The 68,091-nt window shown below is 41.7% G+C and overlaps 2 pseudogenes; both read left to right on the top strand.

The window, feature by feature from the left end:
• The first annotated feature begins 28,691 nt into the window (after nt 1-28,691).
• LOC112833956 (DNA primase large subunit pseudogene) lies at nt 28,692-30,370 on the top strand (annotated as a pseudogene).
• Nucleotides 29,294-30,292, top strand: LOC141374235 (DNA primase large subunit pseudogene; annotated as a pseudogene).
• Nucleotides 30,371-68,091: the final 37,721 nt, after the last annotated feature.

The following is a 68,091-nucleotide window of genomic DNA, read 5'->3' as shown; positions in this document are numbered from 1 at the left end:
AAGTCGGAGGGGGAGACGAATCATTAGAGACGATGGACTCTGAAAAAGAACCTGAGGGTTCTAGAGGGGAGGGGGTGGGGGGATGAGTTAGCCTGGTGATGGCTATTAAAGAGGGCACATTCTGCGTGGAGCACTGGGTGTTATGCACAAACAATGAATCATGGAACACTACATCAAAAACTAATGATGTAATGTATGGTGATTAACATAACAATAAAAAATATTTAAAAAAATGAATAAAATAAAAGGAAGGCAGAGGGAGGCCTCATTGAGGAGGTGAAGGAAGTGAGAGGTAAAGCTAAGTTTACCTGGTAAAAGAACTTGCCAGCTAGGGGGCACTAGGCTCAAAAATCCTGGGTTGGGAGGGTTTCTGGCAGGTTTGAGGAACAGCAGTTGGGTGAGTATCTATTCCAAGAGATGGAAACAAATCATGATGACTTTCATGAGGGTAGAAGCCTTGAAGGAGGATGTATGCTGCTAGTAGGGCCATTAGCATTTGCTGACAATTTGGATGTTACCTGGGAGAGCAAAAGAGAAGTCTAGGATGCTTCCAAGGGTTGGGCCCAAGCAAGTGAAATGATGGAGTTATTGTTTACTGAGATGGTGGGTCATATTTACTATGTAATTTTGACTTACAAGAAGAGGTTGAATCAGACATGGTCAGCCTCCATTTCTTCAGGCTGGGTCTATGGAAGACATTAAGCATGGGCTTGAATGTGGCCTCAGAATCATTCCTAGCATAGTTCTCCTGGTAGCCAATATGTGTGCACTTGGAAATCAAGATGAAACCATCACTGAATTCAGTCACTCATGTGATTCAGTTAGGAAGGTAGGGAAATGTATGACCCATCTCTTGAAGACCTCTAACCAAGAAATGACTTAACTTTTATAAAATATAGTCAACTCTTAATATGCTTTACTTCTCTGCAATTCCTTCCTCTGGGAACTCAGGCAAGGAAAAGATTGGCAGAACTATGCAGAATTATCCTTGGAACCCTTTGCTTCTGACTGTAGAATTTTTCATTATACAGTGGAATCTTGTATAATATGGGGCCACTGTAACATGATTCACTGAAGGGCAGGACCCATGTTCCATGTCATGTCCAGTGCTTGGCTCATTGTAAGTGATCAATAAAGTTGGTTAACTTGAATATTTTTGAATTAACAAAGGACCTAATTTTAAAGTGAACTCACCATATTAACACCATTAAGCGTTTATTAAGTACCTACTGTGTGCTGAATATGAGAGGTCTAGTAGTGTCAAATATGAGAAGAACAATATGGGTAATGTGTAATCATCATTAAGCCAATATTTCTTTTTATTTATTTACTTAAAAACAATTTTTTTATTACCATATAATGTATTATTTGTTTCAGGGTACAGGTCTGTGATTCATCAGTCTTACACAATTCACAGGGCTCACCATAGCACATACCCTCCCCAATGTCCATCACCCAGCCACCCCATCCCTCCCACCCCCCACCACTCCAGCAACCCTCAGTGTGTTTCCTGAGATGAAGAGTCTCTTATGGTTTGTCTCCCTCTCTGGTTTAGTCTTGTTTCATTTTTCCCTCCCTTCCACTATGATCCTCTGCCTTTTTTCTCAAATTCCTTATATCAGTGAGATCATATGATACTTGTCTTTCTCTGATTGACTTATCTCGCTCAGCATAATACCCTCTAGTTCCATCCACGTTGTTGCAAATGGCAAGATTCATTTTTTTGGATGGCTGCATAATATTCCATTGTATATATATATACCACATCTTCTTTATCCATTCATCTGTTGATGGACATCTAGGCTCTTTCCATAGTTTGGCTATTGTGGACATTGCTGCTATAAACATCGGGGTCCGTGTGCCCCTTCGGATCACTACATTTTTATCTTTGGGGTAAATACCCAGTAATGCAATTGCTGGGTCATAGGGTAGCTCTATTTTCAACTTTTTGAGGAACCTCTATACTGTTTTCCAGAGTGTAAGCCAATATTTCTTGAGAACCTACTCCATGTCACACGCTAGGCTAGACTGGGTACAAAGAGTTGTGTAAGATTCCATTCTGGTCCTCAGGTAGCTCAGAGTTTCATAGAGATGCTCTCAATCTAACCTAATGGCTTCATTAAGCATCACAGATTCACAGAAGCATGAATCTTGGACAGAGATCTCAGAGAATCATATTATCTGACTTCCACTCCTAAGGCATGCAGGATAACATCCCCACTGTCCAGGTAAACAACTGAGGGCCAAAGAGTATTAGTAGCTTCCCCCCAGGGCATATACCTGAGCCTTGGTAGAAGGTGTTCTCAGCTGGGGGCCATTTTGCCCATCAAAGGACATTTGGCAATGTCTGGAGACACTTTTGGCTGTTACACTGGGGAGATGCTACTGGCAGCTAGTGAGTAGAGGTCAGGGATGCTATTAAACATCCAGTCACAGGTGAGCCCCCACAGCAAAGACTTGTCTAGGCCAAAATGTTGACAGTGCCACAGCTGAGAAATGCAGCTTTATAGTTACACTGAAGAGCAACAGAGCTGTGGTACAACTTACTCAAATCTGAAGGAAAGGATGAAGCAAGAAACATAGCTTTAGAAAGACATATACGACACAAAGCCTCCTGAAACCATAAGGCCTCCATGTGTGTGAACTGGAGGGCGGGGGGGCGGGGGGTGTTTGCTTACACAGGTGCTCCATTGCCTCAGCTTTGTTTTCATCTGACTGGGCTTTGGACTTCATTTTGGCTAGCGTTTGTGTGTTCTCAGTTAAACGGGATGGTGTTTATTCACAGAAAAATCAGGACGTTTGCTTAAAAAAGAATGGGGGAAAAATATCCCTTTTCTGTTTTGTTGGCAATTTCTGCTGACCTCCCAAATGAAGCCAAGAAGAGAAAATGGGCAGAGGCTTCGATGCAAGGAGACTAGGTTCACAGTGGTGAACCCTGGCGTGGGACTGGGTCATGTGCTGACGACTTATAAATTCTCCTTCCTTTGAAATAGATGAAAAAAATCTGTCAAAGTCAGGACAATGGTGAGGGTCAGAAAGAGGCTCAAAAGTACTTTGGTCTCTTACTATATGACTGGGTCTTACAAAGAGATCTTTTAACCCTCCCGTGGCTTCCTGACACACCAAAGTTCTTACCGCAGTCTGCAAGGCCTTCTCAGCCTCTCTGAACTTCTGATCCTTTTGTTCATTTCCCTCACACCAACCTGGCTTCCTTTCTGTTCCTCGAGCACACCAGGCTCAGGCCCTCCCCAGGGCCTTTGCACAGCTGTCCCCTCTGCTTGGAACTCTCTTCCCCTCTAACCCCACATGGATTACTTCCTCACTTCCTCATGTCTGTACTCAGGGAGGTCTTCTTCGACCATTCCCTCTCTCACCATCTCTCTTTGTTCTCTTACCTTGTCATCGGATATAATTTCCTCAGCACCCAGGACAGTGTCTGGCCCATCAGAGGATTCCAATACATATTTATTACAAGGATGTATATGGCAAGACAGAGAACACCAGCCATGTACACAGGTGGATAGCATGTGCTGTGTATCAGTGTAGGAATACCGGAACTGTTATGCATGTCTGTGTTCTGTTCCTTCACACCTTTGTATTCAGGCAGCTTCTAAATGGCTCCTCATGATCCCTGCCTCCTGGTTTTAATGCCCTTATGCAACTCTCTCCCTTGAGCGGGTTGGGCCGAGTGACTCACTTTAATGAATAAAATGTGGCAAAAGTGATGGCATTGTGCTTCCAACATTATATATATATTTTTAAGATTTTATTTATTTATTTAACAGAGAGAGAGAGACAGAACACAAGTAGGCAGAGTGGCAAGCAGAGGGAGAGGGAGAAGCAGGCTCTCAGCTGAACAGGGAGCCTAATGTGGGGCTCGATCCCAGGACCCTGGGATCATGACCTGAGCCGAAGGCAGCTGCTCAACCGATTGAGCCACCCAGGCGCCCCTCCAACATTAGATTTTGAAAGGTGGGCTTCTTTTCTTGCTGGCACTTTCTCTCCTTGACATCTCCCACTCGCCCCCTCTGAGGCAGCAAGCTGCCATGTTGTGAACTGCCCAATAGGGTGGCCTGTGTGGCAAGGAGCAGATGAAACAGTCATCAAAGAAAGGATGAACCTCAGTCCCACAGCCTGTAGGAACGTCACTCTGCCAACAACATGAGTGAGCTTGGAAGTGGCCCCTTCTCCAGTGCAGCTTCCTGATGAGACTGAAGCCCTGGTGGCCCTTTATTATAGCCTGGAAAGAAGTCAGCCACAGATCCAGTGGTACTCAGCTTTCTGACCCATGGAAACCGGGAACAGTAAGTATTGTTTTTTTTTCATTTTATTTTATTATTTTTAATTAAAAATTTTTTCTTTTTAAATTACCATATAATGTATTATTTGTTTCAGGGTACAGGTCTGTGATTCATCAGTCTTACACAGTTCATAGCACTCACCATAGTACATACCCTCTCCCATGTCCATCACCCAGCCACCCCATCCCTCCCACCCCCCTCCACTCCAGCAACCCTCAGTGTGTTTCCTGAGATGAAGAGTCTCTTATGATTTGTCTCCCTCTCTGGTTTAGTCTTGTTTCATTTTTCCCTCCCTTCCCCTATGATCCTCTGCCTTGTTTCTCAAATTCTTATATCAGTGAGATCATATGATACTTGTCTTTCTCTGATTGACTTATTTCACTTAGCAGAATACCCTCTAGTTCCATCCACGTCGTTGCAAATGGCAAGATTTCATTCCTTTTGATGGCTCCATAATATTCCTTTGTATATATATACCACATCTTCTTTATCCATTCATCTGTTGATGGATATCTAGGCTCTTTCCATAGTTTGGCTATTGTGGATATCGCTGCTATAAACATTGGGATGCATGTGCCCCTTCGGATCATTACAATTGTATCTTTGGGGTAAATACCCAGTAGTGCAATTGCTGGGTTGTATGGTAGCTCTATTTTCAACTGTTTGAGGAACCTCCATACTGTTTTCCAGAGTGGCTGCACCAGCTTGCATTCCTACCAACAGTGTAGGAGGGTTCCCCTTTATCTGCATCCTCACCAACATCTGTCATTTCCTGACTTGTTAATTTTAGCCATTCTGACGGGTGTGAGGTGGTATCACATTGAGGTTTTGATTTGGATTTCCCTGATGCCGAGTGGTGTTGAACATTTTTTCATGTGTCTGTTGGCCATTTGGATGTCTTCTTTGGAAAAATGTCAGCTCACGTCTTCTGCCCATTTCTTGATTGAATTATTTGTTCTTTGGGTGTTGAGTTTGATAAGTTTTTTATTGATTTTTGGATACTAGCCCTTTATCTGATATGTCATTTGCAAATATTTTCTCCCATTCTGTTGGTTGTCTTTTGGTTTTATTGACTATTTCCTTTGCTATGCAAAAGCTTTTTATCTTGATGAAGTCCCAATAGTTCATTTTTGCCCTTCCTTCCCTTGCCTTTGGCAATGTTTCTAGGAAGAAGTTGCTGTGGCTGAGGTGGAAGAGGTTGCTGCCTGTGTTCTCCTTTAGGATTTTGATGGACTCCTGTCTCACATTTAGGTCTTTCATCCATTTTGAGTCTATTTTTGTGTGTGGTCTAAGGAAGTGGCCCAGTTTCATTCTTCTGCATGTGGCTGTCCAATTTTCCCAACACCATTTGTTGAAGAGACTGTCTTTTTTCCATTGGACATTCTTTCCTGCTTTGTCAAAGATGAGTTGACCATAGAGTTGAGGGTCCATTTCTGGGCTCTCCATTCTGTTCCATTGATCTATATGTCTGTTTTTGTGCCACTACCATGCTATCTTGATGATGACAGCTTTGTAGTAGAGCTCGAAGTCTGGAATTGTGATGCCACCAGCTTTGCTTTTCTTTTTCAACATTCTTCTGGCTATTCAGGGTCTTTTCTGGTTCCATACAAATTTCAGGATTATTTGTTCTATTTTTTTGCAAAGTGGATGGATTTTGATAGGAATTGCATTAAATGTGTAGATTGCTCTAGGTAGCATAGACATTTTCACAATATTTGTTCTTCCAGTCCAAGAGCATGGAATGTTTTTCCATTTCTTTGTGTCTTGTTCAATTTCTTTCATGAGTATTTTATAGTTTTCTGAGTACAGATTCTTTGCCTCTTTGGTTAGATTTATTCCTAGGTATCTTATGGTTTTGGGTGCAATTGTAAATGGGATCGACTCCTTAATTTCTCTTTCTTCTGTCTTGTTGTTGGTGTATAGGAATGCCACTGATTTCTGTGCATTGATTTTATATCCTGCCACTTTACTGAATTCCTGTATGAGTTTTAGCAGTTTTGGGGCGGAGTCTTTTGGGTTTTCCACATACAGTATCATATCATCTGCAAAGAGTGAGAGTTTGACTTCTTTGCCGATTTGGATGCCTTTTGTTTCTTTTTGTTGTCTGATTGCTGTGGCTAGGACTTCTAGTACTATGTTGAATAGTAGTGGTGAGAGTGGACATCCCTGCCGCGTTCCTGACCTTAGGGGAAAAGCTCTCAGTTTTTCCCCATTGAGAATGATATTCGCTGTAGGTTTTTCATATATGGCTTTTATGATATTGAGGTACATACCGTCTATCCCTACACTCTGAAGAGTTTTAATCAAGAAAGGATGCTGTACTCTGTCAAATGCTTTTTCTGTATCTATTGAGAGATCAGATGATTCTTGTTCTTTCTTTTATTAATGTATTGTATCACATTGATTGATTTGTGGATGTTGAACCAATCTTGCAGCCCAGGAATAAATCTCACTTGGTCATGGTGAATAATCCTTTTAATATACTGTTGGATCCTATTGGCTAGTATTTTGGTGAGAATTTTTGCTTTCATGTTCATCAGGGATATTGGTCTGTAATTCTCCTTTTTGATGGGGTCTTTGTCTGGTTTTGGGATCAAGGTGATGCTGGCCCCATGAAACGAGTTTGGAAGTTTTCCTCCCATTTCTATTTTTTGGAACAGTTTCAGAAGAATAGGTATTAATTCTTCTTTAAATGTTTGGTAGAATTCCCCTGGGAAACCATCCGGTCCTGGGCTCTTCCTTTGTTGGGAGATTTTTGATGACTGCTTCAATTTCCTTAGTGGTTATAGATCTGTTCAGGTTTTCTATTTCTTGTTTTGGTAGTTGATACATCTCTAGGAATGCATCCACTTCTTCCTGATTATCTAATTTGCTGGCATAGAGTTGCTCATAATATGTTCTTATAATTGTTTGTATTTCTTTGGTGTTGGTTGTGATTGCTCCTCTTTTATTCATGATTTTATTTATTTGGGTCCTTTCTCTTCTTTTTGATAAGTCTGGCCAGGGGTTTATCAATTCTTTCAAAGAACCAGCTCCTAGTTTCGTTGATCTGTTCTACTGTTCTTTTGGTTCTATTTCATTGATTTCTGCTCTGATCTTTATTATTTCTCTTCTCCTGCTGGGTTTAGGCTTTATTTGCTCTTCTTCAACTCCATTAGGTGTAGGGTTAGGTTGTGTATTTGAGACCTTTCTTGTTTCTTGAGAAAGGCTTATATTGCTATATACTTTCCTCTTAGGTCTGCCTTTGCTGCGTCCCAAAGATTTTGAAGAGTTGTATTTTCATTTTCATTTGTTTCCATGTATTTTTTTAATTCTTTAATTTCCTGGTTGACCCATTCATTCTTTAGGAGGATGCTCTTTAGCCTCCATGTATTTGAGTTCTTTTCAACTTTCCTTTTGTGATTGAGCTCTAGTTTCAAAGCATTGTGGTCTGGAAATATGCAGGGAATGATCCCAATCTTTTGGTACCAGTTGAGACCCTATTTGTCACGCAGGTTGTGATATATCCTGGAGAATGTTCCATGTGCATTAGAGAAGAATGTGTATTCTGTTGCTTTGGGATGGAATGGAATGTTCTGAATATATATGTGAAGTCCATCTGGTCCAGTGTGTCATTTAAAGCCTTTATTTCCTTGTTTATCTTTTGCTTAGATGGTCTGTCCTTTTCAGTGAGGGGAGTGTTAAAGTCCCCTACTATTACTATATTATTGTCGATATGTTTCTTTGATTTTGTTATTAAATGGCTTATATAATTGGCTTCTCCAATGTTAGGGGCATAGACATTTAAAATTGTTAGATCTTCTTGTTGGATAGACCCTTTAAGTATGTCGTAGCATCCTTCCTCATCTCTTATTATAGTCTTTGGTTTAAAATCTAATTTGTCGGATATAAGGATTGCCACCCCAGCTTTCTTTTGGTGTCCATTAGCATGGTAAATGGTTTTCCCCCCCTCACTTTAAATCTGGAGGTGTCTTTGGGTCTAAAATGAGTCTCTTGCAGACAGCATATTGATGGGCCTTGTTTTTTTTATCCAATCTGATACCCTGTGTCTTTTGAATGGGGCATTTAGCCTATTTACATTCAGGGTAACTATTGAAAGATATGAATCTCGTGGCATTGTGTTGCCTGTAATGTGACTGTTACCACATATTGTGTCTGTTCCTTTCTTGTTTATGTTACTTGTAGGCTGTTTCTTTGCTTAGATGACCCCTTTCAATATTTCTTGTAGGGCTGGTTTGGTGTTCACAAATTCTTTTAGTTTTGGTTGTCCTGGAAGCTTTTTATCTCTGCTTCTATTTTCTTTTCTTTCTTTATTATTTATTTATTTATTTATTTATTTATTTATAAAAGATTTTATTTCTTAGAGAGAGAGAGAGAGAGTGAAAGAAGGAACACAAGCAGGGGGAGAGGGAGAGGGAGAAGCAGGCTTCCCACTGAGCTGGGAGCTAAATGTGGGGCTCAATACCAGGACCCTGGGACCATGACCAGGGCCGAAGGCAGACGGTTAACGACTGAGCCACCCTGGCGCCTCTCTCCTTCTATTTTCTGTGACAGCCTAGCTGGATATAGTATTCTTGGCTCCATAGTTTTCTCATTTAGTGCTATGAATATATCATGCCAGTCCTTTCTGGCCTGCCGGGTCTTTGTGCATAGGTCTGCTGCCAACCTAATGTTTCTACCATTTTAGGTTACAGACCTTTTTTTCCAAGCTGCTTTCAGGATTTTCTCTTTTTCTCTGAGACTCGTAAGTTTTACTATTAGATGCCAGGGTGTTGACCTATTTTTATTGATTTTGAGGGGGGTTCTCTGTGCCTCCTGGATTTTGATGCCTGTTTCCTTCCCCAAATTAGGGCCGTTCTCTGGTATAATTTGCTCCAATATACCTTCTGCCCCTTTCTGTCTTCCTTCTTCTTCTGGAATCCCAATTATTCTAATGTTGTTTTGCTTTATGGTATCACTTATCTCTTGAATTCTGCCCTTGTGATCCAGTAGTTGTTTTTCTCTTTTGCTCAGCTTCCTTATTCTCCATCATTTGGTCTTTTATATCACTAATTCTCTCTTCTGCCTCATTTATCCTAACAGTTAGAGCCTCCATTTTTTATTGCACCTCATTTAACCTTTTTGATTTCAACTTGGTTAGATTTTAGTTCTTTTATTTCTCCAGAAAGGGATTCTCTAGTATCTTCTATACTTTTTTCAAGCCCAGCTAGTATCTTTATAATCATAATTCTGAACTCTAGTTCCGACCTCTTAGTAATGTCTGAATTGATTAGGTACCTGGCAGTTGGTACTGGCTCTTGTTCTTTTTCTTTTTCTTTTTTTTTAATGTTTATTTATTTATTCATGAGAGTCAGAGAGAGAGAGAGAGAGAGAGAGGCAGAGGGAGAAGCAGGCTTCCCGCGGTGCAGGGAGCTTGATGTGGGACTTGATCCCAGGACCCTGGGATCATGACGTGAGCTGAAGGCAGATGCCTAACCATCTGAACCACCCAGGTGCCCCTTGTTCTTTTTCTTCAGGTGAGTTTTTCCATCTTGTCATTTTGTCCAGAAGAGAACAGATGAATGAGAGAACAAAATGCTAAAAAAACGCTAAAAGTGTAACAATGACCCCAGAAAAATATATACTAAAGAAATCAGAAGAGACCTGAAACCAGGGGGAAAAGAAAGGGAAAAAAAATAAAAAATTAGAAAGAATATGATCAGGCTGGTGAATAGAACAGAGCCACACACTAGATTTTGGGTGTATTTTTGTTTGTTAGAAGAAATTGTCTCCCAAAATTTTAAAGAAAGAAAAACTTACATATATACAAAAATAAGGCTAAATATGATGAAGGGATGGAATATGATTGTAAAGATGAAAATTAAAAAAAATTTTATAAAAAAGATTTTAAAAAAGGAATTGATAAGAAGTTCATTGAAAAAGAATGAAAAAATTTAAAAAAAGAAAGAGAATGTGATCAGGCAGCAGACTAGGACAACATCATACACTAGATTTAGTGTACATTTTGGTCTATTAGAAGAAACTGTATCCCAAAATTTTAAAGAAAGAAAAACATATATATACATAAAATAATGTTAAATACAATGAAGAGATAGAATATGACTGTAAAAATGAAAAATTAATAAAGATTTTAAAAAAAGGAATTGATAAGATGTTGGTTGAAAAGGAGAAAAAGAAAAACTAAAAAAAAAGAAAACGAAAGTTAAAAAAATTAACTTTGAAAGACTAAGGAATCATGGGAAAAAAGCCATGAATTCTATGTGCAGTATTCCCCTAGCGCTGGAGTTCTCCCGTTCTCCTTGATGGGTAAACTTGGTCTTGGCTGGCTGTTTTTGCTGATCTTCTGGGGGAGGGGCCTGTTGCCATGCTTCTCAAATGACTTTGCCAGAGGCAGAATTGCCCCGCCCTTGTGAGTCCGGGCTAAGCAATCTGCTTGGGTTTGCTCTCGGGAGCTTTTGTTCCCTGCAAGCTCTCCGTACAGCTTTGGAGGACAGGAGTGAAAATGATGGCCTCCCAATCTCTGCCCGGAGGAGCCGAACACGCGGGGCTCCACTCCTCAGTGCGCCCCCAGAGAAAAGCAGTCACTCCCATCTTCCCGGTCTCCAGCCGCACTCCGTGCTCACCCGACCTGTGACTGAGCATTTCTAACTCTGGCACCCGACTCCATGTGGAGTCTCCAAACCCAGCAGATCCCTGCAGGGCGCTCCCGGGCACCACTCCTCCCAGGGGAGGAAGGGGAGTCTCCCCGGCTCTGCCGCTTGTTGGGTCCCTGCTGGAGGAGCAGTGGCCCGACTGTTCCACGGATCACGGTTTATGGCAACCCTGAGCTGAGAGCCTGCTCCTCGGCTCTGTCTCTGCAGCCGGTTTTCCCGCTCCGATACTTGGGAGCTCTGCCGCACTCAGGCACCCCTGGTTTTTCTGTGACCCCGAGGGTCCTGAGACCACACTGTCCCACGAGGGTTCCACCCCCCGCTTAGCCACTGGAGCGACGTCCCTCAGCGGAGCCGACTTCTAAAAGGTCCGATTTTGTGCTCCGCAGCTCTATCACTTGCCAGAAGCGGCCGACGGAGGCCCCCTCCCCCGCTGTCTGTCCTCCCGAATATCACCTCGGATTCACTTCTCCGCACGTCCTACCTTCCAGTAAGTGGTCGCTTTTCTGTTCAGAGAGTTGTTGCTATTCTTTTCTTCGATCTCCTGTTGAGTCGTAGGTGTTCAGAATGGTTTGATCCCTCTTCAGCGGAATTCCTGGGACCAGATGAAATCTAGTTTTCCTACTCCTCTGCCATCTTGCTCCTCCACCAGTAAGTATTATTGTTTTAAGCTACTAGTTTTTATGTAGCAATAGAGAACTAATATATCTCAAATGAGTTTTTTTTTTTTAATTTAAATTTTATTGGTTAACATATGTGCAATATGGGTTTCTGGAGTAGAATTCAGTGATTCATCACTTACATACAACACCCAGTGCTCCTCACAACAAATGTTTAGTACCCATCACCTATCTTGCCCATCCCCCACCCCCCTCTCTCCATCACCCCTCAGTTTGTTCTCTGTCATTAAGAGACACGTATGGCTTGTTTCCCTCTTTCCTTTTTTTTTCCCCCTTCCCATATGTTCATCTGTGTTCTTTCTTAAATTCCACATATGAGTGAGATCATATGGTATTTGTCTTTCTCTGACTTATTTTACTTAGCATAATACTCTCTAGCTCCAACCACGTCATTGCAAATGGCAAGATTTCATTCTTTTTAATGGCGGAGTAATATTCCTGTGTGTGTGTGTGTGAGTGTGTGTGTGTGTGTGTGATGTTTAAACATATATAGCATATATATACACACTATGTATATATACTATATTTTTATACATATATAAAATGTATGTATAAAAATATATATAAAGATATATATATATCCATTCATCAAGGGTGGACATTTGGGCTCTCTCCATAGTTTGGCTGTTGTTGATAATGCTGCTGTAAACATTGGGCTGCATTCATCCCTTCGAATCTGTATTTTTGTAACCTTTGGGTAAATACCTAGTAGTGTAATGGCTGAATCGTAGGGTAGTTCTGTTTTTAATTTGTTGAGGAACCTCCAAACTGTTCTCCAGAGTGGCTGCACCAGTTTGCATTCCCACCAACAGTGTGAGAGGGTTCCCCTTTCTCCACATCCTCGCCAACACCTGTTGTTCCTTGTGTTGTTAATTTTAGCCATCAAGTGAGTTCTTAATCAGAGTTTCCTTACCTGTTAAATGTAGATGATAAATGATCCTCTCATGTGGTGTTGCTCTGAGAAGTAAATGAGAAAAAGATGGGTAAGAAACAACCTTTCCCATCATGGAGAATACAGACTAGTGGGAGTTTTCATGTCCACTGTGGTGCATCAGTGACATGCAAAAGGCATCCCCAGGATAGGAAACAGCATGAACAAAGGTCGAGTGATGTGACCATGCACAGCAAACAGTCTGAGGCAGAAGCGTTTGTGGGACGAGAGACTGATGTTGCAGCTGGGACCAGACCAAGGCCAAACCCCTGAGAGGACTTTATGTCCTGAGAAGGGCACTTGGAGAGTTTCCTGGGGATAAAGGGGCCCTGATGTACTCTGAGCTTTGGAATATGTAGGAAGAGGCTTTGTCCATAAAGGATTTTAAGTTTTAAAACAACAGGATACACCCTTAAATTGTTTTTATTTTGTATTTTTAAAATGCATGAGCAGTGTATATATTCTCATTGTAAACAATTAATACAAAGTAAAAATCACTATTTTTATTTTGTTAACCCTCATTTCCCTTCTCCTCAGGGCATCATAATTTTGATTTGCTGTATCACACACAGGGACACAACAGTGATGTGCTCAAGCTGGCTCCTAGAAAACCTTGTCTTCAGAGACATCACATTAGTAGCTTTAAATGGGGCATATTTGTGCCATGGAATTTGGTAAAGGCTACAAATCAGAATCAGCAACCCCCTCCCCCCAGCCCTGCCCCATAAAATCTTGCTTACAAGGACACCACAGGTGTGGTGTATCTATTAAGGCCCTTTTCTATTTATTTACATGTAGAAATCCATTTCGGGCTGATAGCTAGCAGCATGCAGTAAGTGGTATAGAACATGAACCCTGAAGTCAGGTGGCTTGAGTTCCAGTTTTGACTTTATCCTATGTTAAATGACCTTGGGTGGACTATCTAATTTCTCCAAGGCTCAGCTTCCTTCTCTGTAGAGTGTATATGATAGCAGTGCCTACTTCATAAACTTATAGTGAGGTGTGAGTGAGTAAATGTTGGTGAAGGGCTTGGAAGAGTGCCTGTCACCCGGTCCATCTCTATAAAGGTTAGTTAATATTGTTTGTGTAAATGGGGTCATAATGGGGTGCCTGGGTGGCTCAGTCATTGGGTGTCTGCCTTCCGGTCAGGTCATGATCCCAGGGTTCTGAGATCGAGCCCCGCATCGGGCTCCCTGCTCAGCGGGAAGCCTGCTTCTCCCTCTCCACTCCCCCTGCTTGTGTTCCCTCTCTTGCTGTGTCTCTCTCTGTCAAATAAATAAATACAATCTTTAATAAAAAAAAATGGGGTCATATTGCAGGTAATGTTCTATAACTTATACTTTTGAACAGTACATGTTGGAGAGCTTAGTGACACTGTTTCCTTTTTTGAAAATGAAACTTTTAATTTTAAGATATTGTAGATTCACCTGCAGGAAAATTCACATGCAGAGATCTTGTGTACCCTTCCTCGGTGTCATCCAATGGTAACATCTTGTAACATTGAAGTGTAATAAAAACTGAAATGTCCTGGATGCCGTCAAGGTACAGGCATTTCCATTCCTGCAAGGATCCCTCATATTATCCTTTTATAGCCATACCTACTTCCTTCCTGCCCCCTGCCTCCTCCTTAAACCCTGCAACTACTTATCTGCTATTTCTGTAATTTTATGACTTCAAAAATATAAATGGGATATTACAGTACGTAAGCTTTCTGGATTGACTTATTTCCCTCAGTGGAAGTCTCTGGATGTTCATTCAGTTGTGTGTATGGATAGCTCCTTTTCATTGCTGAGTAATGTTCCACAGTATGGATGTACCATAGTTTAACTTTTTCACCCATCTAAGGGCATCTTGGTTATTCCCAGTTTTTGGCCATTAGGAATGTTATAAACATTCATGTGCAAGTTGGGTGTTGACTTCTTCAGCTCCGATTTGGGGATATATAAGATAAAAGGCAAACCCAGGGCAAGACCACCATGTCATTCCTTTGATTGTAAATTTCTAGCTGGTCTGCCCTCTTCATTCCTTTGAGCGTTTTCTTATGTTTGTTTTATATCTAATGTCCAGGATTCTTGGTTATACTTAACAGGATGGGTAGGGAAGTCTCAGGACTCCTTTTAACCCCATGGAAAAATCATGCTGTATTTCATCCATCTTTGACATTTTTCCAAATTTTTACTCTAAATGCCATGCTCCATTGAATGGCTATATATATATATATATATTTGCACCTGTGAGGGTATTTTTCTATGGCATTAATTAGAGTGGAATTGCTTGGTCAAAGTATATAAACTCTTACATTTTGATAGATACTCAAAAGTGCCCTGAAAAAAGGCTGTCCCAGTTTATAGTCCCATCCATCTTAATATGCACTGGATAATATCTTGTGGCCATTGGAGGCCAACTGTACACTCACCTGATGTTTAGTGGGTGCAGGTGGAGTAAAGTGAGGTAGATCTATTGTGACCTAGATGTGGACTCAAACATGGTTCATCTTTTCCTGCATTTGAGTACTGAGTGTTTGAAAAGGTGGCCAGGTGCCGGATGAGAGGCGGGTCTGAGTGCTGTTTGCTCCATTGTACCAGTGGTGAGGGCCTTGTTGAGTTGATTACAGAGCTGTACCCGCTGATGGGAAGAGCCATACTCAAGCCTGCACTACTTCCTCCTGAGCTTATGAGAGAGTGTTTGGTTAGCTGGGGAAATCAACTTGGGTTCAGAGCTGAGAAGAAACCAAGCCACAAGTCTAAAGCTGGGGTCTCCTTAAAGTTCAGAGAGATGCTAGAAATTGCCTTTCTTGTGGAGAGAGGAAGGGAGTTGAGTGGTAGGAGGAGTAATGGGCCCAGGGAAGTGGGACCACAAAAGCCATAAAGACCTTATCAGGCAGAGGGAGTGGGTTATATAGATGCTCATGTGAAGTCATGGAGATCTACGTGGAAACATACAGAGAAGTCCCTTCAAGACAGTGAGGCCAGAGTCATCCATGTGGGAAAGGGGTATTAGGAAGAGGCTAAAAATCAACCTTAACAGGATGGATAGGGAAGTCTCAGGACTTCCTGGGATAAACCATCAGCTTTTAGGTAGGGAATGAAGAAGGATACATTTTAGATCTGATTCTTGACAAAGGGACAGGATTCAAAGAAGGAGGGAGAACATTCCAGAAAGAGAGTACAGTACTACCTGCACTAGTTTTCTCTGTTGTGTAAAACACTCAGCGGCTTAAAACAACACACATTTACTATCTCACAGTTTCTGTGGGTCAGGAATTTGAGCATAGCTTGGCTGGTTCTCTGCTCAGGAACTCTTGTAAGGCTGCAGTCAGGGTTTGACCAGAGCAGGGTTCTCATCAGAGGATCAACTGGGAAACAATCCACTTCCAGGTTTTATTAAGAGGTTGGCAGAATTCACTTCCTTGGGTCTGTAGGATTCATGGCAGCTTGCTTCTTTTAAGTCAATAGTGGACACACACAGAGAAAGAAAGAGAGAGAGAGAGAGACAGAGAAAGAAGTATTCCAGAATGAATCTGCTAGCAATATGGAGTCTTACATAACAAATCACGAGAGTAACATCTCATCCCTTTGTCATTTTCTATTGGTTGGAAGCACACACTCAAAGGGATAGAATGATACAAAGATGTGAAAACTAAGCATATCGGGATCATGAGGACCACCTTGTAGTCTATTTGTCACAGTAGCGCAGACATGGAGAGTTATTAAAACTCTCATGGGTTTAAGAGAGACAAAGAGATTAAACTGGCTGTTGAAGAATATTGGAGATAAGGATGGATCTGAAGTTTAGTGCTATATTCTAGGAAGCCTTGAAGGCCAGTGTGAGAGATTTGCCCTTTTGGCATTGCAAAACTTACTAAAGCATTTTTCCTTCCGTGGTCTCCTATTGCTTTCTGAAGCCAGCATCCTTGCTAAGCATCCCATTTTTTGTTTCAATTCTCTGCTCAGATACTCTTTTCCCAAGTAAGCCTTTCTTTTTAGAAGTGTTTTAGAAATGAAATGACAATTGCATGTAAAGTGAAGTATCTACATTGAATTAACCTTGACCATTTTCTATAGTTTCATTATTTTGGGAGTTGAAACCAAACACACAAACTGATCCTGCATTGAGAAGCAAAACAGTAGATTACCTTTTCAACCTTTTCTCTAATACAACTCCTCTGTCCTCTGTGGGACTAATTGTAAAGAACAGAATGTACTACTTAATAAATGCATCATGTCTTTAACCGCTCCTGTGAGTGTCTGTTTAAGGAGCTATGTTAGAAAAGAAAAGAGTCTTGTGGAAATATTCAGGAAGGTAAAAATTTATGGAGATGGAGCTCATTTGGACTATGTCATAAATAGTTCTTCATTATTATAGAAAAGATTGAAAAATCACAGCAGTACCAAGTGAAAAAGTTCCCTGTAGGCGGAATTTATGAGCCTTTAAAAACAGTTATTTGCAGGGTTTTAATTGCCAAAATGTTTTGTGAACTTCCCTAAGGTGGTGGGTGTGTGTCTATTAGCATCTCTTGGTTAATAAGGTATATATTGACCAAAGTAAAATCTTTACTAAATATCTGTAATTTTTTGAAAATGACAAACAACCACATTGGTGATTAAATTTTTTCTTCTTTTGTGATGCGGACTCTTTTGGGAATCTTGTTGAAAGCAATGGACTTTTCTCCTGAAAAATGCTTATAGGTAGAAAATTACCTACAGTTTCAGGGGTTCATGACATATATTTGAGTATTACATATATTTGAAAAAACATAGTAAATTCAATCATAAATTACATAACTTATTTAATCTACACCCAGTGATAGATGTTCTATGGATTTGAGGGTCTCTCTAGGGATATTTTGGATTATTAAATGACAAGAAGGAGGCTTCATTACATCTTTGGGTCCTCATGTCAAACCCAGGATGCAAAGGATAACAAAGTACTGCCCTTTGGCTTATATTAGAAGTTTGTTTTTTAATGTACGACATTTCTCTGCATAGAAACTTGTTTTTCATTGTAATAGTCTGGGAGACATGTAACACTCTATTGGGGTTAATAATAAGGGTAGGACGATAATGCCATTGGCTGTTGATGTATGCATGCACACGGATGAGAGAGAACAAGACAGATGGAGAAAGACAGAGGGACAGAGAAAGATAGAGAGACAGAAAGATATATATAGAGAGGAACATCAAGAGAGTGAGAGATGTGCAAACAGGAAGCGGTAGAGACAGAGACACATAGTGATAAGGGGATTAAACTGGAGGAAGGAAGAATGAGAGACAGACAGATTGTTGCAGAGATGGAGAGACGAGCATGAGACAGGTAGAGTGAGAGGCAGAGAATCTCCAAGCCTACAGGCATTGGGGTGGGGGGCACCCCTACCTGCTGACCAGCACTGGGGCACCAGTAATGTGCTTTATCATCATGCCTGGGCTGTGAAGGGGCTGGTGGATGATGAAACAAAGAGGCAAGTCCCCGCTGGGTGAGTTACTTCTTGGGGATAAATTAGACGATCCAGAAAGGATATCAGTATAGACTTTGTGCCACTATTTGTTAAACAGTTGTCTGGGATGCTGCTCTCGGCCCGGGAGAAATCAATTTTCAGCTTTCCGAGAGTTTTGTGAACTTCTGAGCAAGTTTTGCTGAGGTTTTGGAAATGTATTTATCTCCTCTCTCTCTGAACGAGAGGATGAATGTCTAAAACAAAACATGCTTTCAACTCTTCTCAGAAATTTGCTGAGGTTTTTCTGAATACCTGGTCTATGGGTGTTACAAAAGGTCATTTAAAAAGACATTATACTAGTCTTTCATGGGGGATCAGCCAAGGCTGGCATTAACGTCCAGAAAGAGATGGAAAACTTGGTGGCAACATCTTTGATGTACAGAGAATTACCCACCGGTTCCCCATGCAGCAGACAGCTGTAATTCATGCAGTGAATGCTTGGAGCCTTTAATGTCTTGTAACATGAAAGTACTTGGAGTTTAAAATCTTGCTTGGAAAAATGATAGCTCACATCTTAGCGCATATGTCCCTGATAAACATATGCTTTGAGCAGATATTCAAGCTCTCCTACCTGCTGAGTTGATGAAAATTCTAAAGAATTTCCCGGGAAGCCTCCTTTTCATGTGTCATCAGTACACTGCTTTAGGACCTCATTTGTATCAGAGGAATGACTTATTGTTCAATCACACTTTAACATGAACAGCTTTCCCGCCACCAAAATTAAGCATCACTACTTCTATCTGTCCTGGGACCCACTAACTCGAGAGACTATGGATTAAAGAATGGAAGCGGAAATCAGAAAATCTTGATAAATTGTAATCTACAAATAAAGTTTGGAGTTTAGTGGATACTCACCTTATCGGCCATCTTTAAGGGATGAAACTTGAGCATTGGCTAGGAAAGTGCATGACATGAGAGGGAATGGAAGACATTGTGGACCATGGGTGGAGTAACAGCCTTGACCAAAGCCCCTGGGCTTAGGAACCTATTTGTCTTGGTGATATTATTACATGTGTTTAATTTAGACTACTGCCTGGCTCTTAGTAGGTGCTCAAACCATGTATTTTTGAGTGAGTGGACAAATGAACAAAAGCAGTGGTGTGTTAAACAGAAATATGAATGCGTTAAAAGGACCTAGAAAATAATGCTTAGCCCTATAGAAGTATTTTGTATGTTTTTTAAAATTGTAGTATAGTTGATACACAGTGCTATGTAGTGATTAGAGAAGTCTATATGTTATACTATGTTCCCCACAAGTGTGGCTACCATCTATCACCATACAGTGCTGTTACAATACCATCAACTATACTGACTGGGATTGTTTTGTTTTATTTTATTTTATTTTATTTTATTTTATTTACTTTTGAGCATTAAGACTTTATTTTAAGGGCATTTTCGGTTGTGCTGAAGAATTTTATTATTTTTTTGAAGAATTCTAAATAGAGAAATGACAATCCTATTTCAAAAGATCACTGTTAGCTTTTGGTACAGAAAGATTAGGGAGTGGGGTGTTGCATGTATTCATATTTGAAGAATTACATGCAAATACCATGGACTCTTGAACAAGGGTATGAACTGTAGGTCCACTTACACGTGGATTTTTTTTTTATAAATACCATACAGTACTGTAAATGTATTTTCTCTTCCTTATGATTTTCTTAGTAACTTTTTCTTTAGAATTGCTTATTTTAAAGAAAAGGTGAAGGGAATAAGGTATTTTACAAGACTAGCAGTTGGAAACAGAAAATGGATATAACTAATTTAGTGACTGGCAAAAGCATTTGAAGAATCGCTTACATTTTTTTTCTATACTTTGAACCCCCATACTATTTGCTTAAATATAACATTTTGCCTTGATGAGAACTGAGTCATTAGGGACAATTTAGGGACCTTGACTTTGTTAGGAGAAAGACAAGTCTCTGAAATTCAAATATACATGCAGTATGCATACCCTTGACTTTTCTATTGAGATTAATATTGTTCAGGCAATTGTCATAATTGTAGAAGCAGCTGTGAACAGCATTTTCTACTTACTCCGTGCTGGGCACTGTGCTATGTATTTTAAAAGCTGTTATTTAATCATTAAAGAATTTTCTTTTTCTTTTTTTTTTTTTTAAAGATTTTATTTATTTGACAGAGAGAGACACAGCGAGAGAGGGAACACAAGCAGGGGAAGTGGGAGAGGGAGAAGCAGGCTTCCCGCTGAGCAGGGAGCCCGATGCGGGGCTCAATCCCAGGACCCTGAGATCATGACCTGAGCCGAAGGCAGACGCTTAAAGACTGAGCCACCCAGGCGCCCTCATTAAAGAATTTTCAATGTTAGACATTATCTTTGTTTTTCTTGAGGAGAAAGGCTCAGAGAGGCTCTGCAACTTTCCCAGGATCCCTTAGCTATACCAGGCTTAGAAGTTTATGTAGAATTCATTTCATTACATTTCCAATTACTCTTATTTGCAAATATTAACTTCAATGCTAAGCTAATTTGTCTGTGACATAAGTACTTGGCCATCAGAGAGTGTCCTGGATTAATTATTTTATCCTGTGCCATGAGGTATTTGCATGTATATCAGTGTTAATATTGGACTATTAACCTTTAGAGGACAGAGTTGGCTCTTTAAACGTCTTCACAAAGTGCCTGGCTCTGTGTCCCCAAAGCCTAATGCTTAGAAGGCACTCAATAATTTATCCAACAGGTAAATAGGTGAGTGAGCAAGTGTCATATGTAAACTAGGACCTTTCTTTTGGGCACATGAAACCATTTTTTTTTGAAACCATTTATAATATACAAGTAAGCTTGTGCTTTACATGCTCATTATACACAAAATCAAAAGTTATCAGAGAAAATGATCAAAAAGAACATAATTTCACATCACAAAAGCTTTTATAGTGCTGATGAGGGACATGGTTTGGCTCCCTCTCATGGGGCCAGTGTTGGGATCTGTGGCTCACGTCTCATTTTCTGGGTCAGACACTGGAGATTTCAAAGCTCTTTGGGGAGCAATTATCAAAGGTTCCTTGGGAAGGGACTGGCAGTGTTTTCTCTAGCGATTCCAAGAGCTTTGCTATAGCTGTCCTTTGAGGGTTAGCCAACATTGTAAGCCACAGTAGCCAATTTTCTTCACTATTCACTATTCTCAGTGTAAAATGATAAGATGTAGGGACACCTCATAAAAAAGCTTAATCCTAAATGAAACCTTGGATGTTATTTCTAGGTGCCCATGGGTGGTCCAGACCAGGGTATTAGGATTGTCTCTGACTGCTTGTGTGATGGTTAATTTTATGAGTCAACTGCCCTGGGCCACAGGGTGCCCAGATACTTGGTCAGACATTATTGTGAGTGTGTCTTTGAGTGTGTTTTGGGAAGAATGATTTTTGAATCAGTAGCAGATGGCCCTCCCTGATGTGGGTGACCCTCATCCAATCAGTTAAAGATCTGTACAGAACAAAAAGGTTGACCTTCCCATGATTAAGGGGGAGTTCTTCCTGTCTGACTGGTTGAGCTGGGACAGGTCTTTTCCTGCTTCAAAGCTAAATTAAAATGCTAGCTCTTCTTGGGCCTCAAGACTGCCAGCTTTTGGACTGGAGTGTAGACCATCAGCTCTGCTGAGTTGGGTTGGACTTTCCCTCTCAGTTTCTCAGCCTCCATAATCATGCAAGCCAATTCATTGGAATACATCTCTCTCTCTCTCTGTATGTCCTGTTGGTTCTTTTTCTCTGGAGAACCCTGACTAATACAGCTTGTAATGAAAAAATCTATAAAACTTAAATTAGCGAGAGGTCTGTCTGTCTCACAGGAGATCTGTTCTAAGAATAGGTAGTACTAGGTTAACATGGCAGCCCAGTGAACCAAGACCCAGGCTCGCTCTATGCTCCTTTTTATGCCTTTTTGTGTGGCTTTGTTTTCATGCTCACAAGGAGGCTGTTGCATGTTCAGGAGTTGAATCTGCGTTCCAGGGTGGAAGGAGAGGGAGGGGCAAAAGGCCAAAAGGGATTGTGGGGAACTTCATGTGACAGTGCAGCTAATACCTCACTGGCCAGATTTATGCCATAGGGATGCCTCTGGCTTCCGAGATTCTGGGAGATAAAGCATTAGCTTAGCGTATTACTGCCACAAATAAATTTTGGGTTCTGTAATGAAGAAGAGGGGATGGATATAGGGCAGGACACTAGCTATATTGTCTACAGATTGTTAGGTAACCATGTCAAAACCAAAGGTAGATGTCAGTACTTCATTGGCTTTGGAGAGTATGTGGATTCACAATCAAGTATGTTAAATATTTGATATAAGTTTCTCCAAGCCCAGTGCATCAAAAATGACTTCAGCTGATGAGACAGCATAGTCACATTTAGTGACATAGTGCCTGGCACACCACCGCTGCTTTCTGCACATTACCTTTTTTGACGTGTTGTCTCCATTTTGCAAATAGAGAAAATGAGCCTCAGAGATACCATGTGTAAGGTGTCTGAAATTGCACAGTGAGCCGTAGAAGAATCAGATTAGAACTCAGGTCCATCTTGCCCCAACAAAATCCTTAGGAAGCTCTTGTTCTTACAAGAAAGAACGTATAGGGGGCGCCTGGGTGGCTCAGTCAGTTAAGCATCTGACTCTTGATTTCGGCTCAGGTCATGATCTCAGGGTCCTGGGATGGGCTCTGTGTTCAGCAGGGAGTCTGATTGAGGCTTCTCTTTCTCCCTCTGCTTCTACCCCTCCCCATACCACACGTACGTACTCTCTCTTAAAAAGATAAATCGAGCCCTGTGTCTAGCTCCTCACTCAGTGGGGAGTCCGCTGGAGATTTTTCTCTCCCTCTCTACTGCTACCCCCGTCCCCACCTCTCCCTTCACCCCCTGCTCTCATTCTCTCTCTCTCTAAAATAAATCCTTAAATAAAATAAAAAGTTTTTTTTTTAAAAAAGAAAGAACATGTTGTTTATTTGTGATAACATACATATTTTTAAATTGATGCTTAGCACAATGTTTTGCAATTAGCTCTCTATCAATGTCGGTTGAGGGTATCAAATTTTCCAGTTCTAGCTATCAAAATTGAGACTCTTTTTACAGGATTTTCTTCAAGTCCCAATCTAGAAGAGCCAGCTCACAGCTGAAGCCAAACAATAATCTTACCAGTAAAATCAGTGTGCCTTCAGTTTTAAGGATATCCAACAAATATTTGTTGAACACCTATTCTGAGCCAGGCCTCCCCACTAAGCCTCTCTTTCTGGTCTGTTATTTGTTCTGTGTGCTGCTTTCTGGACGAATGTCTCCTACTCTCTCTTCCAGTTCACACTCTCTTTTTATGTGATCCACTGCCCACTCTGTATGTTACATTTTAAATTTTGGTTATTGTATTTTTTATTTATGCAAGTTCAGTTTGGTCCTTTTTCCAATCTATTATAACACTTTTTATAATTTCCTGTTCTCTTCATTTATTTTCAAATTTATCTCTTATTTCACTAGACAAAGAACAGTTTTTTTTATAGTTTGTGTCTGATATTGCAGTATCTGAAATAAGTAGGTGTCTATTATTTCTGTTGATTTTCACTCATGATATATCCTATGTGCTTATTATCCTTAAACAACTCTTTTGTGTGTGTGTGTACACGCGCACGGTGGGAGGGCTATTCCTGATGACTGAAAAACTATCTTTTTAAAGATTTTATTTATTGGGCGCCTGGGTGGCTCAGTCATTAAGCATCTGCCTTCGGCTCAGGTCATGATCCCAGGGTCCTGGGATCGAGCCCTGCATTTGGCTCCCTGCTACGCAGGAAGTCTGCTTTTCCCTCTCCCACTCTCCCTGCTTGTGTTCCCTCTCTTGCTGTGTCTCTCTCTGTCAAATAAACAAATAAATCTTAAAAAAAAAAAGATATTTATTTATTTATTTATTTATTTATTTATTTATTTATTTATTTTAGAGAGAGAGAGCGCGTGAGCAGGGGGAGGGGCAGAGGGAGAAGGAGAGAGAATTTCAAACAGACTCCACACGGAGGGTGGAGCCTGATGCAGAGCTGGATCTCACAACCAGGAGAACATGACCTGAGCCGAAATCAAGAGTCAGATGCTTAACAGATGGAGCCACCCAGGTGCCCCTGAAAAACTATTTTAAGTTAAAAATCATTATTTATATATTTTTGGATGTAAGGTGCTATAAAATCGGGGCTATGAATCCTTGAGAAAGCCTAGACATGATTCACATGCTCTCATGGACAATTATTTCTGTTTTCTCCTTCCTTTCTTTTCTCTTGCTCTGCTCAGTGCCAGCATACCTCTCCCTGAAACCTGCTGGGGTGGAAGGAGGTGGGTGGATAGACTGCTGCTTGGTTTTTCTTCCCTGAAGCCTGGCTCTTTGAGATCTCAGCTTAATGCATATGCGAGGTGGTTCACCAGACGCACAACTTGGAATGGGCCCCGTGCTTTAGCTCTTATTTCACTCATCCCACAAGGCCATCAAAAACACAGACTGGCAAATGGCTTCAGAGCAAATGCAACTCTGAACTCTTCCATTTACCTTTCTTCTTTTAGCGCTTATTTGGTGTTTCCTTTCTATTCTGTTAGCTCCTTGATGCAGTTAAAATAATTAAAAATGTTTAATGCTGCCATTTCAGCCGTTTTCAGTGGGAGAACTAGTCCAGATAACCTAGGCTGTCATTGTGACCTCATCACCTTTTAAAAGAATCATCTTTAATTACTTTTTACTTTTATAATCAGAAAAAAAAAACCCCAAGACATTCAGGAATTTTTCTCTCCTTTGACTTATGCCCTATTCTTTTTTTCTCTTTTTAAAAAAATTGAGATTATTTCTAACTTCTTGGGGTTTGTATTTTTTTCTAATGGTATCATCAATTTGAGAGTGCCAAAGGGAAATGAGGTGAGCATATGGCAACTACCACAGTGAAATTTGGACTTTTGTCGGTACCAGATGTGGGATTGCATACATAATCACCGTGTCTCCCTAAAATCGACCAAATTGCCTAATGTCCTTAACTTATTTAACATGTTTCCATAAAGAAAATGATCTGAGCTGGAGTAATCCAGTGGAGAAACCAGAGATATCATGAAGAAGTAAATGAGGAGGGAAAGTATGCAGCACCCACTTCCTTAAGATGAATACAATTCCAGATTATATCGATTTTGCAGGTCTTACAACTGACTTCCTGCACCTTGGCTTTCATTAACCTTTAGCTGTATTTTTTCATTCTTCATGAAATGCACTTAGGGACTCTGTTTTGTTACTATTGGAATGTTACATTAGATGTGTTATCCTCTGTTTAGTAAGTTTTTTAAGACTATGACTTTCTATTATAAATGTCTTTTTGTTCTTTTTAAAAAATTCTCTGTGACCCCATTTAGAGGTTTTATGTTTATTACTCATCTGATACATACTTATTTTACTTTTTTTCTAAATGGAGATATTTTTGCTTTTATTTTTTCATTATTTGAGTAATACATCCCTATAAAAAATGTGGAAAACCAAAGCACTTCTTTAATGACACTTTTCAGAGAGAACTTCTATTCTCCTTCATTAGGAGTTTTGGTAAATACTATTCCAAACTTCTCTAACTCTCTATATGCACATGCATATAGTTTGTGTGTGTCATATTTGTATTTACAACATACACACATGTGCATATACATGTGAAATATGTGTATATGTATGCACACACACACACATCTCCATAAACCACACTATATGACTGTATAGAGGTATGAGAAAAATAAAACTTCTTCTTTTACTAATCAAACATGTGTAGTAATATTTGTCTCTTTAAGGGGTGGTAACATTTCTTTGTAGATTGGTTAACTTTTTTTTTTCTTTTTTTTAGAGTGAGAGGTTGGGGAGGGACAGAGTGAGAGGGGAGGGAGAGAATCCTAAGCAGACTTCATGCCCAGCATGGAGCCCAATAAGGGGCTCGGTCCCATGACCCTGAGATCATGACCTGAGCAGAAATCAAGAGTCAGATACTCAACTGACTGAGACACCCAGGTGCCCCAGATTGGCTGACCGTTTGCTTATTAAAACACAGCAACAGGCCATTTATCAATAAAATGGTGGTCTTCTTTAGGTAGCAAACTGGAACAAAGAGAACTAAATTCTGCTCAAGACACAGGATGAATCTCAGAGCTTTCAGGAGCCACCATGGAAAGAGGCAGAGAGGGCTCTGGAGGAGAGAAAGCTAGCCAGCAAACTAGTTACAGACAAACTAAAGGCCAGTGGCAGTGGCAGAGGGTTTAAAACAAACAAACAACCCTCACCCCCAAAGCTGTGATGGCCCAAGTCCAATCTAATCAATCTCTGAAGGTGCTGTGAGAACCCACTTCCCCACCACTGCTCCCTCACTCTTTTCTAAACCAGCTGGAGAGGAGCTCATATATCTTTGGTCTGAGGCACTTTGCGATGTGAAGGCACTGGGGTTGTATCTAATGTGACATGACATTCTCCAGAAAATCACACACAAGAGAGAGATTCAGGGCAACCATGTGAGACAGAAATGGAGCCATAATTGATGGGAAGACACAGGAGCTGGGACTCAAACTCAAATCTCTGTTTTAACCACTAGAGTCCTGAGTGTGGTGGCCTCTCTCCTTCCCACACATCACCCCCACTGCCCTGCTCTACCTGCTACCTCTAGTCCAATACCAGTATTATATCGCAGCCAGGATTCCATCCCTGGCCATTTAGGGGTTTCTCAACTCCAATTATTACTGCATCTTCACCCCATCCCTGTTCTAGAATTCTCCACAGCAGCTTTGGCAGACTATTGGCAAATGCTGTCTCTTCCTTCTCACATCATGTAAGGACGTTTTTAGTCATTCTTTTTTTTTTTAAGATTTTATTTATTTATTTGACAGAGAGTACAAGCAGGGAGAGTGGCAAGCAGAGTGAGAGGGAGAAGCAGACTCCCCGCTGAGCAGGGAGCCTGATGTGGGACTCGATCCCAGGACCCTGGGATCATGACCTGAGCCGAAGGCAGACGCTTAACCGACTGAACCCCCCAGGTGCCCCTTGAGTCATTCTCATCATCATTCCAAAAGCAATATTTGAGGGGAACATTTAGTTGGTGGTGGCCTCAAATGGTAGAAATGGAAGTTAAGTTGGCTAACGTGCTGGATCCACACTAAGCCCTAAAAAATAGTATACTTTTCTACTCTATTCATCCAACAAGCTATTACAAAGGGCAGGGGAGAATAAAAGGAGAGGTAGGTTGAAAAAAAAATTATATGGTGTTATGAGAGGTCAGATTCCCTGTTCCATCCTGCTCTGCTGGCTACTTACTCCTGATGAGAGCCTGGGCTCTTATTTTCTGCAGAGATTGAACATGAGAAGTGGTTTATTGTGTCATCACCCTGCAGGGCAGGTCCGCCCAAACCAACTCCGTCCCTACACATAGAGACTCCAGTCTGCTTTTGTAGTATCTCACTTTTTAGGAAGGACAACAGAGAATCGCTTCATCTTTGCAGAAAGTCTTCAACTTGCCGAAGAGATGTTTTCATCTTTCTGGAAGAAAAAGAGACAAAGCAAGAACCAAGGAAAGTTGAAAAACCATAACATTAGTAGAAGCAACAATAGCCACTAGTTAATATCCTAAGAGATTTTGGAAGATACTGTATCCATGGCATGAGAACGAGAGGCTATTAAAAAAAGGAGAATCTCAGGAAGAGAAAGGATGTTTGGAGATTCAGTGATGAAATGAAATGGAAACAGAAGCTGAAACTGAAATTTCATAGGAGGGTATAACCAAAAAGAAATGAAAGGGCCAGCAGAGAAAAGATAACAGTTGAGGATGATTGCAGGATGCCCAGGATACAAATCACAAAAATTTCAGAGAGCAAAACTAGAGCAAAGAGAGGCAAAGAAAGCGTCAATTAATTAAAAAAAGCATCGGGAAGTGAAGGAGGTGAGTTCTAGAATGAAAGGGACCCATGAATCCCCGTTTGGGTTGAATAACATACCCCCCAAATTTATGTTCATCTGGAACCCTAGGATATGCCCTCATGTGGAAATACAGTCATTAAAGATGTAATTAATTAAGGAGTGCCTGGCTGGCACACCCGGTTGAGCATCCACTCTTGATTTTGGCTCAGGTTGTGATCTCAGTGTTGTGAGATCGAGCCCCGCATTGGGCTCCAGGCTCAGTGCGAGTCTGCTTGAGATCCTCTCTTCCTCTCCCTTTGTCCCCCCTCCCCCAATAAATAAATAAATCTTAAAAAAAGATGTAATTAGTTAAGCTAAGATACAGTCATACTGGTTTACAGTGGGCCCTAAATCCAGTGACTGGTGTTCTGATAAGAAGGCCACATGGAGACATAGAGGAGACACACAGAGAAGAAGGCCATGTGACCACAGACATAAATTGGGGTGATTAAGTTATAAGCCAAGGAACAGCAAGGATTTCTAGAAGTCACTAGAAGCTAGAAGAGAGGCATGGAACAAATTCTCCCTCAGAGCCTCCAGAAGGGACCAAGCTTGTTGACACGTTCATTTCAAACTTCTAACGTCCAGAACTGCGGAGAGGTGAAATTTCTGTTGCTTTAAGCCACCAACTTGCAGTATTTCATCACGGCAGCCCTAGGATACTAATACAAGTCCCCACCCCAAGGCTAAGATCGGACCCATATAAAAGCACATCATCAATATGAACTCTCCCGCTATCTGAGAACAGCGCCTGTTGGTTTGGTTTTTTCGTGTTTTGTGTGGTTGCAGTAACGAGATGCAGTTTTCTGGAGCAAAGCGAAAAAAACTGAGGTTGACAGGTGACCAAAGGAATGTTTGCTACCCTCATAGCCTTCAGTTTTACTTGGAGCCACCTTCTGAAAGCATATCTTTGATCGAGTTTGAAAGCTTGGCTATCGATAGAGTTAAATTGCTAAAAGCAGTTGAAAATCTTGGTGTGAGCTATGTGAAAGGAACTGAGCCATACCAGAGTAAGTTGGAGAATGAGATAAGAAAGCTCAAGTTTTCCTTCAGAGAAAACTTAGAGAATGAGTATGAACCACGAGGAAAAGATCATATTTCTCACTTTATTTTACTCCTTGCTTATTGCCAGTCTGAGGATCTTAGACGCTGGTTCATTCAACAAGAAATGGATCTCCTTTGATTCAGATTCAGTATTTTACCCAAGGACAAAATTCAAAATTTCTTAAAGGATAGCCATTTGCACTTTGAGGCTATAAGTGATGAAGAGAAGAGTGTCCGAGAATCAGAGATTCTTGCTTCCTCACCGAGTTTGAGTGGGTCTAAGATGGAATTGGAGTTGGAGTCAGTTTATAAGATCCCTTTTGCTGATGCTCTGGATTTGTTCCGAGGAAGGAAAGTCTATTTGGAAGGTGGCTTCGCTTATGTACCACTTAAAGACATTGTGGCAATTGTCCTGAATGAATTCAGAGTGAAACTGTCCAAGGCTTTAGCATTAACAGCCAGGTCCTTGCCTGCTGTGCAGTCCGACAAGAGACTTCAGCCTCTACTTAACCACCTCAGTCATTCATACACTGGTCAAGATTACAGCACACAGAAGAATGCTGGGAAGATTTCTTTAGACCAGATTAATTCGCTTTCTACCAAATCCTTCCCACCTTGTGTGCGTCCATTACATAAAGCCTTGCGGGAGAATCACCGTCTTTGTCATGGAGGACGGATGCAGTATAGCCTCTTCCTGAAGGGCGTTGGTTTAACATTGGAACAGGCATTGCAGTTCTGGAAGCAAGAATTTATCAGAGGAAAGATGGATCCAGACAAGTTTGACAAAGGCTACTCTTACAATATCCGTCATAGCTTTGGAAAGGAAGGCAAGAGGACAGACTATACGCCTTTCAGTTGCATGAAGATTATTCTAACCAATCCACCAAGCCACGGGGATTATCATGGGTGCCCATTCCGTCACAGCGACCCAGAGCTGCTGAAGCAGGAGTTGCAGTCCTCCAAGATCTCTCCTGGAGGGATACAGCAGATCTTGGATTTAGTAAAAAGGACACATTACCAAGTGGCCTGTCAGAAGTACTTCGAGATGATACATAATGTGGATGATTGTGGCTTTTCTTTGAGCCATCCTAATCAATTCTTTTTTGAGAGCCAACGGATTCTAAGCAGTAATAAAGACATCAGGAAGGAATCCATCCAGCCAGAAACTCCTCAACCCAAACCAAGTGTCCAGAAAGCCAAGGATGCGTCATCTGCTCTGGCCTGTCTAAATTCCTCTCTGGCAATGGATATGGAAGGACTAGAGGATGACTTCAGTGAATGATTCTTGGGCACTCAGGAACCCTTTTTCTTCACTAGCTTTCATTCTTTCTTTCAAGATTTTGCCTGTTTCTTTTTTAACCTCTCTGTCTACTCCTTCCACTGCTCCCCAGTTCATCCCCTGGAAAGCAGGCTTGTGAGTAAAAACCTCCACTATATTTTGCTTTGACAAAAGAGAAAAGGGAAAATTTCTTTTGATCTCTAACACTTGAGTGGTGTGATCTGAGTCCTGTTTTAGGAGATTAAACAGCTTTCTAGACTGGTTACACTCCCCTAGAGACAACAGAACTAAATACAACTCTTATTTTAAAACTTATCGCTGTAATTTTTACTCAATCCTTTTCTGGACCATTTTTGTTAATAAATATCAAAATGTGAAAAGAAGCGCACATCATCAATGCAAAGATTGAGGAGTGAGTACAGAAAGGTTCAAGAGGGAAACAAATAAGTCATGTGGAGAGTGTCAGGAGTCAGGATGGTATCAGATCTCTCATCATTAGTAACACTGGAAACTAGAGGCAATGGAGCAACAACAAAATTCTGGGTGAAAATGATTTTCTTTTTCTTTTTTTAAAGATTTATTGATTTATTGGAGAGAGAGAGAGACAGCACAAATGGGAGGGGCAGGAAGAAGGAGAGAAAATCTCAAGCAGACTCTGCACTGAGTGCAGAGCCCGATGCAGGGCTCCATCCCACGACCCCAAGATCATGACCTGAGCCAAAACCAAGAGCAGGGTGCTTAACTGACTGTGCCACCCAGGTGCCCCTGAAAATGATTTTCTAGCTAAAACTCTACTCAGTTCCTCAAAGAAGAAAGACAGATGACACTCTCATGTTTGCAAGGACTCAAAATACTTACTTTTGGGGCAGCCCTGCCCAGGAAGATTCTGGAGCGTGTTCTCTTATAAACAATTGGGTAAACAACAACAACAAAAGCAAACATGGAATTCAGGAGTATGCACACCAAAATAGCAGAATTGCAAAGGAAAAGACCCAGAATGTCAGCTGAATAGCAGGAGGTCCAGAATGGAGCAGAGTGGGTGGAAAGCTCTAGGATAGAGGTGTTTGAGGGAGAAAAAATTGGAACTAATGCGTTTGAGTAAATGGAAAATATTATTCATCAGAATGTGGCAGGGATGTTGAAGCATTTGGGAAATATTAACAACTTGTACTTAGAGAACTTTTCAACACTGATGGAAAATAGAGATAGTACCATGATATAAAACTCAGTATTTTTGACTTTGAGTGACTTAAGAGATTTAACATAATGATTTTTAGGACATGCATTTTTTTCTTACTGTTATTAACAATTAAGAAACTAACCCCACGTGGGTCGGGACTTGACACACCAATAGAGACTAGGGCTACCAGATTAACAACAACAAGCGAGCAAGCAAACAAGCAACAAACAAACAAATTAGGATAACCAGTTACATTTAAATTTCAGATAAATACCTTTTACTCTATGTCTCAAATTCTTCATGGGACATACTTACCAAAATATTGTTCATTCTTTATCTGAAACTCACATTTAATTGGGTGTTCTGTATTTTATGTGGCAACCCTAATAGAGGCTCAGTAGATAATTGTTAGACCTCTTTCTTTTCTTAATAACCCATTATGATCTGTCATCCAAGAATTATCAAAACCTGCTTGCGATCTATCTCTATTTTCAAGCTCTCTCAGCTTTGGGGATTAATGAGTTCCATAAGGTGACTAACCACCTACAACTCCAGAAGAATAAGTCTATCTGTGCTGCTCTGTCATAAATCTACCTGGACCTTGATGATGGCTGAATTAATGACTTAGATGCAAAAGCTTAAGGACAAATCCAGGTACATATCATGGTAAACAAATCTGATAGCATTTATAAAACTTTGGTGGTTGAAGGAAGGATATATGAAATGGAATATCATATCTGAATAAGTCGGTATATACTTGGTAGAGGGTGATGACCTTGTCTAGAGATTGTCAAACATAAAGTTGCTCTTGTCCTCCCTTTGAACTCAGGCTCAACATCTTAATAGTCATGGCTGTCACCAATCAAGCTTTTATCCTATGTCAGTCCATTTTTTTTGTTGTTGTTGTTTTTAGAATTGTTCCCTGGGACCTCTTTCACCTTTAATATAATTGCAGAGTTATTAATTCTTCTTCATTGGCAATTAGCTGGTCAGGATTGGTATGGACAGTTTTCAAATCCTTTCCAGAATTCAACTCTTCAAACAGCCTGGAGAAATCAAAGAAGTCATAAAGTGGTCAGTGGCATGACTCTGTTTTTCAATTATTTCCAGCATGGGAAAGATTCTATCTGAAATGGACTTAGGGGTATTAAATCTCTTGCTTTATAATGTGGTGTTTTCTGGTTATCAAAGAACTTTTCCTGCGACTAGATGTATCCTAGTATAATTACTTCCCTGGCTTATGCAGCTCTTTTCCCTCCTTCTCATTTTTAAAAGGCAGAATCATTTTCTCATCATAATTCCCACCTCTTTGATTTTCCATATCTATCCAAAACGTCAGTAAGCTTCTCTGTCCCAAGACGATTGGCTTCTAAAAGTTTTGTAGCTTCAGCAACTTTGCTCTTTTCATTTTTTTCAGTGTATTCTGTTTTAGCCACTTTATTCATCTTCTGATAGTTCACCCCAAACGATAAGATCCAAAATGGTCTGTGTTTGTGTATATGCATGTGTGTATGTGCATGTGTGTCTTTCTAAAATAGTGAATTTGTCAGAGGAGGACAGAGATACTGGAGTAGGTTGTTGAGTTTTGTTTAAAGATTCTAAAATATTGGGGTACCTGGCTGGTTCAGTGGGTAGAGCATGTGACTCTTGATCTCGGGGTTGTGAGTTTGAGCCCCACATTGGGTGCAGAGATTACTTAAAAAATAAAATCTTAAAAAAATAAAGATTCTAAAATATTACTTTGGGCAGATCTGACAGATACTTTGAAAAGTGGACAAGCTAGAGAATATAGACACTACAATCGTGTGTGTGTGTGTGTGTGTGTGTGTGTGTTTGTGATTCTCAACTGAAAACAATAATCCCATGGTAGAAAGAGCCATATAGACCCAAGCCTAAATCTTAGCTCGATGATTTTCTATCTATATAATCAACACTAAGTGACTTGAGCTCTTCTAATCCCCAAGTTCCCCAACTGTAAAATCTACTAAGTAGATTGCACTCAAATGAGATGAGGGTAAAGAGCACATTGTAGCATCTTCCACAAGCTTGCTGCAAAATACAATGCAGCTACTTAGAAGGCACTTCCTGCAAAATACCATATTTCTTTGGTTAACCCCATGCCCACCACCCAAATTTATGGTGTTGACAGAAAGTATCTCAGCCTTAGCGCAGATGCATTGCTTCATGCCTCAGGGCTTGTAGCTAGACAAACATGGCTTAGCATTCAGGAATTCTGAATCCTTTTGTTCTTTCTACCGTACCATATCACCTCATGATTTCAACCATGAGGTTTTTTTTTAAAAAAAAAAAAACATCTGCTTTCTCCAGATTAATTTAAAAAGTCTTCTGATCGTGCTTTCATTTCACCATCTGAGAAGGTTCTACTTTTTGTAAAGTCTGTACTTTTTTGTTAGTTTTTGAGAACTTTTCCATTCTAGAATGCATCTGAGGTCTCTCTGGCCCCACAAAAAAATGGAAAATAGTTACAAACAACATCCAACTTGAAAAGTAATTTAAGAAATGATCCATTCGAGGGGCGCCCGGGTGGCTCAGTCGTTAAGCGTCTGCCTTCAGCTCGGGTCATGATCCCGGGATCCTGGGATCGAGTCCCGCATCGGGCTCCCTGCTCGGCGGGAGGCCTGCTTCTCCCTCTCCCACTCCCCCTGCTTGTGTTCCCTCTCTCGCTGTGTCTCTCTCTGTCAAATAAATAAATAAAATCTTTAAAAAAAAAAGAAATGATCCATTCGATGCTTAATGTCGATGTGTCTGATACCTGTGGCTTGGAATTGTGAGAACGTTTGTTGCCACCTCCTGAGGGTGATAAGTGGCATCATGAATTAGCCAGGATGGACACAGTGGGCAGTGCGGTTGCGCAGGGAGGGAAGTTAGGTCAGAGTCCGCAGGGCAGTAAGAGGATACTCGGTTGAGTTACAAGGGTGTTTTATTGCCTGATGCCCTTTAAGAGCTCTCATTAAGATGAAGTCAGGTTTCTCTTCTCTGCTCCTGAGAGATCACATAAACAAGGTTAAGTGCTTCCAGTGTTCAGGTGGGCATTTGCCCAAGGGCTCATCTGCAATTTTCATGTCTCTGACATAGACGCAGGCAAATTATGGTAACTCTTCTCAGTTATCATGTACATATTTTACTGTGGATGAATTTAACCTGGTAAGTGAGGAACAAACAATCATGTGTTATGGGTACTTCTTTGTGGGTGAATCCACTAACTGTGGCAGGACCTGTCGGTTTGGGGCTCTTGGGTGGCTCAGTTGTTAAGCATCTGCCTTCGGCTCAGGTCATGATCCCAGGGTCCTGGGATTGAGCCCTGTATCGGGCTCCCTCTCAGCAGGAAGCCTGCTTCTCCCTCTCTCTCTGCTGCTCCCCCTGCTTGTGTTCCCTCTCTCACCGTGTCTCTCTCTGTCAGATAAATAAATAAAATCTTAAAAACAACAACAACAAACTATCGGTTTGCCTAAGAAAGACATTAGACGTTTCTTCTTTCTAAAAACAGAGCCCAGATTTTATTTGGGCAGTAATGTGTCTAGGTCTGGGAGTGAATCATGATTGGTTGATGCTATGCCCTTGCCACCTACCCTTGTATTAATAGCCGTTGACACAGCTCTAGACAATGAGGTATAAATGCAAGTCAGCTGGGGCATCTTGGGAAGCCGAGCTGGTGGTCCCTCCTTCTCCCTTCCTGAACTGTGTCCATGAGGCCAGAAGCTACAACACTTATCTTGTAACTATGGGGCAACAAGCACAAAGACAAAAAGCCAAAAGGTAACTGTGATAATCAAAGCTAGCAATTATCTACCGCCATACTTCTTGTTGAAGCCACAGAGAATTGGGTTTTCTATTTAAGCTAAAAGTACTCCTGACGGTCCCATTTGGTTATTGCCAGTGGGGTACATTTTGAGTCTTCTTTTGTCTTTCTTTCCTCACATAATTCCAATTTTCTAATCCCTGCTTCAGATTAATCTTCAAAACACTTATGCTTCCTGCTGGGGTATTGCCGAAGCATCTCACTGAAGAAAAGAAACTACTGGATTTGGAAAGCTTGAATGTGATTATCATCTGTTTCCGGGGCATGAGCATCAGTGAGTATTTAAATCTTAAAGCCTCAGTTTCTTTATCTCTAAGATGAGGATGATAATGACAATCATTAATAATAATGATAATGGTAATAATAGCTAACAGGTATTGCCCATTTATGGAATGCCAGGCACTGATTTAAAGAAATTTACTTGCATCATCTTAGTCTTCTCAACATGACTACAGTACAGATATTTTGAAAATTTCTAGTGTATAGATGAGAAAGCTAAATTTATAAAAGTTAAGTGACTTGTCTGAAGTTATGTGACTTTGAACTCGCCTCTTTCAGATATTTACTCAATGTCAGGGTTTGCCAGCCTCCAAAGAGGTCCCCAGTGATCTGGCCTCTGGATAGTCACTCCTTTGTGAGTAACCTCCCACAATGTTTCAGACTGAATCCATGAGACCAGCAATGTACAGGAGAAGGAGTGGTGTATCACTCCTCGATTAGGTTCTAAAAACTTTGGTTTTCATTTTGGGTTCTCTCTCTCTCTTTCATCCTTTGCTCCGGGGGAAGCTAACTGCCACGTTGCGAGGGGCTTTCAGAAGCACACAGAGAAGTTGCTGTAGCAAGGAACTGAGGCCTGCCAACAAGGGTGGAGGCAGGTTCTCCAGTCTGGGCAAGGCTTACAGGCCTGTGGCCCCAGTGAACAGCTCGATTGCGAACTCACGACAGACCCTGAGTCAAAACCACCCGACTAATGCACAGAAAACAAGTTTGTTGTTTTAAGATGCAAAGCGTGAGGGTACTTTTCTTTTTTTTTTTAATTTTTTTATTGTTATGTTAATCACCACATATTACATAATTTGTTTTGGTGTAGTGTTCCATGATTCATTGTTTGTTCATAACACCCAGTGCTCCATGCAGAATGTGCCCTCTTTAATACCCATCACCAGGCTAACCCATCCCCCTACCCTCCTCCCCTCTAGAACCCTCAGTTTGTTTTTCAGAGTCCATCATCTCTCCTGGTTCGTCTCCCCCTCTGACTTACTCCCCTTCATTCTTCCTCTCCTGCTATCTTCTTCTTTTTCTTTTTTTTTTCCTCAAAATATGTTGCGTTATTTGTTTCAGAAGTACAGATCTGTGATTCAAAAGTCTTACACAATTCACAGCGCTCACCGTAGCACGTATCTTCCCCAATGTCTATCACCCAGCCACCCCATCCCTCCCACCCCCGACCACTCCAGCAACCCTCAGTTTGTTCCTGAGATTAAGAATTCCTCATATCAGTGAGGTCATATGATACATGTCTTTCTCTGATTGACTTATTTCACTCAGCATAACACCCTCCAGTTCCATCCACGTCGTTGCAAATGGCAAGATCTCATTCCTTTTGATGGCTGCATAATATTCCATTGTGTATATATACCATGTCTTCTTTATCCATTCATCTGTCGATGGACATCTTGGCTCTTTCCACAGTTTGGCTATTGTGGACATTGCTGCTATAAACATTGGCGTGCACGTACCCCTTCGGGTCCCTACATTTGTATCTGTGGGGTAAATACCCAGTGGTGCAATTGCTGGATCAAATGGTAGCTCTAATTTCAACTGTTTGAGGAACCTCCATACTGTTTTCCAGAGGGGTTGCACCAGCTTGCATTCGCGTGGGGGTACTTTTCAATGGAGCAAGAGACGATCAACACAGTCATCTTCTTGGATAGCCTTTCCCTGACGACCCTGCTGAAACCACACTCTCATCCCTGTCATCATAGAACTCCCCAGCCCCCTGAAATTGTTTTCTTCTTAGCCCTAAGCTCCATCTAAGAGTTTTGAGGACAGGGCTTTGTGATCTGTTTGATTTAATGCTACATCCTCTGTACCCAGAGCAGTTCATTGCACATGGTAGGAGAAATCAGTATTTGTGGAATGAATGAATGAGTGTTCTGCTCCAGAATCTTTACTCTTAACAGCCTTGCTTCGTCCCCTACCTGTCTCATATGCAAAATACTATATGAAAATACTTACTGGAGTGTCTGGCTTTTGTTTTTGAATCCGAATGACCTTTTGCAGGAGGAGAATACCAATTTTAAGGCATATTTCTTTTGGTGCTTACCCCTAGTATATATGTCTTCTCAGTCTAGAAATCAATACAATGGAAGGCATTTTGGGTGGAATGTCTATTCCAGCGAGTAGATCTGAAATCCAGTTCCAACTCTGCCTCCAATTTACTTCTGACCGTGAAGAACAATCTCTTCCTTATTATTTTTTCTCAATATTTAAATTTCCTCTTTATTCAAAACATGTTGTCTTGTTCCACTTGGAGTTATCTTCTAGAAAAAACAAACTCCGTGCAGAGTTTTCTAAAAATTGTGTTTATTTCATCTTCATTTATATTGTTAAGTTGTGCTTAATAACTTGTTGATGATGATCTTAGGGGAAAATAGAGGCCAGAAGGGTCATAATTGCTTTAATTGCTTGGCCTTGTCACCAGGGCCATGAATTAAAGGAGCCTGAAAGTAGGTACTTGGAAGTTTACTGAGTTCATTTTCAAGGCCTCACATTGATGACCACAGTAGAATCTGTGGAAGAATCAAGGCCGGGGGCATCTACCCAAGGCTTTGACCTGGAATAACTGCTAACCTAGTAAGGTTTTTGTGTTCAAGGTGTGATCTCACCCAATAGTCTTTTCTGTGCAAGGGAGTGGAGTGGAGTGTGGTGTGATGGTGGCGTTCGATCCACAAGAGCAATTGGGCAGAGAATTATTTAAAACATCCTTCTTGGCTTCTCAATACTAGCTACGCTTTGTCATCTATTCTTCATTCTAACAAGTTTTCATAACACTTGGGTCATTCCCTGCTTTTGCTAATATTCAGTGCCTCTGTTTTAAATAGTTGCACCCGTCCTGTCTCTGAAAGTAACTTTTGTCCAGATGTTGTGTTCAGGGCCATGTGGCATCTTTCATCATTTACCTCACAGTCTGTATCCCCCCCTCTCTTTCTGCATCCCCTTCTCACTCTGAACCTTAGGATGTTTTGATTGCTAACAAGAACATCTCAATTCAAGCTTTTTCAGAAAAGGTGAAGAATTTACTGGCTGACATAGGTGAAAATCTGGAGCTAGAGCTTCAGATGGAGTTTGATCCAGAATTTTCTGATGTTACCAGATACGTAGATATTCTTCCCTGGGATTTGTTTGATTCTCCTCTCTTCTGTGTGTCATCTTTGTTCTAATATTGGTTTCCTTTCTGCAACCGCAGAAATTGCTACTGTCATTCATGCATCCAGAGAGAGAATATGCACGTGTTTTCCTGGATTCTGAGCCAAAACATGAGAATCTGGAATAGTTTAGCTCACATGCGACAGGTTGACCTCTATTGTGCATTCTCCCCCTCTTTCCTTAGAATTTTAGCAAGGCATGCATATGCCTGAAAAAACACCGTATTTTCCAGCTCCCTTTGTTGCTTGTGTGGTCCTGTGACTTGAGTTCTGGCCAATGAAATGTAAGTGAAAGCATTATGTGCAATTTTGGCATTTTGTCCTCAAGTAAAGAAGAGGAAATATGGGTGCTTTCCTTGTTGTAAGCAGTCTTGGGACCATGCAGACAAAAACAGAACTCTAGAAATGGAAGAACAACAAGACAGAAGGAACTCAGGGCCCCTGAAGCCTGCACAGAGCAGAATCCTTACACCAGCTTGAAGTTTATGTGAGAGAGAAATAACCCTTGATCTTACTTAAGTCACTGTTAATTTTGGATCTCTGTCCCATTCATAGTCATGTGCTTTTTTCAACACCGACTTACTCCTGAACCCATTACTGACTTGGAGGATGGAATGTGTGGGCTGGCCTCCGCTGAGGTCACATGCTCCCATGCTAGAGTGTGGGGTGCACTCAGCTTCCCAGCACCATGTGGGTCTCCAAATTCAAGTGGAAGGCTGTTGAGAAACAAGAGGGAGGAAGTAGGGCGAGCTTCCACCCATTGTTCGTTAAGCTTTATTTTCCTTTTTCTGTCTCGCTCATTCTGGTTTTAGATCCCATGGCCCACCTTGCTTCCAACTCAAGGATTGTTGTTGGTTTGGGTATCCCAGAGAGATAAACAATAACAAATAGGAGGTTGCCATGACCTCTTAGAAAGTAGTGGTCCTCTGATGAGGATTTGGAGACCTCCATGAAGGGTAGGCTGCCTCTGTGGAGGGATGAGAGCAGGTGGAGCTGCATACCATTTTTTGACTTTAGTTTTTTTGTGAGTAGAGGCTGTGTCCTCATCACAGAGGACATGCTCAACACATGTTCATCGGTGACTATGTTCAATCACGGTGGTACTGAGAATTAAATAAACTCTGCAGTGAATCCTGCAGGTGTCATTAACAACAACAAAACAAAATAAAAACAAAAAACATACCAAAAAAAAAAAGGGCAAGGAATTGATTGTAAAAATATGGAAATTAGAAGAGAATACATTTCCTCAATGGCACGAAAGTGTAAGTTTCAGGACGCATGAATAACAGCACATGGGGATATTTAACACATTTATGGAGAGAGATCAGAAATAAGGATAGAAAAATCTTAGACATTCTCCAAGTTTACCTGCTTCCATTTACTTTCGTGGTTTGCCCATTTGTCTATAATTCTGGGATGGGGTATTTAATATGCTGAGAATTTGTCTTAAATACATATTCCAGGGGCACCTGGCTGGCTCAGTTGGTAGAGCTTCCGACTCTTGATCTTGGGGTTGTGAGTTTGAGCCCCATGTTGGATGTATAGATTATTTAATAAATATATAAAATCTTGGGGTGCCTGGGTGACTCCGTCTGTTAAGCAGCTGTTTTCGGTCAGGTCAGGATCCTAGGGTCCTGGGATTAAGCTTCACGTTGGGTTCCCTGCTCAACAGGGAGTCTGCTTCTGTCCCCCCTCCCCCCATCCCCACTCATGCTCATGCTCTCTCTCAAATAAATAAATAAAATCTTTAACAAAAAATAAAATCTTTAACAAAAAAATAAACACATATTCCAGGGCAGGGTGTGCAAGTGTGGTGAGCTGGAAGGCAGCTCACTTTTCCGCTTGTCCACCTACATCCTGAAGAGACCCATTTCACAGAGTGAAGTCAATTGCCACCAAATAGCATCGCTTACCCTTCTGCCTTCCCTTGGGCAGAAAATAAGGGGTTCTTGTATTTCAAAGGCTTAGATTTAGAGTTTAAGATCTAGATTTAGAGTTTAAGATCTGTCTCTAATAGAGTTAAAAATCTGTACTACAAATACACGAATGACAGTGGAGGAAGTCCCCAAAAGTACACTATCAAGAAGGACGGAGCAAAAGCAGTATCGCAGAAAAACCACCAGCGGATAATGAGGAAATTGCTAGGAAGGTGCTATGTTTATATTTGCATGAGAGCTCCAGCTATGTGCATTGTTTCAACTAAATATTTTCTAATACGTCACCTTAGGCGGTATCACACATCAGTCAAAGCTTGTAGCTTTTGCTCAGTGTCTCCCTTTCCATTGTTGTATGAACAATGTGCTTCAAACACTTGTCTAAACAAGGTTTATTGCTGCTGTGAGCGGCAGCAGTGACTGCTGGGATAGCCTCCCAGCGCAGGGGAAAGAGTTTAGCAGCTGAATGGTCCCACTGCACATAAATGCCTGGCCTGGATTAAACACTTACTGGGTTTGCATTGACGTGGAGTGCCGCCGAGTATATCTGCCTGAGTTATTAATCTGGGGGTATGGGCTCCACACGTCTGTGATGACTTGTTGAGGTCACATGGTGAAAGCAGTAGCTTTGTTTGGCCTGAGCTGACAGCCACATGTATACAGCCCTCGGCTCTGGTGTTTTTTACAGAATGCAGGGAACAACTATCAGTTTGGGTTCAATGGCCCACTGGGAACAGAGTTCACTCTCAGTGTTCCCAGAAAATCAAATGGAGCTTTTACTTGTTGGAGGGAGTCTGTGCCAAGCACGTAACAAGACCACTTAAGCAGTTAACTCCTCTGCTCTGAGCCTGCCCGGAGCATCACAGTGGGAGTTTTTTTTGACTCTGAATCACATGGAGAGTGTTCGCTATCTCCTTCGCAGTGATTGAGAGGCTGGTGCTCAATCGTGATCTGGGGGACCAGGGGTGGTCATTGATGGGTAGCCTAACATTTTCAGAGGGAGTGGGATAAATTGAGGGAGAGCTGGGTCACCGACCTCACCAGTCTAGGGAGCTCAAAATGTTTTAAAGAACTGTGGGCATGAGCTACCGGCCTGTGATTTATAATAGAACTGAAAATAATATTTGAGTGACCCTTAAGTCTGGGCAAAGGAAGGTCTTGACTTTGATGCAGGGAATTGGCACCTGGAATGGTCGCTTCTTGCTGAGTTATATCTGGCCGCAGATGAGTTAGTACGGCAGGAAAACAATTCTCTGAAATTGGTGGAAGACGCAGGATTGTATATTCTGAAGACTTTGGTGGTAGTTGGGGGGGCACAGCTCCCCCTGTCAGGGGAGGGTCATCAGGATCATGGTCCTCTAGAGGCTAAGGTTTCTAAATTCCTTTGATCTTCAAATTCCCAACCCCGCCCCCGAAAGCTTTAAGTATAGCGATTTGTAGGCCCACCACGAGTTGCTGAATGAGAGACTTGGTTGAGGCTTCTGATATAAAGTCTTTGAAAAAAATCCCTGCAGGATGTTTTGAGGATAAGACAGGCTCAAGAACCTACCCTGAGCAGTACTGCATAGTGGTAAAGCCTGGGGACTTTGAGTCAGCCTATAGGCGGTTAAACCCTGCTTGGCTGCTTCTCAGTTGTGTGAGCCTAGACTAGCAACTTCTCTAGTACTTCAGCGCTGTCATTTGTTAGATGGTGGTAATAATAGTACCTCTCCATTGTGCTGTGAGTGAGGATTAACTTGGGAGGAGCTCAGCATAATGTCTGGCATGCAATTAATACTCTATATAAATTAACTATTATTATTAGCAATGAGGGCAATGTTAGTCTTTAAGAGCCAAATCTTTCCACACCTTCCCCATCCATCAAAGCCCAGAACAATGATAGTAATGATAATAGCTAAAAGTCATTGAGTATTTACTGTATACCAAAAAACACAGGAGTTCTTTCTAATAATTATCCCATCTTGTTGTCACAACTACTCCCTAAAGTGGCAGTACTGTTATCTCTTTTGTTTAAAAGAGGTGTCTAATACCCAGGAAAGTGAAGTCCTATGGCCAGAGTCCCATTTCTTATAGCTGGTGAGAGGCAGTGCTGGGATTTGAACCCTGGATCATCTGACCTGCAAGCTCTCATAACTAACAAGTACGACCTTCCATCTCTTCTGTACCTGCCCTGAATCTCTCCTTTAGAAGAAGAATTTCTAGAACTTTTAAAATCATATGTTCCCTCAGTACTTTTCACTGTCTTCTGTGTCTCTGCACCAGCCATAAACATTTTAGTCAGCCTTATGCCTGTGTGGTATTGAATGCTTTTTCAAATATCAAGCATCTCCTTCATGTCTGCTGAGAATCTCTGATCTTGAACACAATTTGTCTGTTTCACACTGTTGTGCCCTTGGATAAACTGAGTACTCTTCTTTCTTCTGTACAAACACGGTGAGCATTTTAAGGACAACAAGGATGCTTTTTAGTTCTCCTTTGGCCTTCCCTCAGGGTCTAGCCCAAAGCTGGTAAAATGAGATATCCTGGACAAATGCCCACAGTCTTTTATTGAAAACAAACTGACCAAGTTTGGGTTCATTTAGAATTGTCTCTCTGGGATTTCTTCATTTGGAGCTTAGACTGTATTTCCCTGCTCTGGAGCACTTACATTTTCTTATACTCAGCTCTGTATCCATGGTCTATGTTGCAAAGCCTCAAAAAGACCCCAAAGAGTTGAGATCAAGATCTTGAAGGGATACCTGCATCCCGCACTTATTGCAACATTATTCACAATAGTCAAAAGTGGAAACAAGCTGCATGCTCATCATGGATGAATAGATAAAGAAACTGTGGTATATAATACAATGGAATGTTATTCAGCCTTTCAAAAAAGGAAATCCTGCCATATGTGACAGATGAATTGGAGGACATTTTACTAGGTGAAGTCAGTCAGTCACAGAAGGACAAACACTGAGCCATTCCTCCTTTGTGAGGAATCTAAACTAGTCAAACGCATAGAAGCAGAGAGTAGAATGGTGGTTGCTGGCGCCGAGGGAAGGGGAAATGGGGAATTGCTGGTCAGTAGGTACAAGCATTCAGTCAAGAAAGATGAGTAAGTTCTAGAGATCTGTCGTACACATTGTGTCTGTAGTTAATCATACTGTACTGTGCACTTACAAATTTAAGAGAGTAGATCTCATATTAAGTGTTCTTACCACAATTAAACAAAGGAGGGGGGATGCTCAAGTACAGTTGGGTAGAAAGTGCTTTACCTGGCTCGTTTGATCTTCCTCCCACTTCCCTTAACCTCCCCTGAAGAGGACCCTCTCTTGCCCTGACATCAGCCTCCTCTTTTATGTAGGTTGACATTTCTAATCCCTTTCGCGTCCAGGAAGTAGCCAGGTTGGCCTTCTTTACAATCTCAGTGGGCTCTATATTTTCCTTCTTAGCACTCATCACAGTTTTTCAAAGCATATTTATCTGTGTGTTTACTTGACTAATGTGTCTCTCCACCCCCAGACTGTAGAGTCCATGTCTGTTTTGCACATTACAGTATCCCCAGTACCTAGCGGAGTGCCTAGCACTCAATAAATATTTGCTGAATGAATGGGTGGATTTATTGTTCTTGTATTTGTGGGAAACAAGCCTGGAGAGAAATACAATTCAAATGGACTCAGTCATGAAGAGGGAATTAGTGACTCACAAAATTGAAAATCCAGGTGTGGCTTCAGGAATGGATGCAAGAATGACTGCATCCATGGGGCTCTTGGGTGGCTCAGTTGGTCAAGCAGCTGCCTTCGGCTCAGGTCATGATCCCAGAGTCCTGGGATCGAGCCCCACGTCGGGCTCCCTGCTCAGTCGGGAGCCTGCGTCTCCCTCTCCCTCTGCCTGCCACTCTGCCTACTCGTGCTTTCTCTCTCTGTCTCTCTGTCAAATAAATGAATACAATCTTAAAAAAAAAAAAAGAATGACTGCACCTAAATCTCAAACAGTGCGGATCCACATCTGCTTTGCTCCCTCTCTCAGCTCTGCTTTTGTTCTCTTCATGTATAGGCCATTTATTGTGTTATGCGGAACAGACTGCCACTAGTTGTGGTTGGTATCCTCACCATTGAGTCATCTCCATGTAGAGAAGCTACTTTTTCTCGATTCTTCTATCAGCAGTCCCAGACTTGAGTATTACTGGCCCAACTTGGTTAACATGCCCATGTCCTGATCCAATCACTCTTGCCAGGAGGGAGGATTGTTTGAGTTGTCCAGACTTTCTTTGGTCATGCCCACCCCAGGATCAAGGGAGATGGTGGGCAGCCCCACTGGCACCATGTGGTCAAGAGTGGAGGAGATGTTATGCCTCCTGCCAGAACCCAGATGCTACTTTTGGAAAGAAGATGAAAGGGTGCTGGCCAGGCAAAAGTAACATTTTTTTTTCACTGGGGTGTCAACAGACCTCTAAGTCTGATAGTTATGAGCTGTGATATATAATAGTGAAGGAGAGCATCCTGAAGGTACGAGGGTATCAGGAAAGAGAGTACAGCACAGAGCAGGGCTTGACCAATGCACGACTTTGTAGCAGCTTGCCCCCTAAAGCATGAGTTAATTGGGTTCCTTCACTGATGCCAGCTCATGTCACACGGCAGGATTCTAAGTGTCCTACTAGCTGTGTTTTTGCTATGTTATCCCAGGAACCCCGAGAAGTGTCCAAGTGATGGTAAGTGGCCCAACCTTATACATTTAGGATTTGACTTTCTAGTCAAATTCTTTTGGATTTGGAATTGAAAGCACTTGACTTTCATTTTGATGCAGTATTCATTCTTGTTCCTAATACCAGCAGATTTTTTTTTTTTCTAGAGAATTACCCCTTCTCTGTTGGATGGGGGCTTCCATGTACCACTGTCCTGCTATAGAAATTGGGGGTGGGTGGGTGTTGGGAAGGAAAGCATCTCCCACCTCTACCTGCTCTCTGGAAGGTCCAGGAGTCGGGTGTGTGGCTTGAGCTCAGCCAATCAGACACTCTCTCCTGGGACTTTATTCTTGAAGTAGTGTTACAAGCATAAAGACAGAGTTTGAAAGGCTTTTCATGGCCTTTGGTGGCAGTGGCAGCATTAAGAGTGGTGTCACCGGCAATGTTCTGACCGGACTCTTTCTGAAGAGAGTTGCTGTTGCTTCCTGCTTCCAGCACATCCGCTCTCAGAACCCTTGTCATTCGCAAACCTCCCTTTCCAACCACCCATTGATCCTGAGCTGTTGACATCCTTCCAATTAACCCTTCTCGTTGAAGGTAGTCACAGTTGGTTTATCTCGCCTGTAGGCAGAAATCCTAGTGGATGCCTTTGTTTAATTTTTTTTTTTTTTTTGCTTTAACTGTATTTTACAGGTAAGGAATTCTAATTCCAAATTCATACACTTTGTAGAAGAGCTTCCACCCTCAGGTAAAGCCACAGGGCTGGGAGTCAGGAGAACTAAATTTAAACCCCAGTTCCATAGCCATTGAGCTATAGGATTTCCACCAAGTTGTTTAATTTCCATTTCAGTTTCTTTCCCTATAAATTGGGAATGGGAAAAGTCTTCTGCTGGTAGGGATGTTCTGAGGGCCCATGAGAGCGTGTGGCAGAGCTCCAAAATGCAAAACTGCCACCTAAATGATAAATGTGCAATGTAATTATGCGGCTCATCCACGAGTGGATGACTGATTTAATTCCTCAGTGTTGCAACTTTATTTTGCCCCCACTTAGCACATGTTCATTCCCGACATTGGGATTCATGTGTGCGTTCTGTAGATCTTTATTAAGGGCCCACTATGTGCCAGGCCCTGGTTTCTAATCAGCATTTTTATAAGGAATTTATCATTTGTGGTGTGTCTGTCATCTTCTTCCAATTCTACTGAACACACTACTCAGATCTTTATGCCTCCAGGAGGAAATCATTGACTAGTTTCCAGGTGTCTTGCTTCCTTTGCCAAGAGTCATTTTTTTTTTTTCCTCCTGAGAGAAAGAACTGATGAAACAAGGGCAAAAGGAAGCCGCCCTTCTTCTTGCAGTGCCCTTCTTTTTCCCCGGAGAGAAAATTTTAACTACGTAAGTGGCTTTCTTGGTGCCGTATTATCCCCAGCAGCTTCTCAAGTTGTCCGCACCGGTGGGGGTTGGTGGTGGTGGAGGGGGAGGAGACCATGATTAGCAAACATTAAGACTTTGATGTCAGTAAGAATTGGCAGAACCAGCAATGGGGCAGATGATCATTTCAAACATCAGCCCCAGCTAGCACTGCTTTTTGGGAAAAGAAGAAAAGAAAAATCATATAATGATACTGTAAACCCTTTGGCAGATAGAAAAAGGCACAATACAATAAGAACTATCCTCAACTAATGAAATATTTTTTCCACCCATCAACAAAATGTAAGGCAAAAAGGTGAGGTCTTCGGTAAATGAACACAATGCATATGTCCTGAAATCAAGTTTATTTGATGCACATTGAAACTTTGCGTGATGAGCAGTGCAGAATTTCAGAAGATGGTTGCAATTAACAATAATGACTAGGAAACCTTGGCAAGTAGGGTTTATCTGGAATGTGCTAAGAATCACTTACTCTTGTAGGAGCCCGAGTGGACCCTTCTTTCCCCAAAAGTAAAATCAGTTTTTTTGGGAAATTTATTTGTCTGCCCCAATAGAGCTATGAAATTGTACTATCTCCAAGCTAATATCCAGCTAATTCCTCTGATTTTGGGGTGAGAGCTGAGGTGAAGAGCCATTTTTAATGTCAACTATTTATAATTCTTAAGAGAACACAAAAAAGGGAAAGTTTTCTTGCCGCGTAATTATTCATGGTGATTCAACATTTCTGGAGTGCCAACTCTTCCACACGCACATAGGAATGAGTACAAAAGCTCATATAAAGAGGGGCCTTTTGCCTTTGTTCCAAAAAGCTGATTGTTCCATGAGAGGTGGACAAGACTCCCTCTGCTCGACTAGCTTCAGTTTACCACTTAAAAGCAAACTTTTGCAAAATGTGATGGACTAAAATGTGAATTCACAAATTTAAGAACTGAAAGGGACCTCGGAAATCATCAAATTCAGTCCCTCCCCGCCCCTCTTTTTTCCAGAAACTATAGGCTAGGGGACCTGAATACAGAAAGCATGACAGATGTCATACAGGAACCCAAGACTTACAGAATTTCAAAATCCCCCCCCCCACTATATTGTCTCTCCATTAATTAAAAAAAAAACAAAACAAAACTCACAGAATCATTTGGAGATGAAGCACATTTTCCATACCAGGTTATAGTGACTCTATCAATCTTTGATGCAAGGTCTTTACATCTCCTTTATTATGAAGTATCTTGTTTATTTAAGTAGATTACTTTCTAAAGTAGCGTGGAGTGAAGGAAGGGACAAGCAAATGTCATTTTCCATAAAACGTCTCCTGTGAGAACAAATGGAGAAGAGAAGCCTGGAGAATGTGAGACAGTCAGCTTCCTGAGAGAGGCTCAGTGGGCTTGATGACCTTGATGTTCATGCTATAGTTGTTATGGCAACAGGAAAGTGAAATTATGGTTGCTAAGGGACACTGAACTGAAGCAATCTCAATCACTTAGTGGTCACTCCACTCTGGAGCTCAGAAATTCACCCAGAGCAAGGATGAGTCAGCAAAACAAATTTTTAAAGATTGAGCTAAAATTCGGTCAAATTTAGTAGTATTTGTTCTCAAAGAAAGTCCCAAGATTTTGTAATGTTTGAGGTGATGGTTTTAAAAGCCTTAAATGACTTAAATGTGGTAAAATCTTCAAATGCAAGGAAGGCTTGGAACACCATGTCTGCAAACCTCCCCATGCACCAAAACACTATTTCATTTACAAACAGATGATTTTTGAAACAGGTAGTATATTCACAGTGTAAATCTTTGTTTCAAGAAAGGTCAACATAACTAGCAATGAGAAAGCTCAGGCAGTACATGAAAATAACTAATGGGTCATTAAGTAGAATGTTTCTCTTTATCACCTGGGAGAACTTTCAGTGACATCAATGTCTATATTCCTGAGTGCTGACTCCACCCGTCCTCACAACTGCTAGAATCCAGTGTGCCAGGATGTTTGGTTGACCAAACAGTGTTGGGAAAAACATGGATACCAGCTGACAACAGGAGATTCAAATGTCAAGTGTTATAATGCTCAGGACAGAGACCACATGTCTAAGTCATGGGGAGACATTCTCTCTCCATCTGGCACACAGTAAGCACTCAATACATATTTAGTAACTGTTGGTGGATGACAGGAAGGGGAGATCTACTGTGTACAGCCTGTGGATGAGCATTTTTGAGCATCAGCTGTGTGCTGAGAAACACCAAGAATGTTTCCTGTCCTTTAACCCTCCCTCTGGTACTGTGCCCTCCTGCCTTTTCTTCTTTCCTTCCTCAAATATTTCCTGAACATGTCCTATCTGCCTGGCATGCTGACAGGTACTGGGGATACCGAAATGAATCCGTGTGTGCCCGTGGCCTTCAAGGAGCATATTGTGATGGGATCCTGGACTTGGGAAGAACTATGAGTGTAATTGTGATGGAGGTATGAGAGATACCATGGAAACAGAGAAGAGCTGACGCTGTCTGGGGTGTCAGGTTAGCTTTCAGAGGGGCTTCCTCACGTAGAGCCCTTGACAGTGGGTGGGCACGCGCATGCACAGCCTTCGCTGTCATGGGTGTGTGAAAGAACTAGGTGTGACACTGTAGTCATCTAGGACAGGCAGCTTCCTCGGGACGTAGATGGTAAGGGATAGGTAGAAATGAGAGATGTATTGGATAGAATACCAACGAAAGATAAGAGAAATGAAGGGAGAATAGTCAGGGGCAGTGTTCAGACCATGAAGGAGGGCTGACATCTATGAAAAGGGAGGGGGAAGGAAAGAAGACGAGCATCAGAAGGTAGGACAGCTCTGAGAATCGTGGCCAGCCCACAGGGAGCACTGGTACAAGGCTTCTCTTAGCGGCATCCAGTGTTGCTGAGTCCTGTGCCATCTTGTGCCCTGTCATTGACTGGGGTCTGTCTGGGAAGCTGAAAACTGAAGCAGATTCTGAAGACGCTCACAGGTGGAGACTCACAGTTAACCACACTCCCTGTTTCTCTCTCTCTCTATTGTGGTTAAAAATACATAACATAAAATAACCATCTTCACCTTTGTTTGGCGGGGGGAAGGGCAGAGGGAGAGGAAGAGAGAGAATCTTAAGCAGGCTCCATGCAGCCTGACACGGGGCTCGATCTCACAACTCTGAGATCATGACCTGAGCTGAAATCAAGAGTCAGATGCTGAACTGACTGAGCCGCCCAGGCACCCCAGCATCTTCACCATTTTTAAGTGTACAGTAATGTTAGCTATGCACACATCTTTGTACAGTGGATCTCTAGAACTTTTTTTATCTTGCAAAATAGAAACTCGATAGCCATTAAGCAAATTCCCTTTACCCCCTCTCCATACCCCCTTGGCAACCATCATTCTGTTTTTTGTTTCTAAGAGTTTGACTGCTGTACATACGTCATATAAGTGGAATCATGCAATATTTGTCTTTTTATGACCGACTTATTTTACTTAGCATAATGTCCTCAGGGTTCACCCAGGTTAGCATGTGTGAGAATTTCATGATTTTTTCAGGCTGAATAATATTTCATTGTATCTATATACCACGTTTTTTATTCATCGTTTGTTGATGGGTATTTAGGTTGATTCCACCTGTTGGCTATTGTGAATAATGTTGTGATGAACACAAGTGTGCTAATCTCTTTGAGATGTCTCTCTTGAAAGGAGATTTGAGTGGGGCAGCCCCATGACTGCAGCACTGTTTGAGTTCACGTCTCTCTTCGGATGATGGTCACAATGCCTACATGGAGATGCCCATTGTTGAGATGTTTGGGAAAAGCCAGATGATTAATATAAGGCTGTCATTTAAATATCTAAGGTTATTCTAGTAGTTACTTCTGGGCTATTTCTTCCCTGGTAAAGTGTCCCTCTCCAAACACAAAGAAATGACACCCTGCTGTTTATGACTATGTTACATAACTATACTCCTTCATGACTCAAGCAGATTGGATGAGGAGAGTCACCTGAGTCAAGTGAGTCCTCCCCTGGTTGGGCTCAGCCAATCAGATGTTCTCACCTGGGAATTTGGAATTGGGACACAGGGATGATAGCGAGCTAGTTGGTGGCTTTGGAAGTGGGAAGCAATAAAGAAGTTCAGGCAGTCATGTTTCAGTCTGCAGTTATGAAGAAGCAGAGAACAATGGCTTTGAGAAGAATGTGCACACTAGGCGGAGAAGCAGAAGCGAGAGCCCGGGAGACAACGTGGTGGGGAAGAATGGAGCAAACAGAGAACATGGCTTCCTTGTTTTGAGCTAGCTTTTCTGGTTCTCAGTTTCTCAGCAGCCTTGGTTCCATAAGGTACTCTTGGTTCTTAAACAGGCCGAACTCCTTTTATTTACAGTAGTCTGAGTGGGTTCCCATTTTTGGCAATCAAATGACATTGAACGTTTGCTCAAGTAAAATTAACATTAATCTATCTCATATGTTTCTGGTGCATAACCCAGACTTTTCACCTTGGGTCTGAGAGAAAGGTAAGCTGATTATGAAAGAACACTGTCCATTTGTGGGCTAGAGGAAAAGGTAATGTTCCTGGACTCACCAAATCTGAATTTGAGCTCCCATTCTGCTACTTTTTGACTGTTGTGACTTTGGACAATCACTTATTCTCTGGGCTGAAGCTAAAACAGCCTCACGATGAGACTTGCTCCTGGTTTATAAAATACCGTGTTTTGGGATGCCTGGGTGGCTCAGTTGGTTAAGCGTCTGCCTTCGGCTCAGGTCATGATCCCAGGGTCCTGGGATTGAGTCCTGCATGGGGCTCCCAGCTCAGTGGAGAGCCTGCTTCTCCCTCTGCCCCTCCCCCTGCTTGTGCCGCTCTCTCTCTCTCTCGCTCTCTTTCTGGCAAATAAATAAATAAAATCTTAAAAAAAAAGCTATCAATCTTTAAAAAAATAAGATACCATGTTTTGGTAAAATGTACATTGCAGTATGTATTAACAGGCTGTGATGGTCTGTATAATAACAGACATACAAACTGCCATCTTTTGGATGTATGGTTGGTGGGAAGGCAGAGGGATTAGTTGGTGCTTCATAATAGATGATGGGACTGAAATATATATTTGGGCTTGCATGCAGTAAATACTAAACACATTTTTAAATGTTTTTAAGACCACTGTCTTTTCCTTACATACTTTATGTTCATCATTTCTTTTGTTATATCTTTTTTTTTTTTTTTTTTAGGTTCTGTGTCCCACCATGGGGCTTGAACTCACAACCCTGAGATAAAGAGTTGCATGCTCTGAGACGAACCATGAGAGACGATGGACTCTGAAAAACAAACTGAGGGTTCTAGAGGGGAGGAGGGTGGGGGGATGGGTTAGCCTGGTGATGGCTATTAAAGAGGGCACGTTCTGCGTGGAGCACTGGGTGTTATGCACAAACAGTGAATCATGGAACACTACATCAAGAACTAATGATGTAATGTATGGTGATTAACATAACAATAAAAAAATAAAAAAAAAAGAGTTGCATGCTCTACCAATTGAGCTAGCCAGGTGCCCCTCATCATTTCTTTTTCTTTTTTTAAAGATTTTATTTATTTGAGAGGGAGAGAGAATGAGAGACAGAGAGCATGAGAGGGAGGAGGGTCAGAGGAAGAAGCAGACTCCCTGCTGAGCAGGGAGCCTGATGCGGGACTCGATCCCGGGACTCCAGGATCATGACCTGAGCCGAAGGCAGTCGCTTAACCAACTGAGCCACCCAGGCGCCCCCTCCCCCTCATCATTTCTTTTAAAAGTATATTGATAAATATTCACAAAAATGACCCTGGTGTGCCTATGAAGGAAAAACGATCCCTTATTAAGTCACTATTGTGTGACTGATGATAGAAGTTTTCTCAAATGCTTCATTTAATCTCACAATAATGTTACAAAGTAGGCACTCGTCCTTTCATACATGGAGAATCTAAGGCTCACAAGAGTTAAACAACTTGTTCAAGGTCTACCATCAAGGAAGTGCCAAAGCCAGACCTGGATCCTGGGTCTCTAATCTTTTGCCATGCTGGGTGCTGGTAGGACTCAAGATGGGGCCCTGACCCTCTGGAAGCTGATCTCTAGCCTAGGGCAGAGGAGGGTGGGTTGGAGAATGGGAATGCCAGGCAGGAACCAAACATGTTCATGCAAGGAATACTAGGAGGGTACCTGACACTTGGAATCAAGTTTGGTGTATAAACTAATCACTGTAGTAGTTTAGAGAAGGGTCAATATGGGTTGGAAGATTCTCAAAGGACATGATGGAGGAATGAATCTGGATGAACTCTCATCTCCAAGGCAGGTCTCCCCATTGGTAAAATGGGAGTAGCTATATGTTTTTTACTTTCTTTGTGGTGGTTTTGTGAGATCCTATCAGTTAAAGCCCTTTGAACTATTCAAGTGCTTTTCATATGTGAGGGGCTGGTTTTATAAATAAGAATAGGTAGACTTTATACTGGTAGAGATAAGAAGGGAGAAGGAAGCCAGGGAAGGGAGAAGAACATGAAGATAAACAGAAGAAAGGTCGCATCTTGTATCTCTCCTCTCCTCTCCCCCTCCCCCTCCCTCTCTCGCCCCTTCCCCTCCTCCCTGAGAGAGATATAAAAATATATAGCTATAGATACCGTAAGGAGTGAGATGTATAAGGGAGCATGGGGAAGCAAAAGGGTGAGTGAAGATAAGAAAACTCACCTGATTTCATAGGAATTTGCTAGGATTTAAAAAATGGAGCCATAAAGGTAAACTACCTGCTAACGGCAGTGTCTGCTCTGGACATGGAAAAGTACTTGGACGTGTAGTGAACATGTGTCATTTTGCTTTGGTTACCCAGTATCCATCCCCTGTCTTATTTATGACAGACTTTCCTATTAAGTGTAGTTCTTTTTGGGAAACTGAGGGGGGCTGTCATAGGTTGAAGGCAGACCCCGAGATAGTTATTTGCCTGTAGGAGCATTCTTAGGAACAACACCTGTAAGGGAGTGAGGAAAACAGGACCGGGAGAGGATGAAGTTGAACAATGATATAGTTTGCATTGACATGTCAGCCAACTCTATGCAGAGCTCTGGGTCTGGGATGACGCTTCAGAAATGTCCCAAACTGAAGCACGGGGGCCAGGGACACCTTTGTGTTCCTGTATCTACCAGGCATTGAATACAGGATGCCCCCTGTAGAGGATGTACCTTGGGGGAGGTAGCTCCTCTCAGTGGAGGATGATTACTTAGGAGGAATTCATCTGTGAGCCATCTGCAGGCAACATCCCCAGCAGCTGGGGAATGAGGGCCTGGGTCTTGAAGAGAGGAGCTTGCAATGCACCGTAACATTCATTCTTGGGCCCAGTTTTCCTGACTCCATGTTGCCCGGCTGCCAGGGCATGTGCACAAGAGCTAGCTCAGCCCATCATATTCTCTCACCAAGGATTTTACATCTTCAGCAAAGGACAGAGAGAAGGCTCCATTAGCATTCACTTAGGTGGCAGCAGCAGTAGTAAGCATGGCTGTCTTTTGAGGTTTGTGGCAGGAGTAACTGCCCAAATAGTCCCCAAACCCAACTTCCCAGTGTCTCATGGCTCCTTAACATTTTCCAGTCCTTGCTCTTTGGATCTCTGGTTGATTCTGTGAGTTTCCAATTTCTGTCCAATAAATTCCATTTTACCTCTAGTCACTGAGAGTTGGTTTTGGCTTCTTGGAACTAGAAATTCTGATTGATGAAGGGAATAAATGCCAAAAGAGAAAGAGGAAAGAAGGAAAGCTGAATTCTAGAATACCGCTTATTACCTATACTAGTATTGGTATGAAGAAATATCTTTTTAACAGGTTATGAGAGTGGGAATAATGAGTTGATTTTAATTCCCCCCCACACACTTCACTTTTTTAATCCCAGAGGAAGATAAAAAAAGAGGTAAAATTCTGTTAAAACATACACTTAAAAGCAACCAAAGAAATGAACGATCTGATGGATCATGTTTGGCAGAGAGGTGGCATCCATTATATACACACCTCTTTTGCATCACATCCTCAAGCATATTTGCAGAAATGAGTGCGTTTGCAGAAGATGAGTCTGGTCAAATCTCATAATTAGTAGAGAAAAACGGGAAGCAGCTGCAGGGCATATTAAAAGCCCTTACAGGGCCAAGATGGGTAATGTCAGATGAAGAAGTCTAGAAGTTGGTTAAGGCTGTGGTGGCACTTTGGTCAAGGGCTCTGAAGATAGCTAATTCACAGTTCAAGGCTGAAGAGTGTGTGTAGAACTTGAGGTGAGGTGGGGATGTTGGTGGGTCTTGGGGCAGATATCCAGAGGCAGCAACTCCCAGCGGTCATTCCAAGATGTGGAACAGAAGGGTGAGCTATCGGAAAGTAGCTTAAGTATTAATGACAGCATGTTTGGGGTGTTGAAATCTTTGACTAATGGCTTAATAAATCATGGATTAATAGTGAAGTCTCCAGTGGGGAAATCAAAGTTCTCAACCAATCAACTTATATGTAGACAGAGTGCTCCCTGGGTTCGGTCATTAAAACAGTTAGAATGTACTTAGCAAAGTAAATGGTACTAAATGTGAGACTAAATTGCCTTGCCTTGTTGACTGGATTGAAGGCAAATCAGCTCAAGTGGGTCCCCCGCCATCCAAATGCTATTCCTTTTGGAGTGTGCCTGTTGATAGAGGAAATGGATCCCAGCAGGAGCAGATCTCCAAGTATTTAATCTCTCACTGCTACTGTAGCAGCATCAACAGCCCTGAGACAGACAGGATAAAAAGTTGGGGTTTCTATTTCTCAGTCTCTTGAAACAAGTTAAAGGGGATAATGTGCAATCCCTAGAAGAGGCTGTCAAACTTTCTTTGGGAAGATGATATTGCATGGCATTGGGCTTGAAGTAGAAAAGGAATGTTCTTTGGGTAAGGTGGTTAGAGAAGGGCTTATGGAGGAGGTCATATTTAGGGTGAGACCAGTAAGATCAGAGGAGCCAGTCATACAAAGAGGTGGGGGATGAGTCTCAGGGCGAGTAGGAGACAATGTTCCAGGCAGAGGAAACAGCATTGAGAGGAAAGAATTTGGTATGCTTGAGCAATAGGAAGGTGGCCAATGTGGCGATAACGTGTGAGTTGGGGAGAACTCTGACAGGCAGTGGGGAGATTGGGTCTCCAGGCACAGTTAGAGAGGCAGGAAGGGGTCTACTATGCTTGGCCAACTGGACCATGATACAGAATTTAGATTTTACTCAAAGTACAGTGGGAAACCACTGAAGGGTTTTAAAGCAAGGGGGTAACAGAATCAGATTTCTATTTATAAAAGCCCATATGGCTTCTACAAGAAGAGATTGGGGTCAGGCAAACCAATGAGAGAGCAATAATGGAAGTCTCGGGGAGGCATGGTAATGGCTTGGTCTAGGGTGGTGGTGACAGTGGAGGGCAGGAGAGGCTGATGGTTTAAGGGTATAAGGAGAAGGCAGGAAAAAGAGAATCTAGTGGTGGATTAGCTCGTGGGAAGGAATAGTTAGAATGGGAGGAATCCAGAGTAACACCCATCTTTGCATCTTGAACTACGAGTGGTGTGTGCACATATAGAGTTGTTTTCTGGCTTGACTTCTAGCTACTGGTCTGGTTTTATTCTGAAATTTCATTCCCTTGAGTTCTTGCTTAGTTAAGGTCACAGTCACTGCTCTTCCTCACCCTCATGACTGCTCAGTGTCCAGTTGGGGGGCGGGGAATAGCTCCTCTCCTGAGCGAATTGTGCCTCTTGCCAATAGAATTGAAAAATGGAGCTTCTTTTTGGTTATCAGCACCACATGTCTAGCCTCTCTCACATGCAGTGCTGGATTCCTGAATGATTTAGAATCAGCTCTTCCTACTCAGCCCTAATATGAATGCATTGCCTGTTGATTATCTCAGACACAACTTATTACCCTGAATTTAAGGCTCCTTCAGTGCCGTTTCAATTAATGTGGCGATGAGTGTGCGCATTAGAATGGCCAAGCACAGCCAGGATTTAATTGATTTAATTTGCATATCTCATTCTGAAAGAATTATATGTTGTAAATTCACCCACTGGCGGAACCTGACCACTGCTGCCTCCTTTGTGAATGCAAAATTAACTTTCCTGAAGGTTTTCCCATACCTGGTCACCTTTGGATCACTTGAGACTCTTAATGTTTGTTCCATCTTTTTAGAGGAGGGTTTTAAACTCTCTGGGGAAATGAACATAAGTTTGGGGGAAGGCTCTGAGTATGACCGGATTGCTTATGAGAGAAGCAGGTGCCACTGAGACTGGCATCATCCCTGAGCCATCTCCAAGCGATATTTTGGGGCCTGTTGGCTTTGGGAGCTGAAGTCAGAGCCGGTGCTTCTTTTTGGAAAGTATAATGGGAAAGAGAGTTATAGTGTCTTTCCAGATGAAGATACTTTTCTCAGAAATCTGGATACCTGCCTTAATACTCCTGGAAGTTTTAGGATACGAGAATGTATAAAATGCAAACTGAGGGATATCTTATATTTCATACATACATGTATGTTAGCTATTGTACATATAAATACACATAAATACATAGACACCTGGTATGCACAACTCTACCAGCTGAGGAAATATTGAAATAGTTCCATAGCACTCAGTAAATAGCTGATGCCTTTGAGTGCTCCTCTTGCCACCGTTGGAACCCTTGGTCTCCCCAGGATCCAGCAGCTGAAGTGGTAAAACTTGGCTCCTGGAGGGTGCCTCCCTTCCACTGCCCCAGTCCTATAGCCAGCATCTTTCCTGATTGATTTGTGAATTTATAGGTTGTTAGCGTTTTGAATACCATCTGTATGTTTTGCATTCGTGTTTATGTAAAATTTTTCGGCATCTGACCTTATGTTGAAATTTCTTTCATTGATTTATTCACTCAGCATAGACTGAGTGCCCACTATATGTGAAATACTGGGCTAAGTTCAGGGGATAGGAAAATGAGTTAGATAGACTCTGTGCTCAAGAAGTCAAGGAGCAGAGATTGGCACATAAGTGTAAAAGTACCATGATAGAAGCAAAGAGAATTGTATGATCATTGGGAGCTCCTAATCCAGCATGGAATCATGGTGATGTGTATAGTCAGGGATGACTTCTTAAAAAGAAGTAATCACTGAGCAGTCTTACAGGATGAGTGAAGCTTACCTTTATGAGGGATGGAGGTGAGAAAGGGTATCCATTGGGCTTCATTGGCAGGGAGTGTCCAGAGGAGTGGGAGAAGAGAGTGGGTCCAAATGAGGGAAACATGGTACAGGCAATAATTGTTATTCTGTTGCACAGTGTCCCTTATGCCAGTGGAGTACATCTTTTTCTTTTGGTTGCTGTGCCCACAGTCAGACTGGTAGTCTGAACATGATTGACACCCACTTCCTGTTATCTGGGATGGGCATGTAATTGGGGTGTGGCTAAATATTTTTTTGTTTCTCCTTGGCACAGTCAGTGGTTCAGTCATGGGCTTGAGACCCAAGGCAATCCAGAAAGAGTTAGCTCCAAGATGTATAATGGACATATTAGTCAAAGGAGCTTTCTCTCTTTCTGCTGCTCTTGCCAAGTAGATCAGTATCTGGTGATCAACTTGCTAATGTGAGTAGAGCCAGCCACCATCTTGGAAACAGAGTTCAGACATGACAAAAACCGATTCCTAATGGATGTCATCTGAGCACCTGAATTCCACAGTGCTGATGCTCATAAACCTCTTGGCTTCTTGAGTTACACAGACAATAATACCCCTTTCCAGTTGCACTCCAATCAAGGAGAGGTCTTGCCATGTGCATGTGAAGAGACCCAAATACTGCATCTTATCCAGCAGAGTAAGCCATGAGGATTCTAGGGAACAATACAGATTAAGAGGCATGTGAATGTTGACCTTGCCAAGAATGTGAAGATGGAATTGTCAGAGAAACGGGTGGAGAACCTACAGAGTTGCTTTTGCAGAGAGTTCTCCGCTAAGGCAACATATTCTTTATTCTCTTAAGAGTCTGAGAGCAGAGTCACCTTTGCATAACTGAACCAGGCACACAGACTTAAGTTTCTCTGGAAATGAATCATATTCAGTCTATATAATCCACTTTCCACTGTTTTATTTGTTTAAAAACACTTTTTTTTTTTAAATAAGCAGTTTGAAAGGAAATGTTAGTGAGACACTTTCCTTAACACTACTGGATCTGAAGTAGCGGATTTTGACTTAAAAATGTTTTATCAGAATGCTTTAGAACCCTGTACTTTCTTCCTCCTTGGCTAATATCAGTGTGATGGGGGCCACTTCGTTTTGTCATTTGTACTTTGGATTTCACGGCAGGTTAACTTATAATAATGCAGTAGTATCCACAATAACAATATTGGTGGCTTACTCCATGCCAAAGACTGTTGGAAGCTCTTCACATCACCTGGCCTGTGAGGATGGCAACCACCATTAACCCCATTTTAGAGATGAGCCAACTGAGGTGCAGAAAGACTGTGAAATATGCCCAAATTCATACCACTAGTGAGTGACAAAGCTGGGCATTGAGCTCACTTCTACTCCACTTTTGTGGGGGAAAATTATTTTGTTTTTATTACATACACTCATATTGGAAAAACTAACTTTCAAAGGCCTACATATTTATGTTCTCTAACTTTCATTTTATTCGACTTTAATTTCTTAATCCTTGAACTGTTTCATTGCTTTGTGTATCACTTTCATGTCAGTAATTTATAGGGCGTCTCATTAATAACAAATAATAACTCTCTTTTTTCTGGGCAACTGTGATGACCAGTGTCTCTTGCCCTCCCCCCAAGCCCGTTAAAAGTTATTGCCTTCCACGGATCATTTTGTGTGATCTCTGCAACATTGCAACCAGTATTTTATCCTTGGTTGCTTAATAAATACAATCAACACCACAGCCCTTAGTGTTTCATGGAAGCCCCTCTCTGACTTCTCAGCAGTGATGAATCTGTCAGCCAGAGGAATAGCCTGGAGGGAATCTATTTCTTATAGAATGGAATGAAAAAATTTTTCCCCATAACCCCAAACCGGAAAATCTGGGGCTTCCCTTTGTGCTATTTCATGATTTTTCACTGCTCAAGTGGCTTTAAGCTCTGTGATTGTCACCCCTCAGTGTCATGACAGAAGCAAATAATTTCTCAAGTGACTGTGAAGAGACCTGGGCTTAGGCCAGGTCAGATTTTTTATAATAAAAGTAAGCATAAACCCCTCTGGAGGAGTGTTTTTGTTTGTTTGTTTGTTTGCAAAATGCCAAAGCAAGACATATAAAAGATGATCAAGTTTCTTTTGTTTTTAAAATTTCTCTGTAAAACATGTTTGAGTTGAGCCCCTTCCCCACTTTTTATTCACTAAGAGAAAATTGTTTTCACCCAAAACACATCTTTTCTGCCATGACTAAAAATGAAATATGACAAGAGAAAAAAACAAAAAACAAAAAAACAAAAACAGGCTTCCTGGGAGAACCATTCCAGAACCTCTCAGCTTGTTAGGAGTAAGGAGAAAGCAGAGCAGTTGTAGTAATGAAGTCATTTGCCTCACGTGTGAAAACTGCCTGTCGTACCATAAAAAGAATGCTCCTTGACAGGAGAGTTTGTCTGAGGAAAGACAAAAGTTCTTAGCCATTAACTTCCTCAAAATGGTTGGTTCATTCCTTAAGTGCACCTGGGCTGATTTTCTACCACTTAGGGTAAAAGAGTTGGAACATTCTATACACAAGTTTCTAATTTTCTGTTCAGTTTCTGTATAATCTGAGTTAGATTGAGTTTGAGAAGCTATCTCTAGATTCCAGAAAAGTCACACGCCCCTGGATTATGGCAGATATAGTAGTTTGGAACAATCCTGCTGATGACAGCCAGAAATCTGGAGAAAATATTATATATATAATATATATATCTGTTTTATATATATATACATATATATATATAAATCTGTTTGAAGGCTTAGGAGAGCTAACTAGGTTATGAGAAATTTTGGGGCCAAGATGTAGGAAATAGAAGCACTCTCCACTCTCGAGAGGTAAAACCAGTATTTTTGGCTGCTTTAACTCTGAGTGCCCTCGCTAGTCCTAAAAGGTGTACCTGGGGGCTTCCACACTGGCAGTCTCATGGGGCCCCAAGGACAAAAGTTAGAGTTCAGAGCCCTCTAAAGGGTAGAGAACTAGTAAAAACACTACAGGTTGGGTTGGAAACATAAAGAGCTACTCCTCAATTAGAAACATGTGAACCAGGAGTAAATCTGGCCTCTTAATAGTCTGCAGCTCATCTTTGCATTATCTGGGTGGTTCCTGAGATCGGATGGAGGTGCTCTAGATTCCTACTGCCTCTAGTTGCCTGACAAAAGTAAATGAAAGATCCTCTTTAGAAGAAGGGAACATGATTTGAGTTCTCAAATTATTTCTGTGGACACCTTTTATTTTTTTATTTTTTAAAGATTTTATTTATTTGAGACAGAATGTGAGAGAGAGAGAGAGAGAGAGCACATGAGAGGGGGGAGGGTCAGAAGGAGAAGCAGACTCCCTGCTGAGCAGGGAGCCTGATGCGGGACTCGATCCAGGGACTCCAGGATCATGACCTGAGCCGAAGGCAGTCGCTTAACCAACTGAGCCACCCAGGCGCCCCTCTGTGGACACCTTTTAAATTTATAGGCAATTATATTTATATCCACAGATAATCACGCCTATAAGGAGACTACACATGACTAATTACAGACAGAACAACAGATAATAGAGATAGGTCCTACCTAGATGTTGGAAAGATCACACACATTTTAAAATAGCTATGCTTGCAAAGTTAAAAATCTTGTTAGGAAACTGGGAAAATGACACAATGGATTTTACAAAGAACCAAATACAAACATGGGAATTGAAAACCATGGTAATTAAAATTCACATCTTTGTAAAAAAGATATTTATTTGACCCATACACACACACAGAGACACACACAGAGAGAGAGCACAAACAGGGGGAGCGGCGGGAGAAGCAGGCTCCCTGCTGAGCAGGGAGCCCGACACGGGGCTCGATCCCAGGACCCTGGCATCATGACCCGAGCTGAAGGCAGATGCTCAACCGACTGAGCCACCTAGGTGCCCCTAAACTTAACATCTTAAGAGATGAGTTTAACAACACATTAGGTATGAATGAAGAGAGCATGAGTGAGCTGTAAGATGTCAGAATAAAAATGTATATCTCAAACTGCTTGGGTCCATCAGTAATGGAATGAGTTCATGAGAGGTATAGAATAACTGTACAGAACTCAATTCCACGATTTCATCATTTATGTGAAGAATTCAGAAGAATGTTTTTGTAGAACACTGTTCAGAAATTATAGTGGATTACTGTATTTATTGGTTAGTGTCCAGCTGCAGATAACAGAAGATAACTGATTTAAATAGAAAGGGATTGAATATACAAAGACATAGGGGTTTGCAAAAGCCTTGGAAGGACTGAAGGAACAGGCTGTGGGCTGGGCTTTTGTGGAAGGTCTCCAAAACTACATTGTAGAAGTACTTTACCAAGGAAGCTACAACCTGGGCAAGCCATACCACAGCTGTTGGCTCCAAGAAAGATTTGCCTTGGCCGTGACCCTTACCAGCAAATTATTCGGCCTGAACTCTTTTTCTTGCTACCTATGAAGCTGGGGACCATCTATAATTATCTCGCCAAAGTGTATCCTTGAATGCACTTGCCAGAATAAACAACATAAGCTGCTAAATTTTGCATGAGTATGTCTGCTGGCAGATGCTGCCCTGTGCACATCTGAGCTGTAAGGGAGTCTGGGATGGGTGGTTTTTAGCTTTCCCACCTCTGGCATCTAGTAGGGCATGCTACAAGGGGGTTGGAGCAGAAAAGCATGAGTCAGTTTGCCAAATCTATCATATTTGTTGTTTTTGTTTGCTTGGTACTGCCTCATCCTGTTTCCTCTGGAAACAGAATTTTCTTATTTTTTTCTGTGAGGAGCCATTTACTCAGTGGTAGACACTGACTCAAATCTGCCAGTTAGACAAACCTTTCTCTCTAGACACTATGATGGTTTTATAGATGTGTACTTGATTCATTTCAATTCTGATAAGAGTCTTCTCCAAGGCTCCTCTGCTAGAGCCATGAAAAAGGCTTGTTTCCACTACTGAAAATTCTAAATATGCAGGGTGTGAATGTGAGACCACTAGTGATGCCATAAAGAGAGGATGTCTCTGAAAATGAAGCCAAACAGATTCAGAAAGCTCTAAGAAAGGGAGGGTGATACAGATTTCTTTGGTTTTGCTTGAACCTCTGGATCAAACTATGCCTGAGTCTCTGAACCTTTGGATTCCTCGGTTATATGATCCTATAAATTCCCTTTTGCTTAGAACAGTTACGGTTGAATTTCTGTCATTTGCAATGTGGAGTTCTGACTCATGATCCTGTGAATTAACATATTTTGATGTGCCCCCTCCTGTATTTATAGGTAGAAGACATCTCTATAAAAATGACCCTAGAGGGTGCCTAGGTGGCTCAGTCATTAAGCGTCTGCCTTTGGCTCAGGTCATGATCTCAGGGTCCTGGGATCGAGTCCCACATCAGGCTCCCCGCTCAGCGGGAAGCCTGCTTCTCCCTCTGCCCCTCCCCCACACGCATGATCTCTCTCTCTCTCTCAGATAAATAAATAAAATCTTTAAAAAGAAATGACCCTAGCATCTCACAGCAATCCACATTTTCATTGGTAAAAGGTCTGTGGGAGGGATTCCGAGAGGCTCACTTCAGGCATAAGTTGGAGCTCCTTGTGGGTGGGAGTCTGGACAATTCAGCGCTTTCTGATAGTGGGGTGAATATTGGGTAAATGAGGTGGTGTTGTTTAACACTGTGGTGACCACATCAGCAATAAATGTTTGATTCTCTCTTGTACTTTTCTCATGAGTCTTTAGCAGTCACTCTTATAGGTGTAGGAGTTGATTATTTATTCATTTATTCATTCAACATTTTGGAATCTCTGTTCTCTGGATGACTGCAGTTACCTTTCAAACAAAGAAGTAGTTATTAACTCGACTGTTCACAAGCTTTTCATGGCCCCACAGTTTTGGTCCTTCTCAGTCCACTCTTCATCTGTCCCTGAAGCCAGAGCTCCTACCATTGTTTCTCAGAGAGCCTGTATAGCAGGTACACTGCGACATTTCCATCTTTGCTAACAAGACTTTGTCCCCCCCAACCCTAATACCACCACTGCCTTTGCTTATATGAATCTCTTGGATATGCATGCACTTCCTTGCCTACTCATTTTTAAAAATTTGGATCAGGTCACACTTGTTCTAAATCCTGATCTTTATATTAAGATCAAGTCCTCCTTTGACTTCCCAATGTATTTTTTTCACATTACTCTTATTAGACTTAACACATCATAATAAAGTTATTTTATATGTCTTTCCTTTCTTACACTATGAGTAAGTGTATATTCCATTCACCCTTTTATCTGCACTGCCCCCAGATAAAGTCAGTTCCTCTATTCTATTCTGTCGTGACATCATATGTTTCTTTGCAATATTAATTAATTAATTTGAGAGAGAGAGAAAGAAAGAGAAGGTGAGCCAGCATGAGTGGAGGGAGGGGCAGAGGCAGAGGCAGAAGCAGACTCCCCGCTGAGCAGGGAGCCCGATGTGGGGCTTGATCCCAGGCCCTGGGGATCGTGATCCGAGCCAATGTAAGACGCTAAACCAACTGAGCCACCAGGCGCCCCTGCTTCTTTGCAATATTTATTTATTTAAAAGATTTTATTTATTTGTTTGACAGAGAGAGAGAGACAGTGAGAGAGGGAACATAAGCAGGGGGAGTGGGAGAGGGAGAAGCAGGCTTCCCATCGAGCAGGGAGCCTGATGCTGGGCCTAATGCAGGGCAGACGCTTAATGACTGAGCCACCCAGGCGCCCCTGCGATATTTATTATGATTGGAATTTTATAGTTATTTGTGTGGCTTTTGGATTGACTTGTGTGTCTTTTATCTACTAGATCAACAGCCTAGAAGGGCTAGGATCAAGACAAATTTTGTTCGCCAACATATCTCTACTGCTTAACAGAGTCCCTGACATATACTAGGTGCTAAAAATATTTCTTGAGTAGATGGGTAAAATTTTGTTGAATTTTGTTGAATGAATGAATGAATGAATGAATGAATCATAGATAATAGAAAGTGTTAATCCCCGTCAGGAATATTAGTTGTTTAAAAAAGGAGTCAAGAGAAGAGAATGCTTTCTTCTAGTGGAATGAACTAGTCATGTCAATAACAGCGGAATTTCAGGGTGAGGGGTGATTTAAAAACAACATTTAAATTTCTATCTTACAGGGAAGTTGAAGAAACAATACAAAGAACTCCCACCCCCCACCCCAAACCACTTCAGACTTAAGTTGTAAACATAGTGTCCAATCATCCCCTAATACTGGAGTATATTTGACCTCAATGAGGACATTCTCTTTCATATCTACAGTACAACCTTCAACACCAGGAAATTAACATTAATAAATGACCACCATTTAATCAATAGGCCCCACCCAGATTTTGTCAGTGGTTCCATTAATGTCCTTTCTAGCCAGTCCTTGACCACATGTTACATTTGATTGCCATGTCTCTTTCGTCTCCTTTTATTCAACAGTTTGTTAGATTGCCCTATAAAATAGACCTATAGTATGTGGACCTCCACTTGTGCTCTTGCCACAGGCCGTGCCAGTATTTTTGGTGGGCTTTCTCAGATCTCCCTACCCCATCCCACTACTAGAATTTATGACGACCTGGAGAAACTCAGAGATTAATTTTAAATTCTGGGCATCAGAAAGGATCGGATTTGTCTGTCCATATAATAGCCATTGGCATCCACTTTATTATCAGACCATCTTATGGACTGTCAGGGGACTCCTGTGCATTCCATGTGTCTTCTTTTGGTCAAGGTCTGGTGGCAATCGACAGTTAAACCTGGGCTTTACCCAACAAGAAGGTTAATAAACTTCAAAAATGAGTCCAGTGTTTTAGAGCTGCCAGCTTATCATTTAATTATCTTTCTGCTGGTTGGCATTGATCTGCAGGACAATGGTGTGTTTTTGCCCCAGGCCCCTCCTATGAGTTCCTGTGGAATGGTCATTTAAACAGTGTGGCATGCAAGTGTTACAGCTCCCTCCCTGCCAGTAAGGGGCTAGCCTATCCTAAAAATTGCCTCTCTACCCTCCTCCCCGCTTCACTTTGTTTGTGTATGTTTTTTTTCCTTATCACAGAAGCAATACATGTTTATAGGAGGAAAAAAAAAGATAAGCAAAGGGAAGAAAATAAAAACACCAACAATCCTGCCAGGCAGAGACAGCCACTGATAACATATCAGTTTATATCATTAGAATCACTTGGGGAGCTTTTAAGGAATACTAATGGCTGGACCTCACCCCTGGAGATACAGATTCAAGTGGTCTAGAGTGGGCATGGGCAGGGATCATTTTTAAAGGTCTGATGCGTAGGTGAAAAACCACAGGCCATGTAGTATATAAGATGTATATTTTACCAAAATGGGCACTCCATAATACAGTTTTATAACTTGATTTTATCATTTAATAGTTAATTACAAACATCTTTCTATAGAAGAATAAGATATTTAACCTATCTTTTTAGTGACCTCATAGTATGACTTGACTTACTTAACCATTTCCTTGTGGTCGTACAGGGAGGGCGGGGGGATGTTTTCACCCCTACCAGGGAGCGGGGTACAGGGGTTGGGGGTGGAGATGGAAGGAGGAAATGCATCAGAAAGCTCACTGGTGCAGAGAAAACTAAACTAAGCTTGTCTTAGGTTATAACAGATGACACAAAGACGAATTCCCTGGCTATAAAGCTATGATTTTCAGTGGGAAAAATCTCTAAATAATTGCCTATTAGCCATAGACATACCCAGAGACTCATTCAGTTACTTATTTTCCATTCATTCAGTCATTCATTCATTCAACGAGCACACACAGAGCATTATGAAGGGACTCCTCCTGGGAATGCAAGATGGCTAAGATTTTGTTCTTCACCTCAAGGGGCTTATTATCCTAAAAGAGTTGAGAGAGATATACAAATAGCTACATGGGTATTTATTGAGCACTTACGCTGTTACACTGTTCTGGGCACTCTCTTTTTAGAGAGTGAGCGGGGGCGGGGCAGGAGGAATGGGGAAAGGAAAAGAGAGAGAATCTTAAGCAGGCTCCATGCCCGTTGCAGAGCCTGACACAGGGCTTGGTCTTACAACCCTGAGATCATGACCTGAGCTAAAATCAAGAGTTGGACGCTTAACCAACTAAGCCACTCAGGTGCCCCTGTTCGGAGCACTCTTTTAAGTGAAATTCCTCCATTAATGTTTACCACTACCTGATGAAGTCGGTCTTATTATCCCCTTCTACAGGAGAGGAGACTGAGCCCCGAGAGGTTACTTTGTCCAAGGTTGCAAAGCCTGTGAGTGATAAACCAAGGCATTCTGGCTCCAGGTCCCAAGCTCTAAACCCTAGAGCCTGCTGCACTGATGAACATGTCAAAGGACAATAGATACCATAATAGGATTCATAAAAGAGGTAGTGGTGAGCTCTAAGGTGGGAAGGGAGTAAGGAGGAGACGTTTTAGGAAATGCGTTGGCGCTCAGAAAAATCATTTAATTTCATAGAGGAAAATACCATGAGAAGAGAGAATAGTAGGTGAATGCTCTACATATCCATAGCATTGTAAATCCTGTTTGTTTAGAATACTCTCTTTCCTCTCTACATGTGCTGTATCTGCAGGAAGACTGACTGAGGTAGTCTGGTAGGCCTTGGAGTGGTGATTGGATCCACTGATGCATCAATCCTAGGTGGGACATGGGAGCCATGAGGCAGAGAAGGATGGAACACTTGAAGTGGGAGGAAGGCCAAGCTTGTGGTCCTTTGTCTAGGGGCAGATAAAAATGTGCCACAAAAGAATGGGGGTAGTGTCACAAAGGCTTTCCTCCTAAGTGAGGCCACTGAACCAAGAACATAGAAGAGAAGACTCAGGAGAAAATCGAGTGTTTTGTTCTATTTCAGGGAACTGCTCAAGGAGTTCTGATCAATCGATTTATCTGGAGAGGTGTTCCAGAATGCCTACTGTTAAATCTCACATTGCTTCAGGTCCTTGGCTGACTAGAAAAGGATGCTGGTTAGGAGAATTCACTGAACTCATCAAGCAAAAATAAGCACAGAAGTGGGTTTTGCCAATAGGGGGCAGAAAATCACAAGTGAAGTGTAGAAAGCAGACCATCTCTGGGGAGTGAAAAAAAAAATCTTCTATACTTCTATACTTCTTTAACAGAGTGGGTCCTGGCCTTGGTTCTGTGAACATCTTGATGGCTTTGTACAAATATATAAAAGTAGGAGCTGTAGAGATATGAATTTCTCTTTTACAATGCCTTG

The sequence above is a fragment of the Callorhinus ursinus genome, unplaced genomic scaffold (assembly GCF_003265705.2).
Source record: "Callorhinus ursinus isolate GAN/ISIS: 27379988/994484 unplaced genomic scaffold, GSC_fseal_2.0 scaffold15, whole genome shotgun sequence".
NCBI lineage: Eukaryota > Metazoa > Chordata > Mammalia > Carnivora > Otariidae > Callorhinus > Callorhinus ursinus.
Note: the sequence above shows the minus strand (reverse complement) of the source record. Positions and strands in the feature narration are given on the sequence as shown.